The 72,089-nt window shown below is 42.3% G+C and overlaps 1 protein-coding gene across 3 annotated transcripts; it reads right to left on the bottom strand.

Moving 5' to 3' along the window:
- Nucleotides 1–30,927: 30,927 nt before the first annotated feature.
- Nucleotides 30,928–71,637, bottom strand: LOC121547176 (zinc finger protein 281). Of its 3 annotated transcripts, none has more exons than XM_041858309.2 (7): nucleotides 71,510–71,637; nucleotides 62,423–62,912; nucleotides 58,025–58,123; nucleotides 57,731–57,848; nucleotides 56,946–57,038; nucleotides 33,388–33,506; nucleotides 30,928–32,686 (listed from the first exon to the last, which is right to left on the bottom strand). In XM_041858309.2, exons 2-7 carry the CDS (start codon nucleotides 62,855–62,857, stop codon nucleotides 31,100–31,102), a joined length of 2,451 nt encoding a protein of 816 aa, XP_041714243.1. In that variant the 5' UTR covers nucleotides 62,858–62,912; nucleotides 71,510–71,637; the 3' UTR covers nucleotides 30,928–31,099. The 3 variants fall into 3 exon arrangements, with proteins under 3 accessions (XP_041714243.1, XP_041714245.1, XP_041714244.1); XM_041858311.2 differs by having other exon boundaries at nucleotides 56,946–57,029; XM_041858310.2 differs by having other exon boundaries at nucleotides 71,514–71,637.
- Between the last annotated feature and the right edge of the window lie 452 nt (nucleotides 71,638–72,089).

Below are 72,089 nucleotides of genomic sequence, written 5' to 3'. Positions count from 1 at the left end.
CTTCTTTCATTTAAGAATGATGGAGGCCACTGTGTTCTTGGGGACCTTCAATGCTGCAGGAATTTTTTGATACCCTTCCCCAGATCTGTGCCTCGGCACAATCCTGTCTCGAAGCTCTACGGACAATTCCTTCGACTTCATAGCTTGGTTTTTGCTCTGACATGCACTGTCAACTGTGGGACCTTATATAGACAAGTGTGTGCCTTTCCAAATCATGTCCAATCAATTGAATTTACCACAGGTGAACTCCAATCAAGTTGTAGAAACATCTCAAGGATGATCAATGGAAACAGGATGCACCTGAGCTCAATTTTGAGTCTAATATTAAAGGGTCTGAATAGTTATGTAAATAAGGTATTTCTGTTTTTTATTTTTAATACATTTGAAAACATTTCTAAAAACCTGTTTTCACTTTGTCATTATGGGGTATTGTGTGTAGATTGATGAGGAAAAACATTAATTTAATCAATTTTAGAATAAGGCTGTAATGTAACAAAATGTAGAAAAAGTCAAGGGGTCTGAATACTTTCAGAAGGCACTGTATATTATTTAGTATATGTAAAGACCAGATTAAATCAAGAATAGTCTGATGGGTGACAATATTACCCTCACTTGTGAATGATGCCCAGCATAAGAAACAATGCCTTTTTTTGCGACTTTTTCAAATCATAGTCCCACACCTCATGTAGCCTAGCCCATATGCCTACTTGTTTTGAGAAGGTTTGTATCACAACTAAAGTTGTCAAATAACTTTTTAAAATGAAGCACATTAATCCGCTTTACAATGGGTGTAGAGACTAACTGGCATACATACGCAGCGCGTTAGTTTCAAGTTTGGGGAAGATAATTTTCATCATAAAAATGCACCTTTATAATAACAGCATTACATGCATAATCGCATTTGTGGTCACTTTTGAGAATGGTGTTTTCCTGCTAATGGAACATTCACATTTTGTGCGCATTGCTGCGCTTATAATGTGAAGAAATAGCCTAATAGTGTAGGCTACATATGAAACATTATATCCATGAAACATTATGTGGTCCTCTGTAGCTCAGCTGGTAGAGCACGGCGCTTGTAACGCCAAGGTAGTGGGTTCGATCCCCGGGACCACCCATACACAAAAATGTATGCACGCACGACTGTAAGTTGCTTTGGATAAAAGCGTCTGCTAAATGGCATATTATTATATATTTTTTTATTATAATAGTTTATCAACATTTTAAGCTAAACATTCTCATCTGTTGCGTCAGGCTCATTGCTTAAAACAGGTTTTTTGATGCTAGTGGTTGTATTAACTTGGGATCTATGTCCCGGACTATGTTTTGAATATTTATTTATTGCACAGAATAGGTACATTTTTGTACTATGGGGGATAGTAGATTGACATAGGCTAGCACTTTTGCTGTTCGTTAGGCCTACTCATCTTGTTGGCTGATGAAACGTAAATGTGGACAGTTCTTCAATATCTTCAAATATGCGCCTCGGAATTGGATAAGGACACGCGCAGTTGGATAAGGACACGCGCAGTTGCATCCCCGATGTGTCTGTCTTCACTTGTAGCCTGTGAGAAAGACCCGGTCACATGACTGAGAGCCATGTGAGTGAGAGGTGCGAGTGAGAGGTGCTTCGGCACGCAGCCGTGAGAAGGGAATTATAATTATTGGTAACACTTTACCTTAAGTGTACATTAATTAATAGTAGTTACATGTAATTATTATGTAAATACTATTTAATTACACTGTAAAAGGGTTTAAGCTATAGGTTATTACACAAGTGGAACAAGGATATGTAATTACAAATCAGCTTGTCAGAGGTTATTCCACATGTGTAATTACTCATGATTTCTGTATATGTAATTACAAGATGTCTTGTTCCAAATGTAATTAACATGTTCTGTAATTACACTTTTGCAGTCTCCTGTGTAGCACCATGTTAACAATGCATCATATTATGTAACCTTGTTACATGTAACTACATACAGTGGGGGAAAAAAGTATTTAGTCAGCCACCAATTGTGCAAGTTATCCCACTTAAAAAGATGAGAGAGGCCTGTAATTTTCATCATAGGTACACGTCAACTATGACAGACAAAATGAGGGAAAAAAATCGAGAAAATCACATTGTAGGATTTTTAATGAATTTATTTGCAAATTATGGTGGAAAATAAGTATTTGGTCAATAACAAAAGTTTCTCAATACTTTGTTATATACCCTTTGTTGGCAATGACACAGGTCAAACGTTTTCTGTAAGTCTTCACAAGGTTTTCACACACTGTTGCTGGTATTTTGGCCCATTCCTCCATGCAGATCTCCTCTAGAGCAGTGATGTTTTGGGGCTGTCGCTGGGCAACACAGACTTTCAACTCCCTCCAAAGATTTTCTATGGGGTTGAGATCTGGAGACTGGCTAGGCCACTCCAGGACCTTGAAATGCTTCGTACGAAGCCACTCCTTCGTTGCCCAGGCGGTGTGTTTGGGATCATTGTCATGCTGAAAGACCCAGCCACGTTTCATCTTCAATGCCCTTGCTGATGGAAGGAGGTTTTCACTCAAAATCTCACGATACATGGCCCCATTCATTCTATCCTTTACACGGATCAGTCGTCCTGGTCCCTTTGCAGAAGAACAGCCCCAAAGCATGATGTTTCCACCTCCATGCTTCACAGTAGGTATGGTGTTCTTTGGATGCAACTCAGCATTCTTTGTCCTCCAAACACAACGAGTTGAGTTTTTACCAAAAAGTTATATTTTGGTTTCATCTGACCATATGACATTCTCCCAATCCTCTTCTGGATCATCCAAATGCACTCTAGCAAACTTCAGACGGGCCTGGACATGTACTGGCTTAAGCAGGGGGACACGTCTGGCACTGCAGGATTTGAGTCCCTGGCGGCGTAGTGTGTTACTGATGGTAGGCTTTGTTATTTTGGTCCCAGCTCTCTGCAGGTCATTCACTAGGTCCCCCCGTGTGGTTCTGGGATTTTTGCTCACCGTTCTTGTGATCATTTTGACCCCACGCGGTGAGATCTTGCGTGGAGCCCCAGATCGAGGGAGATTATCAGTGGTCTTGTATGTCTTCCATTTCCTAATAATTGCTCCCACAGTTGATTTCTTCAAACCAAGCTGCTTACCTATTGCAGATTCAGTCTTCCCAGCCTGGTGCAGGTCTACAATTTTGTTTCTGGTGTCCTTTGACAGCTCGTTGGTCTTGGCCATAGTGGAGTTTGGAGTGTGACTGTTTGAGGTTGTGGGAGCAATTATGTCTTTTATACTGATAACAAGTTCAAACAGGTGCCATTAATACAGGTAACGAGTAGAGGACAGAGGAGCCTCTTAAAGAAGAAGTTACAGGTCTGTGAGAGCCAGAAATCTTGCTTGTTTGTAGGTGACCAAATACTTATTTTCCACCATAATTTGCAAATAAATTCATGAAAAATCCTACAATGTGATTTTCTGGATTTTTTTTTCTCAATTTGTCTGTCATAGTTGACGTGTACCTATGATGAAAATTACAGGCCTCCCTCATCTTTTTAAGTGGGAGAACTTGCACAATTGGTGGCTGACTAAATACTTTTTTCCCCCACTGTAAGTCACTACCACCAAAATAAGCTAGGCTAGGACTCCGACAGCTGTTGTAACAATGCACACCCTATCATTAACTACAGCTTCAGTTATCTTATTTCCATATTATTTGGATGTACTGAATTAAATGTAAGAGCAATGTATTTACAATGGATATGCATGTACCTACCCAGTAGCAAGCAACTTAATGTAAAGTGAAACACATAATGGTATAACCTTTGTAAATACTATGTATCCATCTCAATCTATGAAAAACGTTTTTACAGCACTTTTAAGTGTAATTACTATGTACTTTCAATATTATTAAATATTTGGCAGGGTATATCACAATTTTAGTTATAAAGAAATGTATTGTAAATGCAATATTTCTACGCAGGAACAAGCAACTTAATGTCAATTCTGTGATTATCTTTTGTGGAACGTGTACAGATTGCTCTCTCCACTGCACATCTGGAGCAAGCATCAACCACTCACAGTATTTTGTTTATTTTTGTTTAGAATTTACAGCCAGAACATGCTGTATCCTTAACTGTTAAACATAAATGTGTGCAAAATCACATTTATAGGAGATATGGAGCAGTTCCATGAACCTTATTTCATTTACTCTTACTTTCTCTCACATTATCTCTATCTAGTGTGTGTGTGTGTGTGTGTGTGTGTGTGTGAATGTGTGCATAATCAATGTGTATTTGAACTTATAAGTGCTAGGGAGCTGTTCATTACGCCTGCAATATGCCTAAAACTTGACCTTAAAGACAAGGTTCCATGCTAAAATATTCCCAAAAGTAACAACGTATGTCACTTACAGAACCCCTAAGCAGTTGAAATTTCCCAAAAGTAAAAATGTATTTTAGTGTTTTAAAGGTAAAATTTAGATTGTCCCTCATATTTTTCTACTGCATCTGGACCTTGTTTCATAACTCTACCCATAATGCACTATTTTATGACAGGAGGGTAACCCAAGCAACGAAAGAACAAGGCTAACTCATGCTAGCTCAAAGTTTACCATCTAGCTAGCCTGTGCAGGAGTCAGCTAGCTGCACTTCAAACTGATTTGAGTAAATTGACAGGAATATGTGTTGACATAAACAGTAGGTAATGTATGTATTGACATGTATGCAGACTATAATATGCTTTTGTTGAAATAGCTGACAGCAATTCAAAGACGTATGACCTTAGTTGTAAAACGTAGTAATTTTGCTGGGAGAGACCGGGAGCTGGTTGCTTGTGTTCCCCTTACAATCATAGGGCATGACCTTGGGATTGTCCGTGGGTGTGGGCAAATATTGTTGAATTTCTACTCTATGGTAGTATTGAGAGAACTTTAAATTGAAACTTTTTTTTCATTAGTGTGTCATGAATATACATGCCAAATGACAGCTTGATTGTGCTAGCTTTCCTTTAAACACTTAAAAAGTGTCTACTGTTCTTTGATTTCAATGAATGCATTTAGCTGTTTCCTTTTGTTGTCCCTTCTTGTTTTTTTTCTTCATTTTCACTGTTTGTGGATGACGAGCTGTCTGAGCTTGAAAAATCAGAGCTGTTGTCTGGCTCACACATCTTGTCAACGTTGTCCCCTGAAACATAAAGTGAGAGTTAGTCATATGTCATTGAAAAAACCGTTTCCAGTTACACATAAAGATAATGATTTCTGAACCTGACTGTGCAGTGCATGCATCCCGCTGACAACCCACCACAGCCTGTTAAACAAGTAATCTTTCCCCCACTTGATTTGTGTTCAGGTAATTACACAATAGGGCTATCAAAGCATTGAATTGTATCCCTCCATTTGGCACTCACACACACGCTACAGTTTGGTATTGATAAGATTGAATTGATTCCTATACTTCATGATCCGATTCCTCAACGATTCTGTTAATGGTTCCAAATTGGAAAAATATTATTTTTTATTTTAACAACTCTTAAAGGCTCTGGAAAGATACATTGAGTCTCTAGTTAAAACAATGAGCACGTGCCGATTTAAAAGCATATCTCATATCCCATAGAATTCCATTCATTAGTAGTTGGGGTAGTTGGGGTATTTAGAGTAGTTGGTGTAGTGAAAGAAATAAAATAAATGGTATCAAAGCGGGAGTTAAGCAGCCCTTAAAGTACTCAAGAGCTGTTTTAATTTGAAATGACAAGAGATAGAACTCAGCAGACTTAACCAGGGCCAGTTTGGAATGTTGAGGAAATTTAATAGGAGTCTATAGGAGCTTTTGGGGTATTAAAAGATCTTTAACATAAAAAGTAAAAGTAGTATCAAGAACAAAAGTCATAGCTGGAAATAGCATGTAACCCTGGACTGAATACAGTTTAAGTGATGATAATAGTTTAAACTGTTTTTAGAGTAGATAGGGAGCACAGAAAGTGGGCGGAAGAGGAATAATAATAAGTATGCAGAATAACCAGAGTGTTCTTGCTTCCAGCAAGCACACTAATTATAAAACCTCAGTGAGATTATCTAATTTCCTTTCTGCATGACTGCAGCCAAGCCAACCAGGCAGTAGTCTACACAGGCAGCACGTTTCTGCCAAAATTGGATCATGAATGAATGCATTTGCGTACCTGGGCCCGCCCCTTTTGTGATGTCAAATGACACATTCATGACTAGCTGTGTTCATGTCACATACACAGAGTCATATTTGCCTAATTTGGCATGAACAAAACCAAGACACTTAGGAAGACTTCTTAAACCCAGTCTGAGGAAACAAGGACAGAGGAATGATTTAACAGCTAGTAAGGTTTAGAGACACAGCTCTAGTCGAACTTGTAGCTATCATCATTATCATCATCTTAATTACTATCTCTCTTATTGTATGTGAAAGTGCTCTGTCCCTTACTTTAAAACAAAACTTTAAAGATGCCATTAAACAATGCAAATAAACTTACTGACAGAGGAGGTAGGACTTGGTCCTAGGGAGAGAGTCTGACCCCCTTGTCCTACAGTAAAGGGAGAAATAAAGATAACATTCAGGCTACTGTCAGCCAACAGATGATTGGTTACAGTTATTATCAGTGACTGTCTGTGATATAAGCCACCTTCTCTTCTTTAATGACAAATTGGGTTGGGTTGGATTGACAGCAATTATGTTGGCAAAAACCCAGACAGATATATGGAAACAGACTACTGACATTATCTTACCATACAACTGGTTAACAGATTTGCGGAGGAAGTCCTGCTCTTCTTCCAAAGCCTCCATCTCAATTTTCATATTTTCAGTTGTATGGTCGGAGGGACTTGACACAGACACCAAAATTCAAACAAAGGGCATTCGGTACAACATTATAAGATATTCTACAGCACAATTGTTTAAAGATGTCATTAAACAATGCAAACACACTGACCAACAGATGAGGCAGGACTTGGTTGTCCTAGGGAATGAGTCTGACCCCCTTATTCTAAAGGGAGAAACAAAGAGAACATTCAGGCTAATATCAGCCAACAGATGATTGGTTACAGCAGAAACGAACCACTAGGCCATGGACCGGCCTGCCCTTTTTATAGTTTATAGCCTGGCTGATGCACAGATCTGTGATACACACAAACAGGTCGGATAACCGTTCTTTCTTCCGCAATATTCAAAACACAAACAATCAACATGGATTTAGGGCTGACCTAATAACACGTGTAAAACATGGGTGAACCATTGGTAAGTATGGGTCGACCTGTGTTCACTGACCCGTAGTCAGTAATGTCTAAATGCAACAGCCCTACTTTTTTCCTTTTCCATGAACGGCCCTGCATGCTTTATACCTGTGTCGTAGGTTTAGTATGATTGGGTCTGACACGGGTTGAACCCACTTCAAATATACAGAGTAAAACCCTGGTTCTTGGAGTGAAAGGGGTGTAAGTATCTGCATGGGGCGAGGCTCCCACCACCCTCTCTGATCAATTCATTGTTGCCATACTTCTGAACTGAAATATGAACTGAAGCTTACTTACAAAGGTTCTACAGTGAGGGAAAAAAGTATTTGATCCCCTGCTGATTTTGTACGTTTGCCCACTGACAAAGACATGATCAGTCTATAATTTTAATGGTAGGTTTATTTGAACAGTGAGAGACAGAATAACAACAACAAAATCCAGAAAAACGCATGTCAAAAATGTTATAAATTGATTTGCATTTTAATGAGGGAAATAAGTATTTGACCCCTCTGCAAAACATGACTTAGTACTTGGTGGCAAAACCTTTGTTGGCAATCACAGAGGTCAGACGTTTCTTGTAGTTGGCTACCAGGTTTGCACACATCTCAGGAGGGATTTTGTCCCACTCCTCTTTGCAGATCTTCTCCAAGTCATTAAGGTTTCGAGGCTGACGTTTGGCAACTCGAACCTTCAACTCCCTCCACAGATTTTCTATGGGATTAAGGTCTGGAGACTGGCTAGGCCACTCCAGGACCTTAATGTGCTTCTTCTTGAGCCACTCCTTTGTTGCCTTGGCCGTGTGTTTTGGGTCATTGTCATGCTGGAATACCCATCCACGACCCATTTTCAATGCCCTGGCTGAGGGAAGGAGGTTCTCACCCAAGATTTGACGGTACATGGCCCCCGTCCAACGTCCCTTTGATGCGGTGAAGTTGTCCTGTCCCCTTAGCAGAAAAACACCCCCAAAGCATAATGTTTCCACCTCCATGTTTGACGGTGGGGGTGGTGTTCTTGGGTTCATAGGCAGCATTCCTCCTCCTCCAAACACGGCGAGTTGAGTTGATGCCAAAGAGCTCCATTTTGGTCTCATCTGACCACAACAATTTCACCCAGTTCTCCTCTGAATCATTCAGATGTTCATTGGCAAAGTTCAGACGGGCCTGTATATGTGCTTTCTTGAGCAGGTGGACCTTGCGGGCGCTGCAGGATTTCAGTCCGTCACGGCGTAATGTGCTACCAATTGTTTTCTTGGTGACTATGATCCCAGCTGCCTTGAGATCATTGACAAGATCCTCCCGTGTAGTTCTGGGCTGATTCCTCACCGTTCTCATGATCATTGTAACTCCACGAGGTGACATCTTGCATGGAGCCCCAGGCAAAGGGAGATTGACAGTTCTTTAGTGTTCCATTCCAGCCTTGTGTAGGTCTACAATCTTGTCCCTGACATCCTTGGAGAGCTCTTTGGTCTTGGCCATGGTAGAGAGTTTGGAATCTGATTGATTGATTGCTTCTGTGGACAGGTGTCTTTTATACAGGTAACAAGCTGAGATTAGGAGCACTCCCTTTAAGAGTGTGTTCCTAATCTCAGCTCGTTACCTGTATAAAAGACATCTGGGAGCCAGAAATCTTTCTAATTGAGAGGGGGTCAAATACTTATAAATCAATTTATAAAATTTTTGACATGCGTTTTTCTGGATTTTGTTGTTATTCTGTCTCTCACTGTTCAAATAAACCTACCATTCAAATTATAGACTGATCATTTCTTTGTCAGTGGGCAAACGTACAAAATCAGCAGGGGATCAAATACTTTTTTCTCTCACTGTACCTACTAGCTAGCACTTTGCAGTGTCAATATTGCAGACTTGTCACATAAACAATATCAAAGAGCCAACAGAGTCTGGTGCTTTGGTCGTGTCAGATATTTAACTTTCTCCCAAAAATGATGATGAATCAAGCAATACTTACCATCTATGGGAGGTATATCATCATCTATAGCAACCACAGTTGGTTCCTGTACCTCTTGCTTAGGGATCTCGACAACTACCACTTTGGTTATGGCATCATTCTCTGCTGATGAGGCCATCTTCTTGCATTGTTTGTAAGTCCTTTTACGTGACATTCTATGGATGAACAAAGAACACATTTTCAATTTAAACCAAAGTACTATTTGAAAATTAGATTTTTAGAAAGTAATGGAACATATAGTCTGGTTGCATGCTATTTAATGTCAATCATATTGCTGCTTGTAGCCTATAACTGATATTTCGTGGTCTTATGCTGCCATCTATTGGAAATATTTAGCAATTAAAAGTTATTAATTCACGTAAAGACATTGGTGAGGCAGATGAGAAATAAAGTGTATTTTCCTTATTCATTCCTGAGATCAGTCTCAAACCTGCCCCACCTATCCCACGCCAATTGCTGGACTTTCACAGAGGTTACTAGGTCACACCCAGTTCAAACCAGATTTGGAAAAAATAACGTCTTGTTTATTGCAATAAAAAATATCTTAAAATAACTAATAACAACAACAACAAAAACAGCTAAATGCTTACATAGGTTTTTATTTTAAAAATTACAATGAAAATGCTATTAATAATATAATGGTATTTACTAACATAATATTATTACTAAAATAGTTTCTAAAAGTGTTCTAGGCTACCCTACCCTAGAATTAGGGTTAGGGTTAAGGCTAAAATAGGTCATACCTGGGGTTAGGGCTAAAATAGTTTATAACTAGGGTTAGGGCTACAGTTAAGGCTAAAATAGGTTCCACCTATGGTTAGGTTTAGGGCAGGGCTCCCCAGCTGGCGGCCCACGGGCCGAATCTGGCACGCCAGCAATATTATTTGGCCCCCCAAATGAATTATGAATATTTTTTTCATAAAAAACAACCATTTTGTGGCGCTGAAACGTAAAGCTGCATCCGCAGTGCAATGAATAGAAGGTGAACGGCGTCTGGTGCTGAAAATATAGCTAACTTGTTATGCAAGCGTTGCACAGCAACAGATAACCTACACCAGTCGAGTCATTCATTTCAACAATCATCTTCATTTTAATTTGACTATACAAACAACAAGAGGGCTTAATTGGAATCTATTTCTTCTGAGCCTAGGCCTATATAATATAACTTAACTGGCTATGTGGCTTAACAGCATCTTTCACAAAAAAAAAATTTGCCTGATAGAAGTGGGATTTTTTTTATTTCGGCCTACTTACAATTGCAACTGGCCAAAAATGTTGCATCCAACATAAAACAATAATTTATAGAAAAAAGGCGATGTCAATGTCTGTATCGGGATAGCCTGCTCCTTTGACGACAGAACAAGCAGAAAATACTGTCAGCTTGAGACCTAAATATCCTTGGATAAGCACTCACAATAATGTTATTATTTACTAAATACAGTCATATAGGGCACTAAGTTTTAGATGTCACGTGAGATGGGTGTGATTTTGATGCACAGGCAGTCCTCAATTGAAAGCCGGTTCCTGTTGTGAGTCTATATTGTGTTCATAGAGGAAAATTAGGACTTGCAGGTGTAAGTCGATCCAAACATTGGTAGCACATAAAATGCATGTTTCTTTATTTTGCTGTATTCCTCTGAGCATGCCACCCAAAACGCACACAAGGATTCGGCACTTCTGAGCGCATCCCTGATTTGGCTCGATGTCTGGAATTCAATCAGCTCAGTTTGAATTGCGGCATCATCCAACGAGGGTATCGTATTCTTAGCAAGGGAAGATCAAGTACAAACGCAATGATATCCTTGGGCATGCTGTAGTCTTCAAATTTGGTGGAGAAGATGTCCCTCAGCTGCTTGAGGAAATCTTCCATCACCTCTGTGACAATGCTGCGGCCTGGTCCCTCTGCCTGTCGTTTCTTCAGTGTGCTGAAGTGCGGTAGCCTTCCAGATGACAAAACCAAATTGAACAACTCAAGCTTCCTAGTAAAGGCCTCAAGTTTTTCCACCATGTCCACGACTGTTTTCTCTCTTCCTTGTAACTGGAGATTTAACCCGTTTAAGTGACAGAATATGTCAGCTTGCAGTTAACACTTAAATGTTTCTGTGTCGGGCCTCTGTCTGGGGTAGGAAAGCCACTTTGAAAGTTCCATGGTTAGATTCATAATGACGTCTGAGATTTAATTATTTGTAAACAGATACATTTTTATTGCAAATAAGACACACTGGCTTGGCATTGGGAAAATATGGTAAGATGAATGCATATCTCTCTGTACATTATTCCCTGAAACTTCGATTTTCATTATCCACCTTTCTTTTGATACTTTTTGAGAGCTACGTTTTCTGTTGCTATCAAGCTAACTGTTCTGAACGAATGTTGACATTAAAAAAGTAGTGAAACCTACAGTTACAATCACCCCACAGATATATAGACAAAATAATATTAGAATAGAGACATGGTGATTTTATGAGCGTAATCAGATCGAAATTATTATGTTATTGTCACTGAATGTATGTACTAATCGGATTTGATAAACATGTTGTTCAATTTGTAGTGTAGGCCAATTAATTGTGCTAATATTATATACTAATTATGTTCTGGTCCACTGAGGTAGCAACTGTGTCAGATCTACAAATCAATGAGCTAGACCTATCCATTTGGTTTGCAACTCAGTGAACCTGTGCAGCAGCTATTCGCTCAATTCGATGCCTATGAACGAACAGATTTTGACGTATATCAAATTACCCAGCAGCCATTTATAAGCAACAAATCGTAAAAAAAAGAAAGGTTATTTCTTAATCTAAAAATGTATTCTGGCTGTTTAAACCGGCCACATCTTTAAAAAAGAGGACAGAGACATGCGTTTTGTTTAGGTTTCACAAATTTTTCTGAAAACAAAATATGGTTAACCATGACCAGAACATTTTTACCGTTTGATGGCTATGCGCCAGCCATCTCTAGTACTGTGGGTTGCCACAACGTGTACACAAGCGAACAGCGAGCTTGCTCACAAAGTAGCCGTAACTTTATGAATAATAAGTTACCTAAGGTAAACTTACAAGGTTAACGCGGTCAGGTCTCATTGCCAACAATAGCGAAGCTGTCATTGTGACGTAGAACAATGGGCTGGAAATAGAACGTTTGGAAGGCGAGTTAGTGCCATGGCGCTCAATAGACCTAACAGGAGCTAGCAGGGTGAAAACTGCCCTAAAATAAGGCCTGTTTTTTCGTGATTACTTCAAAACTACGGCAAGCAGCTGGGACATATGGTAATATTATGAAACTGGGCTCCATGGCGGATGCAATGAGCTAGTTTTTATCCGAAAAAAGCGTTGTTAAAAATGTAATGTGTCCAACCTATAGTAATGGCTGGAATGGAGTCAATGGAATGGATAAACCACGTTTGATACCATTCCATTGACTCCATTCCAGCCATTATTATGAGCCATCCTCCCCTCAGCAGCCACCACTGCTAGCTACACAACCAGCAATAACGTTATCTAACGTCGTTAGCTAAGTTACACCAGAGAGGTCATTATATTCCAGTATCTGGTTATAATCACCACCACCAGTCGTTGCATACTAAGCTAACGTTATTGGTGCAGACTTGGGGGCCGACGAACTCTAAGCACCTATTCAGACCGCATACTAGGGTCCTTCGGCACGGCATGCAAACCTTAGAACTTTCGCTGTGGAGGCATGGTCAATCCATATAGGGCGCATGATCCGCGTTGGGGGCGATGAAGCCCCATTCAATGAAGGGAAGTGTGTGGAGGGGTGATTTGCACGTGAAGCTTGGCAAAAGGGGGCATGATTTGTTGACACAATTGTAATCCAAACCCAACTTTCATTTACTTGTTGTGATGCACTGAGTTTCAAATCAAATCTTTCAAATGTTATATGCCACATGCACCGAATACGACAGCTGTAGACCTTACAGTGAAATGCTTACTTACAAGCCCATAACCAACAATGCAGTTTGAAGGAAAATAAGTGTTAAGTAAAAAAATTGATAATTAAAAAATATAAATATAAATAATTAAAGAGCAGCAGTAAAATAAAAATAACAGTAGGGAGGCTACATACAGGGGGTACCGGTACAGAGTCAATGTGCGGGGGCACAGGTTAGTCGAGGTAATTGAGGTAATATGTACATGTGGGTAAAGTTAAAGTGACTGTGCATAGATAATAAACAGAGAGTAGCAGCAGCGTAAAAGAGGGGGGGGGGTGGGGTGGGGGGTGGACAATGCAAACTACCCTCTGTAGTGTCTTGCTGTCAGAGGCCGAGCAGTTGCCATACCAGGCGGTGATGCAACCAATCAGGATGCTCTTGATGGTGCAGCTGTATAGCTTTTTGAGGATCTGAGGACCCATGCCAAATCTTTTCAGTCTCCTGAGGGGAAATAGGCTTTGTCGTGCCCTCTTTACGACTGTCTTGGTGTGTTTGGACCATGATAGTTTGTTGGTGATGTGGACACCAAGTAACTTGGTCCATCAGGAAGTCCATGACCCAGTTGCAGAGGGAGGTGTTTAGTCCCAGGGTCCTTAGTTTAGTGATGAGCTTTGAGGGCACTATGGTGTTGAACGCTGAGCTGTAGTCAATGAATAGCATTCTCACGTAGGCGTTCCTCTTGTCCAGGTGGGAAAGGGCAGTGTGGAGTGCAATAGAGATTGCATCATCTGTGGATCTGTTGGGGTGGTATGCAAATTGGAGTGGGTCTAGGGTTTCTGGGATAATGGTGTTGATGTGAGCAATGACCAGCATTTCAAAGCACTTCATGGCTACAGACGTGAGTGCTACAGGTCGGTAGTCATTTAGGCAGGTTATCTTAGTGTTCTTGGGCACAAGGACTACGGTGGTCTGCTTGAAACATGTTGGTATTACAGACTCAGTCAGGGACATGTTTAAAATGTCAGTGAAGACACTTGCCAGTTGGTCAGCGCATGCTCGGAGTACATCCGTCTGGCCCTGGGGCCTTGTGAATGTTGACCAGCTTAAAAGTCTTACTCACAACAGCTGATGCTCTCATGCATGCTTCAGTGTTGCTTGCCTCGAAGCGAGCATAGAAGTGATTTAGCTTGTCTGGTAGGCTTGTGTCACTGGGCAGCTCGCAGCTGTGCTTCCTTTTGTAGTCTGTAATAGTTTGCAAGCTCTGCCACATCCGACGAGCGTCGGAGCCGGTGTGTTACGATTAAATCTTAGTCCTGTATTGACTCTTTGCCTGTTTGATGGTTCGTCGTAGGGCATAGCGGGATTTCTTATGAGCGTCCGGGTTAGAGACCCGCTTCTTGAAAGCGGCAGCTCTACCCTTTAGCTCAGTGCGGATGTTGCCTGTAATCCATGGCATCTTGTTGGGGTATGGACGTACGGTCACTGTGGGGATGACATCATTTATGAACTTATTAATGAAGCCAATGACTGATGTGGTGTACTCCTCAATGCCATCGGAAGAATCCCGAAACATATTCCAGTCTGTGCTAGCAAAACAGTCCTGTAGCTTAGCATCTGCATCATCTGACCACTTCCTTATTAACCGAGTCACTGGTGCTTCCTGCTTTAGTTTTTGCTTATAAGCAGGAATCACGAGGATAGAATTATGGTCAGATTTGCCAAATGGAGGGCGAGGGAGAGCTTTGTACGCGTCTCTGTGTGTGGAGTAAAGGTGGTCTAGAGTTTTTTTCCCCTCTGGTTGCTCATTTAACATGCTGGTAGAAATGAGGTAGAACAGATTTAAGTTGGTCTAAATAGTGTGGTCTACAGCTTATCATGAGATACTCTACCTTGAGCAAAACCTTGAGACTTCCTTAATATTAGATTTCGTGCACCAGCTGTTGTTTACAAATATACACAGACCGCCACCCCTTGTCTTACCGGAGTCAGCCATTCTATCCTGCCGATGTAGCGTATATCCCACCAGCTGTAGAAATATTAGTTCAATAATATCTCTCAGAAACCGGAGCTTGTGAATTCAGTATACACTTTATTACAAAGTAACAAGCTGAGCTGGTCCATGGAGCAACTGTCTGTCCTGACTCGGAGCTCTCCTTTTATACAGTTTCATATAACATACATAGTCACTCCTCTTTTAATAAACTTAGTAAGTCCCAAATGAATATTTTTCTACTGCAAAAGACCCTCATAACATAATTCTGAATATTCTGAAGATCTGCGGCCCTCCCTTGCGGTCACCTCTATAACAACTATTTCAAATCTAAAACCTGTTAGAAGATTAAGGGCATGATCTGTAGACTCTTGTATCCTGAAAACCCTCTGTTACTTAAATATTTAGACAAACAAATATTCAGAAGGTCTAACATAATTTATAACTTTCTTAGTTACAACTTATAACAATATCAAAAATCAACATAAGATGAGTGTAAGCATGTGCATGTACTTATTCCTTGCTATTTGTGATTTCATTTTATAAGAATATATTTCAGATCAATGTATCTTCTTCATTATCTGACCCATCACGATGAGGTCGAGGAGCCCAGTCAGGCACAGGGTATAGGTCCGGGAAGTTTCCTTCTGGGTTAACCCCCAGTTGTTGCTGTTGAGTTTTGTAACCATGACAGGCCCATCCACCCCCAGGGACAACACCATACAGACATTCAGGATTCCCAAACAGGCAGTCCAGTGGTCCTCCTTTAATATTGCAGGGCTTTCCATATTCGTTAACATACTGTCCTGAGCTCCCGGGGCGGGGTATATTTCTTTGGGTGAATTGTTAACAATTGTCTGTGCAGTCATTTGTTTTACTGTGGTTTGGATCAGGAGGGATTTCAGCAAAGGCAGTACACAGCAAAAGACCACTCCCATTACCACCAGTGCTATGCCTATCATGATTGCCATTTTTGTAAACATTGCTCCCCACTTTCCCAGGGTTAAGTCCATCCAATCCCAGGTGTGAGCATCATGCCCAGCATTGTCCTTAACTTCTTTCCGTAGTCCTTTAAGCTTAGTCATTGCTTCAGTGAATGAGCCATCCGGGGCAGTATTATTGGGAATGAAGGTGCAACACTCATCCCCAAACATAACACAAACTCCACCTTTTCTGCTAAAAGCCAGTTTAGAGCCTGCCTATTCTGCCAGGTCATTCTACATGTTGCCTGTACTTGCTCTCCCAGAGCTATTAGCGCAGAGTCTGTGTAATTAATAAACCTCTGCTGATTATAGTAAATATAATTAATCCATTCTAGGTTTTTGTTGGGTGATATCCAGATGAATATTGATTCAAATCCTGATTTAATTTCATCTCTTGCCTTATATTCATTTGGAATTCCTCTAGGCTGACCTATTGAATCTAAATATACATTGGGATCATATTCTTACGCTCTTTTTACCCTTTTATTGTTATTCTGTGTATCCTGGTCTGTTGTTTTTACTGACTCCCATTCTGATATAACTACTTCCTGAAGCATTTGTACTCGAGCACATATTCCCATCCATTTCTTAGGCAGGGTGGCTCTAATTCTTTGTCCTCCACATATCCAAAAGAAGTCTGCCACCGCCACCGACTGCTCCTCATAAGGAGAGATCAGTGGTAGTGATAGTGTCTGATTTTCGCATTCCCTGGGGTCACCAGGGCCCCCAGAGGTAACTATAACTCCAGTGCTTGACCCTGCTGCCTGAAAGGTTACTCTTCGGGGGGTGTCTGCATTCCAGGAGATATCGTTATTTAGATGCCATGTGGTTTCACACTTTCCCATAGACTTTCCCAAATCATGCTCCCCGCTTGTTTTGTTGTAGCACTCATACTTCTGCCCATAATCTAGTCGATATTTCTTCTGTGTTTCCATTTTTCTACGTTCTATTCTGACATCAAATTTTTTACACCACTCCCCCCATCCTGCTTGAAGGATAAGCATTCCGCAGGGAAATAGGGTCTCTCTGATCTTTTGCGGTGACAGAATTTCAGTTTAAAGTCAGCGCAGTCCCTGTAGCTGTGCGGACTTGTTATTACTATCAGTTCCTTCAATGGGGAGGGGGCGCATACCAGACAATTCGTTTTTTTATTAATCACTTTCGCTGAGTACTGTACCCATTTGTACCAATTATTTTTTAATGCTCCCTCCCATAGTCCCTTCAATTTTGTTGGTGCTTTCATTGTTTCCGATACTGCTATGGGGGCTGAGCTAGATTGTTTATTTTTCTGGTTCCTCCAATTAGTCAAAGACTACCATACATTTTGAAAGAACCCAGTTGGTTCTGTTGTTTCTAATTCTGTCATTGCTGGTTTAATTGTTACGACAATTGACGGTCCTTGGGTGATTGCCATGGTTGCGTTTGCTGTCCCTGCTTCTCTTTCCTGTCTAGGTTGACGAGTGGGAATAGGAGTAATGTCAATCGTTGTTATATTGTTCCCTTCTGACCATTTAGTACTGACTATTTCCAAAACGTATTTTGCATCGTTCTCTTGCGTCAATTCCTCTAAGGTAATTTCCCAAGTGGTGTTTCCCTTGTCAATTTCTATTTTGCAACCATATTCATCCCAGATGGCTTCTCCTATTGTTTGATGATTAGCCCACCCACAGAGTGATAGCTCAGGCAGAGGTTTGCTCCTCCGTATTGAAAAGGATCTTTGAGTTTCTGTAGCTGTAATTTCTTGGGCTGGAATAAAAATACTAGTTCAGGCCGTTTCCAATGGTACCTGCTTTTTTATTCTGCTTTTTATTCTAGATTCAGGGGCTAGTTTCTTTGGTATTGGTGCTATCATAAGATGTCTGGCTTGTTTCATATCCATTCTTTTTGCATGTTCATTCCCTACAGGTTTTCCATTTTTATTTATTTTGTACTTAACTTCCACACAGTGATTATTTTAGGCATTTAATTCTAAACAGTGCATGTCCTTCTATCTGACATCCATCCTAGGCCAGCCTGTGTGCAATATTTGATCCCTGTTCATAATAGATATGCTTCCTGGTTCAGTAAGGCTATTTCTAGAGTATTGTTTCGTTGTGGGCAGACTCTCTACCATCTTTCCTAAGTTAACTGCTATTAGTGTTAGAGCCATTCCACAGCTTTTCAGTTGTTCTGTCCTCCAATTTCTGTTAGGGGGACGATGTGAGGGCAGAGAAGTCAATGATGGGGAAGTCACTTTCTTCAGTGGTAGGGAAGTCCCTTTCCCCTCTATCTCCTGTTGTCCCTCTGTTGCCTGGGTCATTGCCTGTGCTTGGGGCACCTGCCATAACAGGTATCCCATTAGCAGTATTCCCCATGTCATCAGGCCCCATCTCCTGACTCTCCGGATGTCTTGCCTTTTTTTCCTGGAGATAAATAACTTTATGTATAGCAGTTAGTTGTCTTACATATGCTTTAAGATCCATCTCTAATTGTTCCAATGAGGGTCCTTTGTAGGGTCCTCTCAGAACTGACACTGGCCTGGGTCGACCCGTAAGCATTTCATGCGGGGTTAGGTGCGTATTTCAGTTAGTTTGCATGCGATAGCTCATTAAAGAAAGTGGCAGTGCATCCACCCAGTTAAGCTTTGCAACAGTACAGATTTTATTCAATTTAGCCTTGAGGGTTCCATTTATTCTCTCAACCATCCCTTGCGACTGTGGGTGATATACACATCCCAGTCTTTGCTTAATCTTTAACTGCTGTAGTACTTGCTTCACCGTTTTCTGAATAAATGCTGATCCATTGTCTGAGCTGATTTCTGTCGGTATCCCAAATCTGGGTATTATTTCTCTGGTTAGAAATTGGATTACTGTCCCTGATCCTAGATATGCTGATGGTACCGCCTCTACCCATCTGCTAAATCTATCTATCATCACTAGCATGTATCTTTTGCCATTCACCTTTTTTTTATCATATCCACATAATCCATGACTAGGTGTCGAAATGGTCCTTCTGGGAATGGTATGTGACCTATAGGCGTGGTTATTCCTTTTCGTACATTGTTTTGTGCACACACCTCACATTTTGTTAATGCCTCATCTACCATTGCCTGTAGGTATGGTGACCAGTATCCTTGTTTTTGAATTTTCCTTATCACTTCCCCCCTTGCGCAATGGTCAAAACCATGCCCATCAGTTATCAGTAGATTGAGCAACATAGTGGGTGCTACTATGGTTCCTTCATGAGACCTCCATATTCCTGTCACATCTTTGGTGGCCCCTCTTTGTTGCCACATTGTTTGTTCATAAGGTCCTGCTCTTTCCTGCATCCTAATTATATCATCTGATTGTGGTATAGATTCAATAATGACCATTGGTGCCGTTAACACCGGGATGGTACATTTAGATGCTTTTTTGGCAGCTTCATCAGCCGCATTATTTCCTTTAATCACCATTTAATTTCTTATGCGCCTGACACTTCATTATCGCCAGTTTTGTGGGGTACATTAATGCTGTCATTAATTTTACAAACTGCTCGTGGTGTTGTATGGGTGTACCATCACTTTTCCTAAATCCTCGCTGTTTCCAGACTGCCCCAAATAGGTGGCATACCCCATGTGCATATGCCGAATCAGTATAGATGTTAACTGTCTTTCTTTTTCCTAGAATGCAGGCCGCGGTAAGTGCTTTTAGTTCGGCTAACTGAGCTGAGCATGGCTGTGGACAGTATTCTGCTATCACTTCTTTAAACTCCTTACCTTGTTTTCGTACTACTGCATAACCTGCATGATTTCCCGTATGATCTTTATAACAGGACCCATCCACAAATTATTATTCTACGTACTCTTCCCCCATATTAAGCAAAGGGGTTGACTCTAGGTCTGGTCTAAATCTGTTAACGTCAAGGAGTCCGCTACACAGTCATGTGCTTGTCTCTCAAATTCTAAAGGAATTCTCTCAGCTGGATTTACTGTACTGCACCGTTTAATGGAAACGTCTGGATAGGTCAGTAGAGTCATATATTCTAAGGTTCTAGCATTGGTAAGGACAAACTTTCCATTCTCTATTAGCTCCACTATTTCATGGTGTGTGTGTATTGTTACTGGATATTCCATGGTAATGGTGGATGCTTTATCATATGCATATTGTAGCACAGCTAAGCCTTGATAACAGGGTGGGTATCCCTGGGCAACAGTCCAATTTAGTACTATAATACGCAATGGGCTGTTTACGTCTTCCACTGCATGTTTCTTGCATAAGTACTGCCACCGCATACTTATCACATCTATTTGCCACATACAGCAAGTATTCAACTTGGGATTGGCAGTACTGGAGTTTTGTTTTTGACACCTTGTGTTTTTGACACTGCTTTAAGACCTTCATAGAATCAGCATGGCATTGTTCCAAGGAGGAGGCAAAGATCAATAGGTCATCTACATACTGAATCAATGTTCCTTCAAGTATTACATATTCTAGGTCTGCTCTTAGCACCTGATTAAACATGAGGCGAGTGCTTAAACCCCTGTGGCATGCGGGTATACAGTGGGAAAAAAAAGTATTTAGTCAGCCACCAATTGTGCAAGTTCTCCCACTTAAAAAGATGAGAGAGGCCTGTAATTTTCATCATAGGTACACGTCAACTATGACAGACAAATTGAGAAAAAAAATCCAGAATATCACATTGTAGGATTTTTAATGAATTTATTTGCAAATTAAGGGCATTGAAGATTAAATGTGGCTGGGTCTTACAGCATGACAATGATCCCAAACACACCGCCCGGGCAACGAAGGAGTGGCTTCGTAAGAAGCATTTCAAGGTCCTGGAGTGGCCTAGCCAGTCTCCAGATCTCAACCCCATAGAAAATCTTTGGAGGGAGTTGAAAGTCCGTGTTGCCCAGCGACAGCCCCAAAACATCACTGCTCTAGAGGAGATCTGCATGAAGGAATGGGCCAAAATACCAGCAACAGTGTGTGAAAACCTTGTGAAGACTTACAGAAAACGTTTGACCTGTGTCATTGCCAACAAAGGGTATATAACAAAGTATTGAGAAACTTTTGTTATTGACCAAATACTTATTTTCCACCATCATTTGCAAATAAATTTATAAAAAATCCTACAATGTGATTTTCTGGATTATTTTTTCTCATTTTGTCTGTCATAGTTGACGTGTACCTATGATGAAAACTACAGGCCTCTCTCATCTTTTTAAGTGGGAGAACTTGCACAATTGGTGGCTGACTAAATACTTTTTTCCCCCACTGTATGTGTACTGTTTTCCCTTGTACATAAATGCAAACAAATGTCTGCATTCTTCCGCCAGGGGCACACAAAAAAATGCTCCACATAGATCAATTACTGTAAAGTACTTGGCTTCTGGGGGAACGTTGGTCAGCAGCGTGTGAGGATTTGGAACTTCAGCAGGCCAGGCCTGTACTATGTCATTTACGGCCCTTAGATCATGGACTAGCCTCCATGTATTCCCATCTGCTTTAAGAACTGGCAACAAAGGTGTGTTGCAACAACTTTGTGTTTCTATCTCCTGCTTTTATTAGTCCCTCGATTGTCATGTTAATACCCTCTTCTGCCTCAGTCTTCATATGGTATTGAGCCTTCCAAGGGGGCTTAGCATCTGGTTTTATCTTGACGCATACAGGACTTGCTGATTTTACCAATCCAACATCTGTATCATGTTGTGACCATACCTCATCTGGTATGTTTCTCTCCATTTCCTGTTTTTGCTGGTTCTCTGGTTCTGTTGCTTCCCCTAGCTGTATTTGCTGTTTGGCTGTAACTTCTACCTCCCTTGGGTCTCCAGTCATTACTATGGTAGTCAATATTTGAATGAGAGCTTTATCTTTTGAGTGATAAATCAACGGGTTGCCTGTTTTGTCGCATTGACTTGTTTTTGCTCATTTCATCATGGGGCCCAGAACTTTAGCCTCCATTCCCTTATTTACTAGTAAAGTAATGTGTGGGGCAGCACCGGAAACATTATACCATTTTGTCACAAAGTCTGAGCAGTCCCTGTCTGTTACTTCCATTGCCGCTCCCTGTTTTCCTATAATTATGTACTGAGACATAATTGGTACTGATTTCCCGTTTGCGTTTAACAACCACAGCTGTTCCAAAAGATTATCACGATAGGGATCATATTGTATTGTGCAATGATCTATCTGCTTCTGGTATCTGAGCCTGAATAAACCTACCCCATTTCTTGACTGTCTTATCTACTTCTGTCTCAATGCCCCCTAACCAATATACATTTGCTGTGCCCTGTGTCATTACCATTTGCAAGTTTAACCCTGCTTTATCTATAATCACCCCTTCAGAGGAACACCGAATTTGTATACCCATTTTGCATAGAGCATCTCTTCCTAATAAGTTGACAGGGGTGTGTTCTGATACTAGTATAGAATTTGTCGTCTCCGGAGGAGACTGCAGCCACCATTCTTGTATCGGGTCACGGGTGCTGTTACTGGAGCCTGGATTTTCTTCTTCCCTTTGTCAGTTCTTCCAGCTGGAGTTGAGTCAGCTTTCTTTGAATGTCTCTCCCCTGTTCCGTGAGTCTTTGTTCATCCTTCCTGTGTTTTTCTACTGCATCAGCGGTCACAGAATTCTTTGTGTGATTTTGAGGTTAGTCCTACCACATCCTCCAGCCTGCTTTTCACTGGCTGGGGCATGGCCTCTATCACTGAGTTTCGGAACAAAGTTGTCATCAGTGGGTCCCCCTCTGGATTTCATTCTGTTTCCAGTCTCCATCGTTTGAGTTGTTTGTGTAGATAGGCAGCTGGATTCTCTGTTTCCCCCAGTGTTCCCCCTTTTAGTGACAGGATCAATTCTTGACGGATATTCCAGTCTCAGTGCTCTCCAGACTTCAGGGCGGTGTGAGTCAAAGTCCGTCCCGTCTCCTTGCATGTCTCTCACTTTCCTCCTCAGGTCACTGTTCCCCAGTATATCCTCCATCTTTGCCACTCCTACCACCCTTGCCAACAGTGCCTTTAGATCCACCACAGCCAGCAGTTTCCCCATGGTTTGTTCCTCAAAGGTCCTTATCCATTTTCCTGCCCCATCATGCAAATCTGGCAGGCGGGCAACCAATCCTTCCAGGTCCTGTGATCCCCACGGAACATAATGTGCCTGGGTACCTTTTATTAAGATTGGACATTGCGCCTCATATCTTTCAGGTTTTTCACTGTTCTCCTATTCCGCACTCTTCCCTCTCTTTTTTCTTGGTTATAAACTCCCTCCCTTGATTCAGCCGCTGCTCTTTCTTCTTCCTCATCTAGTTCCCTGCCAGTCTGTTGTCTCAACCAGTTCTGTTCTATTTCCTTTCTTTCTTCCTTTTTCATCAGTTTTCTCATCATTTTGTCTATTTCTCTTTCTATCAGTTTGTTTGTTGCTTCAATAGTTGTCATATCTTCATCCGGAGATTCCTCATCGTCTTCCTTCGTCACCTTCATTTTTCCTAAGGCCTCCTTAACCCTCCATAGCAGTCCAATCTTTTTGGATTTATTTATTTGTTTGATTCTTTCAGGTCCTTTTCTCTCCTTAGAGAAGGTGTTTCCCTTCCTTCTTCCATTTCTATTTCTCCTTTTATTGATACACTCCGGACACCTGTGGATATTTTCCACCGGTGTACGGCGGAGGTCCCATGGACCAGTCCATATTCTTTCTGTTTGTTTTCTCATCATCCTTTCTCAACATGTTTCTGGCTCCCTGTATATTTTTCAGCAGTCCTTCTCCTTCTATTTTAAACATGTTTAGTACCTCTTTTTCTCTTTTGGCCTTTCTCTTCTTTCCTGTGTCATTTGTTTTATAATTTTTTATTAGTGTTTACATTTCCTCACACACCGAGACGTCAAACGCTCCTCCTTCTGGCCATTTGATGCCCATCTTCCTGGTGCGTCGTTCCCATTTTTAGATGTTTTTATTATTTCTTCCTTTTATAGGGGATAACAAGCACTCAGGATTTTTACTGCCGTTTGGTTCATATCTATAGCTTGTATTCTTGAACTCCCCAATGCCAGTCCCAAGTTCAACCCCCTTTTGGCTTCTTGTAATATCCATACTATTTTGTTCCCTAGTTCCTTTTTACCTTATTTGCTTTTTCCTATTGTTAATTTGTCCAGACTCTTGATTCTCCTAGCCAGAACTTAGTTATCGTAAATGTGTGTGTTCGGTTTTCTCTTATATCTCCTGATGTCTTTTGTGTGGAACACCTCATAAATCTTCTTTTTATTCTTCTTTTTCTTATTTCCAAACCACTTGACACCATGTATCTTTCCACTCTTAGTACTTTAATGGGCATTCACGCACCATTCACTCTTCCTCTCCCAGTGCGAGACTGGGTGCGTCCTCTCTGCCAGGTTACACTTAAGCAACGATCCAGGAGAGGTGCGCAGCCCCTTCCCCACCCAGGACAAGAATCTCTTTCACACTTCCAGTATTTTTTAATCAGACACTCATTCACGTTCTTCCTTTCCAGTGCAGACTGGGTGCGTCCTCTCTGCCAGGTCACTTTTATGTGACGATCCAGGAGAGGTGCGCAACCCCTTCTCCAATCGAGACAGAAGCTTTCACACTTCTTACTTTCAGTACTTTAATCACACATCCATTCACACTTTTCCCCCTACTGCAAACTGGGTGCGTCCTCTCTGCCAGGCCACTTTAATATGACGATCCAGGAGAGGTGCGCAACCCCTTCTCCACCAGAGCAGGAATTGTTTTCACACTCACTTGCACTCTCACACTTCCATACGCTTTCCTAAGCGACCTGCAAATTCAACCCATTTCCTGATTCACTTCCTCAACACAAAAAAAGCAGTATTATACAGGATTTTTGCCTACCTGTGCAGTCCTCTTAGTGATACACTTCCTCGACACACTTAGAGTGGTATCCGCAGGACTTTTTGCCTACCTATGCAGCCCTCTTAGTGATATACTTCCTTGACACACTTTGAGCGGTATTCGCAGGACTTTTTGCCTACCTATGCAGCCCTCTAGTGATACACTTCCTTGACACACTAGAGCGGTATTCGCAGGACTTCTTATTTATTTTCTGATCGCCCAAACTGATTGGCAGCCGCTCACGCTGAAATGAATCAGACAGAATGACCAGCAGGACGAACAAATGAATCAGACGAATTGCACAAATGCCTCAGATGAACAACCGAGTGACCTCGATGAATTGAATGCACAAATTGAGTCGGACCAGTTGACCAAGATGAAAGAGTTGCTTTCACAAACTCAAGCAGGTCCAATAAAGCCACTCTTCTACAAAACGAGTCAGACAAAACAATCGAATCAAACGGATTGATCAAGCTGATCAGATGAGCAACCTGAATGAGACAGATGAAACATCCAACTTGACCACAACCGAATGAATCACAGCTGCTCAAGCAAACCACCCACCTGCTCGGGCTGAGCAGATATGTTCCTACTTAGGCTTTTTCTATGTATTGCAACCCTCAAGGCTTTTTATTTCTTTATTATTTTGCATGCATTTTTTTATTTCAAAAGCTCCCAGTTTCTGTTTTTCTAGTTCTTAAATTTGGAGAGACCTACTTGGTGTCCTGCAGCTGAGGCCGGGCCCCGGAGTGAACCACACAAACTTTATACTATTAAGCAAGAATTTGCTTACATTTTTAGTGGCCACTTGTTTGTGTAGTTCGTCCAAGCCATCCACAGTCACAGGTGTTCACCATCTCTGGTCCCTGTTTGTCACTCCTGGCAAGCTCGCCATTTATGTGGTAGAAATATTAGTTAAATAATATCTCTCAGAAACCGGAGCCTGTGAATTCAGAATATACTTTATTACAAAGTAACAAAGCCGAGCTGGTCCATGGAGCACCTTTTATAACTTCTCCTTTTATACAGTTTCATGCTTACACAACATGCATAGTCATGCTTATACAACATACATAGTTACTCCTCTTTATGTAAACGGTCTTTCAGTGCCACGCCACCATTAGCTTTCAAAGTCTACATGTCATCTCTCTAGGCAGGGCCTTTACCTCTTATCTCATTATATTGGTGGCGTGACTCTGACACTTTCCCAAAAAATAATATACATACATACGTTAAAGGACAGTTACACAATGTATCGACTATAGTCACTATCCAGGCATGCATCTGGATTAAAAAGTGTCAATCATGTTTATTCTGTTTTGCCCTCATCATTTCATAACATATGTACTAGAAAATTACCCATAGTGACTGGTCTCAGACGATCCCGCAGATGAAAAAGCCGGAAGCGGAGGTCCTGGACTGGCATGGTTACATGTGGTCTGCGGTTTTGAGGCAGGTTGGACGTACTGTAAAATTCTCTAAAACTAATTTGGATGCGGCTTATGGTGGAGAAATTAACATTAAATTATCTGGCAACAGCTTAGCTCTGGTAGACATTCCTGCAGTCAGCATGCCAATTACACACTCCCTCTACACTTGAGACATCTGTAGCATTGTGTTATGTGACAAAACTGCACCTTTTAGAGTGGCCTTTTATTGTCCCCAGAACAAGGTGTGCCTGTGTAATGATCATGCTGTTTAATCAGCTTCTTGTTATGCCACACCTGTCAGGTGAATGGATTATCTTGGCAAAGGAGAAATGCACTCTAACAGATGCTCTCTAAAATTGTGCACAAAATGAGAGAAATAAGCTTTTTTTTATTATTTGTATGGAAAACATGGGAACAACACTTTACATGTTGCATTAAAAATTGTTCAGTGTAGTTTCTAACTCATTAAGTTCTAATTTATATTAAGTGATACTTAACGGTCTTCACCATTAAGAACCCCTTTAAAGGGTATCTTAATGTAAAGTGTTACCAAAACACAAGACATGGAACAACGTTGGCAAACTTAAGGTTGGGTACACAGTTGACTGTGTTGAGGAACAAAATGATAACTAAATGAATGACCTCGAGTGGTGTAGAGCAGTGGTTCCCAAACTTTTTTCGGTACTGTACCCCTAAAACACTTTGACCTGCCTGAAGTACCCCCACATGTGCGTGCGACCGGCGTGATCCATAGATTAGGTGTAAATTTGAAAAGAAAATAGGTCAAGTTTGGCAGACTTGTTTTCAATGTCAGGGAAGTAGGAGTTGAACACACTGTTGAGTTTGGATAAATGTGAGCTTACTATTTGCACCATAGGAGCTCTGTCAACATCACCTGTAGAAAGTTAGGTGTCAAGCTGCTGGAAACAACTTATATCCCCATCTTCACAGTTCCTTTCCCAGAGTTTGATCTTCTTCATGAATCCACACACTTTGTCATACATGTTTAGAATGTGTGTGTCTTTACCTTGCAGTTAGATTCAGCAACATAGACAAGGCGGGCTACCCAGTCTGTCCTCGAACACAGCCACAAAGGGGTGTGAGTGCTCATACAGAAAATCACTTCGACGCGCAGTTCAAAAAGCCTCTGTAGCGTTTTCCCTCTGGATAGTCAACAGACGTCGGTGTGAAGTAGTAGCTGCTGGTGTTCAGTCCCACTGTCATCACAGAGCCTTTGATACAGTCGGTAATTCAGAGGCCTAGACTGGATAAAGTTACTTTCACTGTGTCATTCAAAACATCATGTAACTCAGGATTCTCTTGCTGGCCAATGCCTTTCTGTGAATGATAGTGGGATTTACCTCCATGTGGGCAATTAATCATTTCACTCTCCCAGGCAAACTGCATAGAAAATCGACCAGAATTATCTTTTCACCACTTGATCAACGCCCATGTCATCGATCCTACGGCACACTACATTTTTTGACAATGGTACAGCCTTCACTGCATCAGCAGCTATCTTATCATAGTTTCTGTGAGGATAACAGCAGCAGGCACTAGCGCACGGAGCAAAGGATCACGTGCACTTGGCGCGAGCAGATGATAAACCATTGATCCAACGGGCGGGCGCGCAGAGGCCAGGTATGACAGTGCCATGGCACACGCACCATAAATAAAGTAAAAAATGAGGCCTATAAATATAAAATAACTAGAGAATTCATACCAGTGACCTCAGTAAACATTTTCCTGCCTATTAAGATTTAAATAACATTAACATATATTTTGTTAATATATAATTTTTCCTTCAGATTTTGTTAAAAATCTTCCCACGTACCCCTGGTTGGGAAACATTGGTGTAGAGAATGACTATGCCAGGTCACTTACCATTCACAGCATACTGATGTTAGCATCTGCTTTGGATAGAGCATTGAGAGCATTTTAAAATATGATTACAATTATGAAATAATATAACATTAGCAAGATTTTTAATACTACATTGCCATACATCAGGGTTCAAATCACGCTAACATTGATATTCCTGTTCTATGTAGAGTTCACTGCTCCCCGTAGACCCCTGTAATTCAAACCCTGCAAAAGATAATTGTGAGTCAATCCAATCACCAAAATGTGAGTTCTTGCCAGTCTTTAGTGGTTCAAACCAGACTAGACTCTTCACTATACCAATCAAGTCCAGTCGTACATTTTTTGTAACAAATGTTTTTATTGGCTTCTCTAATCAGTTTATAAATGCAATAACATGTACAGCCCTGGAAATCATATCACAAGGGTCTAGAACAAAAAGGACAGGGATGGGGAGGTGTCGGCTACAACATTTGGTGTTGTGGTGACAATCAGAAAAAAGCCATACAAAAACATCACATCATGCATATTGGAAGAAACAAAACGAAAATAATGAACACACATTTTTAGTGTTTTTGTACATTTTTGTAAACAATATCCTTCTAGAGATCATATGAAAACATTTATGGCAAGTAACAAAAATAAGGGATATAACAACATAAGAGAAATTAACATTTCTATGAGGCATCTAGAATACAACACTGCTTGGTGTGAAAAAAAAAGATAATACATTTTGCACTTCAATGAGTCAATTGCTCTTCTATAATTGTAAACACAAGCGGTGTTACATGATTATACAATATGTTTAACCTACACTACAAGTATTTTCACTACATACATGAAACGTGTGTCCCTGCTTTGTGACGCTTCAACAGTGATATGAGGTATATTTAGGTCAATCCTATCGTCTGATTCTCTCAGCCTCCCGCTCTCTTTTTTCTTTAAACGCATAGAGTGTGTTTTGGAGTGAAGTAGCTGGTCGGTCAGTCTTTTGTTCCCTGTGATCTGAGCAGCTTCAAAGTCTATCAGCTGTGGAGCTCACAGACGTTGGAAAATATCAACACTGGCTGCCGAGAGAGAATGGCTTGAGCCGCAGAAGACAAAGGCCATTGTTTTTTCTCGCAAAGTTTGAAAGACAGCATTTTGGGTTGGATGCATAACGTGAAGTTGAGCCTGTATCACTGAGGTTATTTTTTAGTATCAGGCCTGATTTCATAGGGTGAGGACAGATTGAGGTGCAGTGAATACTTGCACTTTCAAAACATTCTGTAAAAATGAACTCTTGCTTGGTTAAAGACATGCTACTTTGGCGACTAGTAAGTATTATTTTTACCTCCAGCTTTGAGCTGGATGTGTCGTTGTGTAGTTCATACATGCATAATATATATGAACAGAATCACTGTCTTACCTCAATTAGCCATGAAATCCCTGGTTTGAAATATATTTTTCTGGAAGCTGTGAACCGCCATTTTCCTTACATTTACCCCCATGTGGGACAGCCCCCTATCAATTCAAGTTTCAGCAAATGAGCTTCAGCCCCTCGCCATCTGAGTGACGCACACACAGTATAGCGAGAGAGCGGGTAATGACATTGTGCACATATCTGCACATTTGTGACATAGTACGCAATTTTCATGGACCACCTTTGGCTCGTGGGCATTACTTTGAGAAATCCTGGCTAAAAAGTACTCAAAAGTACCAGAGAATATTTTAAAGAATAAATACAGGAAAAATAGTTCAATTTTTTGCATCCAGTAGTCTTAGTACATCAGTGGGAATAAAAAAATGTGGAGTTCCAGCATAATATCTGCACCTCTCGAAACAACTTAAATACAAAGAGGTACTCTCAGAACAATGGGTAACATACAATTATAACATATCATAATTTGTACAACCCCTCCACCTGACCAAACCGCAAAAAGACTAAAGCAAAAATACATCTAAATGCCCATGGTCATTCCCGTTCAACACCCTCACGCCCTATCCCACCCACCCCTGTTCAATTTTCTCCTCTAATAAAAATAACTTTGTTTTGCATCCTTAATTGGGTCAGGTTGTTTTTCATTTTCAATGAAGATTTAGTTTTTCAAAAGTGCTTGTTTGATTTCCATTGACAAAAAAAGGTAACAGCCAGGAGTGGAGGGCAAAGCGGTAAAAATGTTAGCGTGTGTTTTACATGTGGCCCTTTATGGAGGAAATGTGAGCAGTTGTTTTCACATTGACACAGAAGTACCATAATCTCTACACAGCTGCAAGTTGCAGAAAGGGTTGTTCGATGACGAAAACTGAACAGGAAGAGCCATTGAATTTGTTGCAGTATTTTTGTTCTGCCCTCCTCGAGGGATAAATAGTAACAAAGCTTTGTAGTTTCAAAGTACACCTGTAAAAAGTGTGCCAATTGCATCTCATAATACAAAGTTCTCCTTATTACACAATTTTGCCTTAATTCCTGAGTAATACAATTCTTGTAACAGACAACATATAACTTTTTTTTGCCATTTGAATTCTGGGCCTTTCCCTGACAAACTTCATTATTATTATTGTAATTATCAACATCATTCATTATTACTTTACAACTGTATGATGATTGGTAAAACAATGGTTTACACAGAAATAAAAATAATTAAGCAAGTTCATAGCTACCCCCTAATTTTTTGTTTTAAATTACATAAAAATCTAGGTTAAATTCATATCATAGCAACTACACTAACAAAATAAAGACTAAATACAGATTAAAAAAAGAGAATATCAAAAAATTGCATTTGAGGCCTTGAAGACCTTCCCTGGTAGAGTTCTCGTTATCAACATTTAAATGGCAGTGTTTACATTTTTTTCCCCCCCTTGCTACAAGAACAAAATGAAGAGGGGTATAAGGACACGAAGAAAAAAACAACACCCACAACTAGGTTCACCTAGTTTTAACCTTTACCTGAAACTTTGGCTTGTTGCGGTTTTCGATCCTGTACTAACTGGCTCGCTGACGTCAGCTAACAAACTGGTATACCCTGAGAATTCTGACACGGTAGTCCGTATTCGGTGGTCGACCTCGGCCCTGGGGTCAGCGCTGTAGCCCAGTGGGGTATGGCGGCCCGACTTGAACTGGGAGCCAAAGGCCTGGGCGAAGTTCTCGATCTGGTAGGTAGCCCGCAGGTCCACTTCCTTGGGTGCATCCAGGTCGGAGTAGTTGCCGGAGCCATTGGTGCCGTTGCTCCTGTTGCCCTTGGCACCCTGCTCCTTGGGGGCTCCGCCGGCAGCCGTCAGCTCCTGGGGTGTGAGCTGGAACCCAGGGGAGTGGTGCTGCTTCTCCAGCTGCTCGGTAAGCTCCTGAGAGGGGGTGAGCTGCTGGTGGCCACTGAGGTGGAAGGCCGGCTGGGAGGGGGAGCCTACCAGCATGCCATAGTGGGACTTAGAGGATGACAACGAGGAAGAGGAAACTGCGGGGATGGGCAACGGCGAGGAGATGGCTGACGGGTAGCCACATTCCAGCGGGGATGTAGTGTAGACATGCTTGTCAGGGAAGAGGGGCCCCGTGGGGCTGGAGCTGCTAGAGAGCAGAGGGAAGGGCCTGCTGGGGCCCAGAGTGGGGAAGGGCCCGCTGTGGCTGGTGCGCTCCAGGGCCTGCAGCAGGAATTTGGAGTACTCGCTCATCACCACCTGCTTGTCGCCGCCGTTGGGTGAGTCGTCATCCAGCTCTGAGGTGACAGGCGCAGCCGGCTGCAGGTCCACGTGGTGCGGGCCACTGCTGTCGGTGAGGTCAAAGGTCACGTCGTTGTGGTGGTGGTGGTGCGTGTTGTCTGACTTGTGGCTGTAGTGGTCCAGCAGGCTCTGGAGCACCTCGTCTGGGATGCCTGACTTGTCGTGGTGCTTGAGGTCCAGGGGCAAGGCGTCCAGCATGGCCAGGGTGGGCTCGTTGTGGTGGCCCAGCGAGCCCTGAATCACACTGCTGGACTGGCCCATGTGGAGGGAGGGCACCCCATAGTCGTTGTTGGCCATATGTTGAAGGTAGCGACGCTTCTTCACAAACTGCATGGCGTCATCGTAGTTGTTGCTGGTGGCTGACAGGCCCTGCTTGATGCCCCCACCGGAGGAGCCCTGGAGGAGGCCCATGGCCTCGAGCCCTGAGCCCCCCACAAGCTCCATGGAGCCCTGCTTCTGAGACAGCAGCTTCTGCCCCTCGTCCTCCATGGAGTGGAGGTGCTTCTTGGCCTTCTTGAACACCAGCTTGGGTGTGAGGCCCTGCATGCTGGGCCCGAGGTCGGAGTCCTGCAGGCCCCCTGACGACACAGTGGCGGCCGCAGCCTTCTTACGCTTGCGCTCGCTGCCTTCGCCTGCGTTTTTGGACTTGCCCCTCTTGCGTCCAGAGGTGGTGGTAGCATTTCCCTGAGTGAGTGAGTAGTTGCCCTGGCTCATGTCCGTGTCGGCCAGCTGCAGCATGCTGGGGTCTAGGCCCTTCTTTATGGCTTCTCCACAGGACCGCTTGTGCTTCAGTAACCGATCCGTCCTCGAGAAAAACTACAGGGGGAACGGGGGGAGACGCACAGTAGAAAACAATTTCTAGTCACCCGATTGAGAAAATCGATCAACGACAACAAAATGTATTTGCCCACTGTTAGATGCACCCAAAGTCCTCTCGACCAATCGTTACTATTCAAAACAATTGATGACAGAGCACATTGCAAGCATCCAACAGTGTGGATTGCCCATGATATTTTGAGCAAACAAATAGGCTAGATTGAGACAAACCGCAAACATCAGTGTGACATCATGAACTGGCATTGTCAATCGGACCTGGGTTCAAGTACATGGGTATTTAAGTATTCGTTATTTAAATACTTATTGTCTGTGTATTTGAGAGACTTTCAAATAAATGTGGCCAAATCAGCCTATTTCTATTTGAAAGTTAAATTCCTTTAAATGGCTGAAACCATTTTCAAATACTTATCTCCAAATACATTATCTGAAATACGCCTAGGACCAAACAAACCTGAGTTTTAATGCATGGCGTATTGACATGTGTATTTGAGTATTTTCAAATACATGCCAATATTCAACTACTTGAAATCTATGCAATTTTTCTAAATACTTACTTTTAAATGTCTGAAAATAATTGAAATACCCTAAATAGTATTTGAACACAGGTCTGTTGTCAATCAAAAATATTTGTATCTGCTTTGAAGGTAAATCCTAGCTACCCTTGTGACTAACTGACTGACCTGTTGGCAGGTGTCACATCTGTATGGCTTCTCTCCGCTGTGGGTCCTCTTGTGCCGCTCCATGTGGTACTTCTGGATGAAGCACATGTTACACTGGTCACAGCTGAAGGGCTTCTCTCCTGAGAAATGAATGGGACAACATTGGCAGTTAGAACCAAATGTACTCACTCAAAGCTAGGGCTGAGCCATTAACCGATATTACTCCATTCAAATGTTTTTGTTGTTGTTGTATTTTACAAAATTTTTCGATCGTCTCATCGCTGCAACTCCCCAACGGGCTCGGGATGCGAAGGTCGAGTCATGTGTCTGTAGTGACGCCTCTAGCACCGCGATGCAGTATCTTAGACCGCTGCGCCACTTGGGAGGCACTACATTTTCAATTTTTAACAACTAATTGACTGACATTGGTTCAATTATTTGTTTTTATTTATTATTATTTTATTTTTTTTACACCAAATACAAACATATACATACGAACAACAACTTATAGACGCACACAACGACTACATCTCCTCTGCCCAGACCCGCATGCTCACACCTCCATCCCTAGTGCCTGCATTATTGTTTACCACATGGCCTTAAATTGTACCAATTCGTTTCTCTCGGTCACCGATGCTATTTCAATAATACATCATTAGATTTTTCCATTGTGTTAATGAAGGTGGATTAATTGATTTCCAAGTATTTCATATCAGTTTTTTTCAAGATGAGAAGAGAATTGTCCAGCCCATTGGGTATCTCACTATATCCCCATATGCCATGTCTTGAAATATGCAGACAGACATTGTAATATTTCTGACAGCCAACTTCCTAGCTCCGCCCATAACTTTTGGACTTTATAGCATTCCCAGAAAGCATGGATTATTGAATCATTGTTAGTTTTACACTTAAAACATGACTCTGCCGTTGGGCTGTAGAATTTGTGATTAGTTTATACTGAATTAAGCATACATTTTCGTTAACTGTAATTTCATTAGTTATGCTCCAACTTCCCCTCCCATCTTGTGCCAACATCAGTTCTTTCAAGTCTTGGTTTCAATAGTTTATATTGTTTTCTAAGAGTTTGTCAGTTGGATATGCTCTCTGCAAGGTGTTGTACAGTGGGGAAAAAAAGTATTTAGTCAGCCACCAATTGTGCAAGTTCTCCCACTTAAAAAGATGAGAGAGGCCTGTAATTTTCATCATAGGTACACGTCAACTATGACAGACAAAATGAGAGAAAGAAATCCAGAAAATCACATTGTAGGATTTTTATGAATTTATTTGCAAATTATGGTGGAAAATAAGTTTTTGGTCAATAACAAAAGTTTCTCAATACTTTGTTATATACCCTTTGTTGGCAATGACACAGGTCAAACGTTTTCTGTAAGTCTTCACAAGGTTTTCACTCCCTCCAAAGATTTTCTATGGGGTTGAGATCTGGAGACTGGCTAGGCCACTCCAGGACCTTGAAATGCTTCTTACGAAGCCACTTCTTCGTTGCCCGGGCGGTGTGTTTGGGATCATTGTCATGCTGAAAGACCCAGGCACGTTTCATCTTCAATGCCCTTGCTGATGGAAGGAGGTTTTCACTCAAAATCTCACGATACATGGCCCCATTCATTCTTTCCTTTACACTGATCAGTCGTCCTGGTCCCTTTGCAGAAAAACAGCCCCAAAGCATGATGTTTCCACCCCCATGCTTCACAGTAGGTATGGTGTTCTTTGGATGCAACTCAGCATTCTTTGTCCTCCAAACACAACGAGTTGAGTTTTAACCAAAAAGTTATATTTTGGTTTCATCTGACCATATAACATTCTCCCAATCCTCTTCTGGATCATCCAAATGCACTCTAGCAAACTTCAGACGGGCCTGGACATGTACTGGCTTAAGCAGGGGGACACGTCTGGCACTGCAGGATTTGAGTCCCTGGCGGCGTAGTGTGTTACTGATGGTAGGCTTTGTTACTTTGGTCCCAGCTCTCTGCAGGTCATTCACTAGGTCCCCCTGTGTGGTTCTGGGATTTTTGCTCACCGTTCTTGTGATCATTTTGACCCCACGGGGTGAGATCTTGCGTGGAGCCCCAGATCGAGGGAAATTATCAGTGGTCTTGTACGTCTTCCATTTCCTAATAATTGCTCCCACAGTTGATTTCTTCAAACCAAGCTGCTTACCTGTTGCAGATTCAGTCTTCCCAGCCTGGTGCAGGTCTACAATTTTGTTTCTGGTGTCCTTTGACAGCTCTTTGGTCTTGGCCATAGTGGAGTTTGGAGTGTGACTGAGGTTGTGGACAGGTGTCTTTTATACTGATAACAAGTTCAAACAGGTGCCATTAATACAGGTAACGAGTGGAGGACAGAGGAGCCTCTTAAAGAAGAAGTTACAGGTCTGTGAGACCCAGAAATCTTGCTTGTTTGTAGGTGACCAAATACTTATTTTCCACCATAATTTGCAAATAAATTCATTAAAAATCCTACAATGTGATTTTCTGGATTTTTTCCCCTCAATTTGTCTGTCATAGTTGACGTGTACCTATGATGAAAATTACAGGCCTCTCATCTTTTTAAGTGGGAGAACTTGCACAATTGGTGGCTGACTAAATACATTTTTTCCCCACTGTATATCTTCCCTATTAGGAATGTTAACTGTTAGTTAGCCACCGAAAATAAATTGGACTGATCATGCTTTTCGGTCTATAGGTTAAGTTGCATTATTTTGTGGAATGAAATTGGCATGTGTATTTTTGTGTCTTTGGTGTGAAATCCAATTTGAACTGTAATACAACCAAGAATGCACTTGGAAGCTTTCACATCCGCTAGAGGCCTTGCCTGGGAGCTGAGGGAAAATGAAGCATGCCAAACGCAGCTCTGTGTGGGACCATTTCGTTCAAAAGGGTGATGAAGTTTGCTGCAAGCTTTGCAATGCTTATTAAAATTCAGCAGCAGTACCAGCACGACGAGGCATCAATCAAGAACAAACACCCGCGCGCCATATCGGTAGAGGATGCTTGCAGCCGACCATCACGTTGATTCTAGCGGGGAAACTGTGTGATGCGTGCCAGTCTGATGTGATCACACAGTTGGTGTGTAGAATGATTGATAGCGATATGATGCCAATCGGTGTGGTCGAGGGAGAGAGCTTAAGGGAGTTCATTCGTTACCTTGAGCCAGAGTACTGCATGCCATCAAGAGGTACGATAACAAATTGAATTGAAAAGCACTACAAGAAGAAAAAAGTGCTGAAAGTGATGCTAGCCACAGCCGACAAGTTTGCTCGCACAACTGACTGTTGGACTGGACTGCGCTGCCCATTGAAGATCAACATCACCATGACATGCCACTTTGACGTTGACTGGGTGATGGAATCAACGGTCATCCTGACACTGAGTCTATCCATCAGACACACAACTGACAACCTCGCGGAGAAGCTGACCAGTGCTGTTGAGACACGGGGACTCAATGACGCACACAACATTGTGGCAGCCAATTCTCCTGCTCGCGTCCCCTGGGACTCCTTACCATACTATGCACACACAATTCAACTCGCCATCAACGACGGCTTCAATATGTATGTGTGTCGCGTGATTGTTGCTACTGGGAGGCTGGTTAGACACTTTAACCATAGCCATCAAGACATTGGAAGCCAAGCAAGTCCAAATGCAGCTGCCGCAGCACCACCTGTTCCAGTCATGTAAGACACGCTGGAATGCGGTCTGTGACATGTTTGAGAGGTTGGTGGATCAGAGGTGGACAGTGACAGCCGACCGGACCATCAAGGCCTCTCGCGCTCCCAGACGATCACTGGCAAATAATGACGGAGATCAAGCCTGTCTTGGCAACCCTGAAATGCACAACCACTGTCATGTCACCCCATCACATTAATCCTCCTGCAAACACACCTCCTCTGCAGAGAGGATGACAGCTGGTGGGTGTTAGAGTTCAAGGGTAAAGTTTGGGAGTCCCTAATCTATATTAAAATGAGGCTAATAGTGTTATTAAAATCACTACAGAGAGGGAAAAAAGTATTTGATCCCCTGCTGATTTTGTACGTTTGCCCACTGACAAAGACATGATCAGTCTATAATTTTAATGGTAGGTTTATTTGAACAGTGAGAGACAGAATAACAAAAAAATCCAGAAAAACGCATGTCAAAAATGTTATACATTGATTTGCATTTTAATGAGGGAAATAAGTATGACCCCCTCTCAATCAGAAAGATTTCTGGCTCCCAGGTGTCTTTTATACAGGTAACGAGCTGAGATTAGGAGCACACTCTTAAAGGGAGTGCTCCTAATCTCAGTTTGTTACCTGTATAAAAAGACACCTGTCCACAGAAGCAATCAATCAATCAGATTCCAAACTCTCCACCATGGCCAAGACCAAAGAGCTCTCCAAGGATGTCAGGGACAAGATTGTAGACCTACACAAGGCTGGAATGGGCTACAAGACCATCGGCAAGCAGCTTGGTAAGAAGGTGACAACAGTTGGTGCGATTATTCGCAAATGGAAGAAAGACAAAAGAACTGTCAATCTCCCTCGGCCTGGGGCTCCATGCAAGATCTCACCTCGTGGAGTTGCAATGATCATGAGAACGGTGAGGAATCAGCCCAGAACTACACGGGAGGATCTTGTCAATGATCTCAAGGCAGCTGGTACCATAGTCACCAAGAAAACAATTGGTAACACACTACGCCGTGAAGGACTGAAATACTGCAGCGCCCGCAAGGTCCCCCTGCTCAAGAAAGCACATATACAGGCCCATCTGAAGTTTGCCAATGAACATCTGAATGATTCAGAGGAGAACTGGGTGAAAGTGTTGTGGTCAGATGAGACCAAAATCAAGCTCTTTGGCATCAACTCAACTCGCCGTGTTTGGAGGAGGAGGAATGCTACCTATGACCCCAAGAACACCATCCCCACCGTCAAACATGGAGGTGGAAACATTATGCTTTGGGGATGTTTTTCTGCTAAAGGGGATAGGACAACTTCACCGCATCAAAGGGACGATGGACGGGGCCATGTACCGTCAAATCTTGGGTGAGAACCTCCTTCCCTCAGCCAGGGCATTGAAAATGGGTCGTGGATGGGTATTCCAGTATGACAATGACCCAAAACACACGGCCAAGGCAACAAAGGAGTGGCTCAAGAAGAAGCACATTAAGGTCCTGGAGTGGCCTAGCCAGTCTCCAGACCTTAATCCCATAGAAAATCTGAGGAGGGAGCTGAAGGTTCGAGTTGCCAAACGTCAGGCTTGAAACCTTAATGACTTGGAGAAATCTGCAAAGAGGAGTGGGACAAAGTTCCTCCTGAGATGTGTGCAAACCTGGTGGCTAACTACAAGAAACGTCTGACCTCTGTGATTGCCAACAAGGGTTAAACCACCAAGTACTAAGTCATGTTTTGCAAAGGGGTCAAATACTTATTTCCCTCATTAAAATGCAAATCAATTTATAACATTTTTTACATGCATTTTTCTGGATTTTGTTGTTGTTATTCTGTCTCTCACTGTTCAAATAAACCTACCATTAAAATTATAGACTGATCATGTCTTTGTCAGTGGGCAAACGTACAAAATCAGCAGGGGATCAAATACTTTTTTCCCCTCACTGTATATTGTAGGCAAGTAGTAGCCAATTGTTAGTCATTGTCTTATTGAAAGAATTAGTAGAACGAAAACGATTCATTTTTTCACATTTATGAACGATTTTTGAAGGATAGGATATGCAAAACGGCATATTTATTTCACAGGTGGACGCTGATAATCTGACCTCAATGGGACACCTCATCGCATCGATGTTGGACCCTCGCCACAAGCATCTGCAATTTATTTTGCCAGCTGAGAGTGTAACCGCAAAAACAAAGCTGCTCGAGTTGGGAGGGTCGGTGGACTTGGCATCCACTGACACAGATGTGACTGCGTCAAATGGAGAGGCCCCTGATGCTGCTGAGAGAGAGGGTGACGGATCGAGCCAGGGAGCTTTGGGTCCTCAGCGGCAATGTGGGAACGACAACAACGCCATGCTGTTACTCCTTGGGTGTGACTACAGCCCCCCACTTGAGAGAGGGGCAGAAAACGAGGTGAACAAGTACTTGAGAGACATCTCCCCATCACTCGATGAGAATCCACTTCACTGGTGGAAAGTCAACAGCGCAAGATTCCCGAGGCTCGCCACTTTAGCAAGGCGCTACTCATCCATTCCCGGGACATCGGTGCCCACAGAGGGTGTTCTCAGCTGCTGGATTGTCAACAGACTGTGCACAAGACTAACCCCACAGCACGTTGATCTTCCGCAACAAAAATGGTTGACACCCAGAGTAAAGTTAAACTATACAAATATAGGCCTATTGTTTTCTTAGGCTACATTTATTTGCCACAGTATTTGTTTCAAGTGTAGGCATACAATTTGCTGACGATAGTCCACTTCGAAGGGTCTACTGTTAATTGAAAGAACAATATTAATGGTTTTGTAAATAAATTGGAAACGCTAAATAGATTGTTGTTTATTTATTTTCAATGGACAGCACCTCGAATGTGGCGCCAGAGCACATGCGAAACAGGTATAGTCAGCGGAGCTCTGTGGTGCTGAATGAAAAGTGCCTCTGTCTTGTATTTTCTGTAGGGCACGTCATTTTACGGTTTTGAGAAAATTTAACCACTTGTTGACCGGTTAATGAGGGTTGGTTAGTTGGGTGAAATTTGCATCCCTATTACCTATCATATGAAAATCCTTTTCTGACTCAAATAAGATTTCCTCAAGGTTGCATTGATGTCCAAATCATTACAAATCGACATTTTGTGATATAAAACATTTTAGCTGCATGTATTTAAAACGATCTACATTGGTCAGTCCAAAATTACTTTTTAATTCTGTAATGGAAATAAATGTATTTCCGGTTACCAAGTCATTTACGGTTTCTCTGCCTTTAGTTTTCCATGTGGAGCAATTTATCTGTAAATTCTGAAAAGCTATGTAAGGACTGTTCCATAAGGTTGTGTTTATAGGGAGTGATATTGGTTCTTGTCGAATCCAGTGCATTCGGAAATTATTCAGACCCCTTCATTTTCCACATTGTTACGTTACAGCCTTATTCTAAAATTGATTAAATTGTTAGTTTTTTTCATCAGTCTATACACAATACCCCATAAAGAAAAAGCAAAAACAGGTTTAGAAATTTTTGCAAATTTATAAAAAACAAAAAACAAATCCCTCATAAGTATTCTGACCCTTTGCTATGAGACTCGAAATTGAGCTCAAGTGCATCCTGTTTCCATTGATCATCCTTGAGATGTTTCTACAGCTTGATTGGAGTCCACTAGTGGTACATCCAATTGATTGGACATGATTTGGAAAGGCACACACCTGTCTATATAAGGTCCCACAGTTGACAGTGCATGTCAGAGCAAAAACCAAGCCATGAGGTCGAAGGAATTGTCCGTAGAGCCCCGAGACAAGATTGTGTCGAGGCACAAATCTGGTGAAGGGTACCAATAAATGTCTGCAGCATTGAAGGTCCCCAAGAACACAGTGGCCTCTAACATTCTAAAATGGAAGAAGTTTGGAACCACCAAGACTCTTCCTAGAGTTGGCCGCCCGGCCAAACTTAGCAATCGGGGGAGAAGGGCCTTTGTCAGGGAGGTGACCAAGAACCCGATGGTCACTCTGACAGAGCTCCAGAGTTCCTCTGTGGAGATGGGAGAACCTTCCAGAAGGAAAACCATCTCTGCAGCACTCCACCAATCAGGCCTTTATGGTAGAGTGGCCAGACGGAAGCCACTCCTCAGTAAAAGGCACATGACAGCCCGCTTGGAATTTGCCAAAAGGCACCTAAAGGACTCTCAGACCATGAGAAATAAGATTATCTGGTCTGATGAAACCAAGATTGAACACCTTGGCCTGAATGCCAAGCTACATGTCTGGAGATAACCTGGCACCATCCCTACGGTGAAGCATGGTGGTGGCAGCATCATCATGCTGTGGGGATATTTTTCAGCGGCAGGGACTGGGAGACTAGTCAGGATTGAGGGAAAGATGAACGGAGCAAAGTACAGAGATCCTTGATGAAAACCTGCTCCAGAGCGCTCAGAACCTCAGACTGGGGCGAAAGTTCACCTTCAACAGGACAACAACCAGAAGCACACCGCCAAGACAACGCAGGAGTGGCTTCGGGACAAGTCTCTGAATGTCCTTGAGTGGGCCAGCCAGAGGCCGGACTTGAACCCGATCGAACATCTCTGGAGAGACCTGAAAATAGCTGTGCAGTGATCCTCCCCATCCAACCTGACAGAGCTTGAGGATCTGCAGAGAGTAATGGGAGAAACTTCCCAAATACAGGTGTGCCAAGCTTGTATCATCATACCCAAGAAGACTCGAGGCTGTAATAACTGCCAAATGTGCTTCAACAATGTACTGTGTAAAGAATACTTATGGAAATGTAATATTTAAGTTTATTTTTATACATCTGCAAAAATGTCTAAAAACCTGCTTTGTCATTATGGGGTATTGTGTGTAGATTGATGAGAAAAAACTATTTAATCAATTTTATAATAAGGCTGTGACGTAACAAAATTAGGAAAAAGTCAAGGGGTCTGAATACTTTCCAAATGCACTGTACCTTTCATTTTCTTCCATATCGTTATAGTGTTCTTAACTATGAAGTTCATGTTCATAGCTTTATCCTTTGAAAATAGACATGAAAATATTCTGGGGATGAGCATGCGCATCTTCAATATGTATGCATCGTTCCTCTTTATTGCATTTAACTATATGTCGCAAGTAAAAGCCTTGGGTAGCGAGTTGATGCAATTCCATGACTGGAAGGTTAAAAACACCCTCAGACTTAGGAAGAAGTAGAAATTTCATTTTTATTCTATTCATTGTCTTAGCCCATATAAAGTCTGTTATACTTTGTAAAGAATGTCTTTGTGCAGTAATTGGTATTACCGAAAATTTAAATTAAACTTTGGGAGCCATGCCATTTTAAAAGAGGTTAATTCTGCCTGTAAGATTTATGGGAAGATTATTCCATTGAATCTCTTAAGGATCGGACCCTTTCTTTCAATTTTCGCCTAAAATGACATACTCAAATCTAACTGTCTGTAGCTCATGACCTGAAGCAAGGATATGCATATTATTGATACCCCTTGAAAGGAAACACTAACATTTGTGGAAATGTGAAATTAATGTAGGAGAATAACACATTAGATCTGGTAAAAAAACACAAACAAAAAAAACATGCGTTATCTATTTATTTTTTTGTTCCATCATCTTTGAAATGCAACTGAAAGGCCACAATATAATATTGCAGTTTAGGCGCAATTTCGATTTTGGCCACTAGATGGCAGCGGTGTGTGTGTGTGCAAAGTTTCAGATTGATTTACATTTTTACATTTATGTCATTTAGCAGACGCTCTTATCCAGAGCGACTTACAGTTACTGAATAATTTTTTTTTTTATATACTGGCCCCCCGTGGGAATCGAACCCACAACCCTGGCGTTGCAAACGCCATGCTCTTTTAACTGAGCTACATCCCTGCCGGCCATTCCCTCCCCTACCCTGGACGACGCTGGGCCAATTGTGCGCCGCCCATGAGTCTCCCGGTCACGGCCGACTAACGACAGAGCCTGGATTCGAACCAGGATCTAGTGGCACAGTTAGCACTGCGATGCAGTGCCTTAGACCACTGCGCCACTCAGGAGACGTGTGCCACTCATTGATCCAGTGAAGCATTGCAATACTGGACTATTTTGTATCAAGTCTGCCCAAATGTGCCGAATTTTCAAGTACATACAAAAATTATATGGTAATACAAAATGTAAGTTTACACACTCCCAGGAATGTCATACATGATGGATCATTAGCTTATACACTAACTTCTACACATCTAGATGGCTGGCTGGGTGGGGGTGAGTGTGGAGCCAGAGACAGCAGGGGTTCAAACTGTAGAACCCAGTTCCTACATTTGAATATAAAAATTGATTTTATCAAACAAAACTATGCTACATTTTATCTCTGGGACCCTTAGGATGACAAATCAGAGCAAGATTACTGAATGTAAGTACATTATTTACCTTCAGAGGTGAATGTATCAAACCAGTTGCCGTGATACATTTTTGTTGTTTTGCACTCTCCTCAAACAATAGCATGGTATTTTTTCACTGTAATAGCTACTGTAAATTGGACAGTGCAGTTAGATTAACAAGAATTTAAGCTTTCTGCCCATATAAAGACATCTCTATGTCCTGGAAAGTTTGCTGTTACTTACAACAGTCATGCTAATCACGTTAGCTCAACCGTCCCATATAGGAGAGACCGATCCCGCAGAGGTTAATTAGATCTGCTTTCATATTGTTGAGTAATGGAATAAAATTATCTTTACATAGTTGCCACTTATTAACCCTTTAGACCCCAATATAATTATAGAAAGCTGCTGTAGATTACTGAGAATTTCAAGGTAACTGTAAATGTAAAATGAGCTTTGAGGAGGATTATTTAAGATACTGTTTGAAGAGGTAGGGTTTCAGAGGTTTTCGGAAGATGGGCATGGACTCTGCTGTCCTAGCCTCAGGGGGAAGCTGGTTCCACCCTTGGGGTGACAGGACAGAGAAGAGCTTGGACTGGGCTGAGCGAGAGCTTTCCTCCCGTAGGGGTGGGAGGGCCAAGAGACCTGATGTGGCAGAACGGAGTGCTCGGGTTTAGGTGTAGGGTTTGAGCATAGCCTGAAGGTAGGGAAGGGCAGTTCTTAGGTAAGCACCATGGTCTTGTAGTGGATGCGAGCTTCGACCCGAAGCCAGTGGAGGTATAGAAAACACACACATAGTTGACAAAGCTACAAAAGAGCAAAATTAGATAATCTGTAAATAACTAGGTAAGATACTCAAGTGAGAGAGTGGTGTGGAGCCTTCATCTCTTTCCTTCCTCGAACAACTCAGCAGAACCTTCTTTGTTTCGGCGATGGTCTTAGTTTTACGACAAAACCGCCACTGACACGACCGCCACTTACAGCTGCCGCTGAGAAACCAGGGGAGACTGAAGAACTAACACTAATAGCTAATTGCCTGACAGAGGTGGAGAGCACACCTCCCTGTACAAATTGCTGATTGCCTAGAAGAGGCAAACAGACAGCTCAAAAACAAAGAACAAATGACAATTACATGATAACTTAGTTTTAAAGAACACAACCTCTTCTTTGATATGACACCACATTCATGTCAATAGGAATAACACTCATTTTTGTCTTCCATTGTGTAAAGATACTCACTATCAAAAAACATAACACTCAACACAACAAAAAACCTAGAGTATTTAAATTGTAGTACATTTGACTAAATTACTAACTCAAAATGTACCAAGTATGATATATTATACTTATAAATATTATTTACATATAAATAAAACAATTATCCATAATGTGACCAGAATACAATATTCAGAAAGTATTTCAAAACCCACACAAAGTAGGCTATTTGATTGACAACAAATCTTACTTTTGTAACAATGTAAAAATGCTAACAACTAGTTTCTACACATCTCCCACTCTTTGCCCTGCGTCCACTCCAGATGCACATCACACACCCACTTGCGCCCTTCAAACTGCACCTGCTTTCTTATGAGTTACAACTCAGGCCACACGCCCTGGTGCCACACTCTTGGCTCCCCTCTTCCTGATACTGCAGCTATATCATAAAGTGAATGCACAAGCTGCATTTTGAATGCCTTCAGGGACCACCGCCTGCGGTTTCTGGGAAGGGGCCTTTGCAGGTTCCCCCACACAATGTACGCATTTATGATGGCAATGTTGAGCATCCCCCAAAACACATACTTCCACCATTTTCTACCTGTGCGTCCAACATTGTATTAGCTCCTCAGTTGGTCAAGCCCGCCCATTTTCTTGTTGTAGTCCATTACAAGCTCTGGACAGATATACAGTTGAAGTCAGAAGTTTACATACACCTTAGCCAAATACATTTAAACTCAGTTTTTCCCAATTCCTGACATTTAATCCTAGTAAAAGTGCACTGTCTTAGGTCAGTTAGGATCACCACTTTATTTTAAGAATGTGAAATGTCAGAATAATAGTAGAGAGAATGATTTATTTCAACTTTTATTTCTTACATCACATTCCCAGTGGGTCAGAAGTTTACATACACTCAATTAGTATTTGGTAGCATTGCCTTTAAATTGTTTAACTTGGGTCAAATGTTTCGGGTAGCCTTCCACAAGCTTCCCACAATAAGTTGGGTGAATGTTGGCCCATTCCTCCTGACAGAGCTGGTGTAACTGAGTCAGGTTCGTAGGCCTCCTTGTACGCACACGCCTTTTCAGTTCTGCCCACACATTTTCTATAGGATTGAGGTCAGGGCTTTGTGATGGCCACTCCGATACCTTGACTTTGTTGTCCTTAAGCCATTTTGCCACAACTTTGGAAGTATGCTTGGGGTCATTGTCCATTTGGAAGACCGATTTGCGACCAAGCTTTAACTTCCTGACTGATGTCTTGAGATGTTGCTTCAATATATCCACATCATTTTCCTTCCTCATGATGCCATCTATTTTGTGAAGTGCATCAGTCCCTCCTGCAGCAAAGCACCCCCACAGCATGATGTTGCCACCCCCGTGCTTCACGGTTGGGATGGTGTTCCTCGGCTTGCAAGCTACCCCCTTTTTCCTACAAACATAACAATGGTCATTATGGCCAAACAGTTATATTTTTGTTTCATCAGACCAGAGGACATTTCTCCAAAAAGTACGATCTTTGTCCCCATGCGTAGTCTGGCTTTTTTATGGCGGTTTTGGAGCAGTGGCTTCTTCCTTGCTGAGCAGCCTTTCAGGTTATGTCGATATAGGACTCTTCACAAGGTCCTTTGCTATTGTTCTGGGATTGATTTTCACTTTTCGCACCAAAGTACGTTAATTTCTAGCAGACAGAACGCGTCTCCTTCCTGAGCGGTATGACGGCTGCGTGGTCACATTGTGTTTATACTTGCGTACTATTGTTTGTACAGATGAACGTAGTACCTTCAGGCATTTGGAAATTGCTCCCAAGGATGAACCAGACTTTTCTGAGGTCTTGGCTGATTTCTTTTGATTTTCCCATGATGTCAAGCAAAGAGACACCGAGTTTGAAGGTAGGCCTTGAAATACATCCACAGGTACACCTCCAATTGACTCAAATGATGTAAATTAGCCTATCAGAAGCTTCTAAAACCATGACATCATTTTCTGGAATTGTCCAAGCTGTTTAAAGGCACAGTCAACTTAGTGTATGTAAACTTCTGACCCAACTGGAATTGTGATACAGTGAATTATAAGTTAAATAATCTGTCTGTAAACAATTGTTGGAAAAATGACTTGTGTCATGCACAAAGTAGATGTCCTAACCGACTTGCCAAAACTATAGTTTGTTAACAAGAAATTGGAGGAGTGGTTGAAAAACGAGTTAATGACTCCAACTTAAGTTTATTTAAACTTCCGACTTCAAATGTAAGTTCCTACCACTTTTAAAAACAACTCCAAAACCCCTGCCACTGTCAACTGTGTGGTAGAAGGGTGAATGGTGGGACTTTGGGCAGACACACTCCATGGAAACGTAGGCTCCCCTCTCGGGTGTGATCTCACTCTTCCCCTCTCGGGTGTGATCTCACTCTTCCCCTCTCGGGTGTGATCTCACTCTTCCCCTCCCTCCTCTCCCTACTTCCGCCTCTCCCCCTCCTCCCTCCGCCTCTCCCCCCTCCACTCCCTCCCTCCACTCCCTCCACTCTCCCCTCCCTCTACGCTCCACATCTACCCCTCCAATCATCTCCAACTCCTCCCTGCCTTTTGCTGCTGAGCCCTGACTCTCCACATCACTTCCTACACTTTCACTGACCTAGAGGAACAGAGTAACAGAGGGAGAGGAGCAACAAATAGAATACAATTGTGGTCAGCAACATAATCTCTCTCTCCCTCTCACACCGACTCTTCCTTCCTCTCTTTTTCTCAACCATACACACTCTCTTCCTAATAAGGGGCTTCCATAATAAATTGTGTGATATAGTTACACGCCTCCCATTTCTCTCTCATCAACTCTTACCTGACAGACTAACTACAGTGTTCGTCAATGTTAGCTGATTAGTTACGAAGCTCAGTTCCCAAATTAATTGCATCAGTAGAAAACAGGACAAAACAAGCAACTTGTTAGCTGGCTATGTAAACAAATATCCAACTCATCATATGAGGTCCAGTGCGTTGGCATCTACTACCCTAACACGACAGCAAAGCTGTCAAATAATAGGAAAATTAGGCAATGTATAGCCTATGAATAAGTTGCACCTAGCAAGCATGACAAACCATAACCGAAGCCCAACAGATAAACACATTACTCTAACCTTCATTTCGGTGGCTAGTTAGCTGGTTGTCTGTATGGCTAGCTAGTGAAAGTGACAGCTGAGGTTGACGCTTAGTGAGCGCAGCCCAAATTTACCGCTACACACAGTGTTCTTGCATGACAAACTAACTAGTTAGCTAGTTAGCTATAGCAAACAGCTTGGGCCGTTTCCCTATGAATTACATTGGTAGAAACAAGACAAAACAACCAACTAGTTAGCTGACTATATACAGCTAAACACTGCAACTATTTCCATGAGACAGAGAGCAATCAATCGAGCTCCACCGCTGATGTGCTCGCCTGTACCAACCAAGTTATGACATGACAGGACTTCCTAATCTCAGAGCTATTCCCCACGTTTCACATCAAACATCGACAACACCAAACATATCTGCTGTTTAGTTATTTCACCCACCTCGACATTGTCGCTTTTCAAAGTGCAAGGACGTGTCCGAATCTGTATCACCAACCAACATAGATACAGCCGCTTTCATAGTGAAAAGTCATGTCCGCATCGACGCCGTCATTTTCAGTAATGAAGTAAAAAAAAAAAAAAAAAGACAGCATACCCCATTTCTGGTTGATGACAAAAGCAACGCGAATACGACAGGTTGTTAGCAAGTTAATTTTGCGATATTGACACAGATAGTTAGAAAAACAAGGCCATTCGAGGCCGCTATAGTAATATCAAGAAAGGATGTCGACTGCCACTATGGGTTCTAAAGATTTAAGCATCCTAAGTATTTAATACTTTTTGGTGGTCCATTTTAAGGATTGCTGTAGATCGGGAGTTATTATTTTTATTTTACCTACTGCCATTATTTCGTTTGGGTCCTGTCTAATTGTTTCTGCAAACGGGACATCACCATCTTGTTCCCCTTTCTATAGCAATTTCATCAGATAACGTATTATTTGTGTATATTTTTGCTTTAGGACATTTATACAATATTTGTATTACATTTATTATTTTTAGCTGGAAAGTTAAAACCTTCCAGAGTTTTGAATAGAAAAGGCCATTCAAGACAGTCAAAAGACTTTTCAGTATCAACAGCCATTATTGATATTTACATTTTAGTCATTTAGCAGACGCTCTTATCCAGAGCGACTTACAGTTAGTGAGTGCATACATTTTTCATACTGGCCCCCCGTGGGAAACGAACCCACAACCCTGGCGTTGCAAGCGCCATGCTCTACCAACTGAGCTACACAGGGATAAAACGTTCTTGTTTTTTAGCGTATTGTATTAAACTGAAACATGTCAACTTGTCTATTTTTAATATACCATGTTTGATTGATATGTATCTGGTAAGACTTTTGCCATTCTATTGTTTATAAGCTTTGTTATTTTATTGTCACAATTTATTAAACTTCTGGGTCTATAATCAGCAGAGGACTCTCCACATTTTCCTGGTTTTAATATAACTGAAATAAGTGTGCAAAGCTGTCATCAAGGCAAAGGGTGGCTACTTTGAAGAATCTAAAATATAACATATTTTGATGTGTTTAACACTTTTTGGGTTACTACATGATTCAATATGTTTTATTTCATAGTTTTGATGTCTGCACTATTATTCTACAATGTAGAAAACACAAGTACAAATAAAGAAAAACCCTTGAATGAGTAGGTGTGTCCAAACTCTTGACTGGTACTGTGTGTGTGTAATAGATATAGATATATATATATATATATATATATATATATATTCTTTTTTATATACAGTGAGGGAAAAAAGTATTTGATCCCCTGCTGATTTTGTACATTTGCCCACTGAAAAATAAATGATTAGTCTATAATTTTAATGGTAGGTTTATTTGAACAGTGAGAGACAGAATAACAACAAAAAAATCCAGAAAAACGCATGTCAAAAATGTTATAAATTGATTTGCATTTTAATTAGGGAAATAAGTATTTGACCCCTCTGCAAAACATTACTTAGTTCTTGGTGGGAAAACCCTTGTTGGCAATCACAGAGGTCAGACGTTTCTTGTAGTTGGCCACCAGGTTTGCACACATCTCAAGAGGGATTTTGTCCCACTCCTCTTTGCAGATCTTCTCCAAGTCATTAAGGTTGAGGCTGATGTTTGGCAACTCGAACCTTCAGCTCCCTCCACAGATTTTCTATGGGATTAAGGTCTGGAGACTGGCTAGGCCACTCGAGAACCTTAATGTGCTTCTTCTTGAGCCACTCCTTTGTTGCCTTGGCCGTGTGTTTTGGGTCATTGTCATGCTGGAATACCCATCCACGACCCATTTCAATTCCCTGGCTGAGGGAAGGAGGTTCTCACCCAAGATTTGACGATACATGGCCCCGTCCATCGTCCCTTTGATGCGGTGAAGTTGTCCTGTCCCCTTAGCAGAAAAACACCCCCAAAGCATAATGTTGACGCCACCACACTTTCACCCAGTTCTCCTCTGAATCATTCAGATGTTCATTGGCAAACTTCAGACGGGCTTTCTTGAGCAGAGGGACCTTGCAGGCGCTGCAGGATTTCAGTCCTTCACGGCGTAGTGTGTTACCAATTGTTTTCTTGGTGACTATGGTCCCAGCTGCCTTGAGATCATTGACAAGATCCTCCTGTGTAGTTCTGGGCTGATTCCTCACCGTTCTCATGATCATTGCAACTCCACGAGGTGAGCTCTTGCATGGAGCCCCAGACTGAGGGAGATTGACAGTTCAATCTCACCAAGCTGCTTGGCGATGGTCTTGTAGCCCATTCCAGCCTTGTGTAGGTCTACAATCTTGTCCCTGACATCCTTGGAGAGCTCTTTGGTCTTGGCCATGGTGGAGAGTTTGGAATCTGATTGATTGATTGCTTCCGTGGACAGGTGTCTTTTATACAGGTAACAAACTGAGATTAGGAGCACTCCCTTTAAGAGTGTGCTCCTAATCTCAGCTCGTTACCTGTATAAAAGACACCTGGGAGCCAGAAATCTTTCTGATTGAGAGGGGGTCAAATACTTATTTCCCTCATTAAAATGCTAATCAATTATAACATTTTTGACATGCGTTTTTCTGGATTTTTTTGTTGTTATTCTGTCTCTCACTGTTCAAATAAACCTACCATTAAAATTATAGACTGATCATTTCTTTGTCAGTGGGCAAACATACAAAATCAGCAGGGGATCAAATACTTTTTTCCCCCTCACTGTACACATTTTTAACCCCTTTTTTTGGGTAGGCACAAAACTAGATCCATACTACTTCCGGTTACATTCAGACAAGTCCCATGACACTTGTTTGTGGCAATCTCCCCTTTCCACAGCGGCGTCAGAGTTCGTAGCCCAAACGGTTCGGACGCTAAAAACAAAAGTTAGCACATCGACGGTACTGAATTCAGACGAGTCCTGTGGGGCTTGAGGGGGTCATAGAGCAAAACGGAGAACACCGTGTTTGTAGGACAAACCGCTGTAGGCCAAGACGTTTTGGTGAGAGATGCAGAAGGCCGCCATAGTGGATTGAGACGTAGCCCATGCAAAAAAAAAGCTTAACCTGCCGGATTTTGATAGCAATTTCTTTATTATGTTACTTAGATTGATGACTCCAGGGGCTTAGAAGCATCCCAAATTATATTGGGGTTCGGCTTTCCTCTGTCCTCTAGGTCTACATTTGTAATGGTAAAGATTTTAATTTCTTCATTTACATATTTAATCAATTGCAGGTCCAGAAGATGCGCTCTGTTAATTCACCAAGCTCTGTCGCTAAGTGTATTTTTATTGGCATAATTACATGACACTGGAGAATGATAGGATATTACTATATCATTAATTTTTGAATCCAGTAAATTATTGAGCATTAAAAAAATTAAGTCAATTCTTGAATAGCTTTTCTTACTTTGAGAAAAGAAGGTATAGTCTTTCGTAGTTGGGAAAAAATAATCTCCAGGTGTGCTGTTAATCATTTGTAGAGATGAAAATGTTCAGCCTCTGGAGGCTCCCTAAGTTTACCTTTTATTACATCTGTCAATCTTATCGAATGTTAATTTAGGCCACCTGCTAAAATAATTGTTCCTGTCTGGATTTTATCAAAAAATTGTGGGATATACAATGAAATCATTGTGTATTTTTACTGTGTAGGGTACAATAAAAAATTAGGAAACAGCCTTCTTGGTACATGTGCTGGTATATAACGTAAAATGGTGTATTCCTATTTATCAGGATGCCTACGCTGTTATTACAGTAGGTGGCAGCATCGGCTCCCCAACCCAGCTCCTCCTTAAATGTTCAATTTCTCTTTTATGTAACACTTGCAAGAAAACCACATCTGCTGACAATCTAAGTCATCATTGAAGAACCAAGTAATACATTTTAGCAGACATGACATACACTATATACAGTGCATTCGGAATGTATTCCTCAATCTACACACAATACCCCATAATGACAAAGTGAAAACAGGTTTTCAGAAAATGTTGCAAATGTATTAAAAATAGGTGAACCTATTTCCATTGATCATCCTTGAGATGTTTCTACAACTTGATTGGAGTACACCTGTGGTAAATTCAATTGATTGGACATGATTTGGAAAGGCACACACCTGTCTATGTAAGGTCCCACAGTTGACAGTGCATGTCAGAGCAAAAACCAAGCCATGAGGTCGAAGGAATTCTCCGTAGAGATCTGAGACAAAATTGTGTCAAGGCAGAGATCTGGGGAAGGGTACCAATACATTTCCACAGCATTGAAGGTCCCCAAGAACACAGTGGCCTCCATCATTCTTAAATGGAATAAGTTTGGAACCACGAAGACGCTTCCTAGAGCTGGCCGCCGGGCCAAACTGAGCAATCAGGGGAGAAGGGCCTTGGTCAGGGAGGTGACCAAGAACCCAATGATTACTCTGACAGAGCTCCAGAGTTCCTCTGTGGAGTTGGGAGAACCTTCCAGAAGGACAACCATCTCTGCAGCACTCCACCAATCAGGCCTTTATGGTAGTGGCCAGACGGAAGCCACTCCTCAGTAAACGGCCCATGACAGCCCACTTGGAGTTTCATAAAAGGCATCTAAAGACTCTTACCATGAGAAACAAGATTCTCTGGTCTGATGAAACCAAGATTCAACACTTTGGCCTGAATGGCAAGCGTCACGTCTGGAGGAAACCTGGCACCATCCCTACGGTGAAGCACGGTGGCGGCAGCATCATGCTGTGGGGATGTTTTTCAGCGGCAGAGACTGGGAGACTAGTCAGGATCGAGGGAAAGATGAACGGAGCAAAGCATAGAGAGATCCTTGATGAAAACCTACTCACGAGTGCGCAGGACCTCACCTTCCAATAGGACAACAACCCTAAGCACACAGCCAAGACAACGCAGTAGTGGCTTCAGGACAAGTCTCTGTTATGTCCTTGAGTGGCCCAGCCAGAGCCCGGACTTGAACCCGATCGAACATTTCTGGAGAGACCTGAAAATACCTGTGCAGCGACGCTCCCCATCCAACCTGACAGAGCTTGAGAGGATCTGCAGAGAAGAATGGGAGAAACTCCCCAAATGCAGGTGTGCCAGGCTTGTAGCGTCATACCCAAGAAGACTCAATGCTGTAATCGCTGCCAAAGGTGCTTCAACAAAGTACTGAGTAAAGGGTCTGAATACTTATGTAAATGTGATATTCCAGTTTATTTTTAATATATTTGCAAAACTTTCTAAAAACCTGTTTTTACTTTGTCATTATGGGGCATTGTGCGTAGATTGATGAGGAATAAAAACAATGTAATCCATTTTAGAATAAGGCTGTAATGTAACAAAATGTGGAAAAGGTCAACGGGTCTGAATACTTTCCGAAGGCACTGTATACACAAAGGTATGTGGACACCCCTTCAAATTAGTGGATTCGGCTATTTCAGCCACACCCGTTGCTGACATGTGTATAAAATGAAGCACACAGCCATGCAATCTCCATAGACAAACATTGGCAGTAGAATGGCCTTACTTTAGAGCTCAGTGACTTTCAAAGTGGCCATAGGATGCCACCTTTCCAACAAGTTAGTTTGTCAAACGTATGCCCTGCTAGAGCTGCCCCGGTCAACTGTAAATGCTGTTACAGTGAAGTGGAAACGTCTAGGAGCAACAACGGCTCAGCTGCGAAGTGGTAGGCAACACAAACTCACAGAACTGGACCACAGTGCTGAAGCGTGTAGCGCATAAAAATTGTCTGTTCTCGGTTGCAACACTCAATACCGAGTTCCAAACTGGCCTCTGAAAGCAACGTCAGCACAAGAACTGTTCGTCGGGAGCTTCATGAAATGGGTTTCCATGGCCGAGCAGCCGCACACAAGCCTAAGATCACCATGCGCAACGCCAAGCGTCGGCTGTAGTGGTGTAAAGCTCGCCGCCGTTGGACTCTGGAGCAGAGGAAATGCGTTTTCTGGAGTGATTAATCACGCCTCACCATCTGGCAGTCCAGTGAAGGGAAATCTTAACGCTACAGCATACAATGACATTCTAGACGATTCTATGCTTCCAACTTTGTGGCAACAGTTTGGGGAAGGCCATTTCCTGTTTCAGCAAGACAATGCCCCCATACACAAAGCAAGGTCCACACAGAAATGGTTTGTCGAGATCGGTGTGGAAGAACTTGACTGGCCTGCACAGAGCCCTGACCTCAACACCATCGAACACCTTTGGGATGAATTGGAACACAGACTGCGAGCCAGGCCTAATCGCCCAACATCAGTGCCCGACCTCACTAATGCTCGTTGCTGAATGGAAGCAAGTCCCTGCAGCAATGTTCCAACATCTACTGGAAACCCTTCTCAGAAGAGTGGAGGCTGTTATTGCAGCAAAGGGGGGGACCAACTCCATATTAATGCCCATGATTTTGGAATGAGATGTTCGACGAACAGGCTGTGGACATTCCATAGAATGGGAGGATCATAGTATAAATACATAGTTATTGTATACATTAGATATATACAGCACGTGTTTGTACATGAGGTGTAATGCCTTTTTAGTGCATAGTCCTCTCCTAATGTTCCCCCCAAAAAGCTGTGGATACATACATTGTACATATATTTAAAGACTACAACTTAAGTGCTGTGGTTGGTTTGTATTACCTTATAAGGTAAAGTATAGAGGCTGGTGGGGGTCTACTTGGGGTGAGTGGGTCTTCAGAGAGACTGAAATGGGATGAGTGGAGGCCCCACGAACACCTCAGAGAAGTGTCTGATGCCCTCCCAGTCACCCCATCCCAATCTCCCGGATATAGTCCCTCTCCATTCTCACCAATACCTACCATTAAAATCTTAGTTATAATGACAAACATGGAATAACAATAATTCCACATCCTTTCCTAATCTGCCAGAGCTCTTAGTTAGTTTACAAGTCCCACCCTCCCATCCTTCACCAACCTTGCCCCTCCCCCCAAGCTTATCACCACCTTCTCTCCTTGTCCTCCCAAGCCAAGTTTATCCCAACCTCAGTCTCCCCCCCCCCCCCCTTTTCAAAACACATTTACACTCTATACATTTACTTACTCATCCATTCTACTTTAGTCACACACACAACATAACCTATGCCCCCGCACAGCCACTCTCCCACCCTCCTTCACATTCCCATTCATATGCACATCTATAGAATTGACAATTAGACTTACATGCTATATTTCCTCTTTTATATTGTATTTTCAGTGTCAATGTATCATTGGCATCGGCTAATTCTATTGTTACTTCCTAGAGAAGAACAGCTACTTGGGGACAACAGAGTCTAGATTGTATTGGAATATTGAAGGAATATTGTTTCAAGTTACGATTAGCTGTCTTGGGCATCACAGTATGTAGCCTAGTGTGCTTATCTGTTTTTTCTACTTCTGCCTCTCCTCAGGCCACTGGGCTCCCTTTCAACTGGAAATGTTTCCTGCAGCCTGTTCAGGTCTTCACCGGCACTTGTGAACTCCATTCTCTGTGTTCCCTTCCATACCCACAGTACTGCCGGGAATCAGAGTTGAGACCTTTTTCCTCCAGTGACTGTCTGATTGGAATGAATTGCTTGTATTTCTTCCCTAAGCCTAGCAGACAGGTTCTGGACGAATCAAATGGACTGTCCCTTGATCTCCTTTTCCCCCTGTGCCCTCAGAATGTTGACTTTGGTCTGATAGTTCCACAGCTTAAAGATTACCATGTAAGGGTATTTAGCATTCTTCTGCTTCACGCTGATCCAATGTCATCGCTCCAGATCCTCCAGTGATACATCCACACCAAGCTCCTCCGATATTTTTTTTATTTTACCTTTATTTAACTAGGCAAGTCAGTTAAGAACAAATTCTTATTTTCAATGACGGCCTACACCGGCCAAACCCTGACCATAATCCATTGCGTGCATACTTGTTCGGCCTGCGTTTCTTTTATGCCGGCTACGTAAAAGAGAGAAGAATGCACGAGAGGGATACAGAGCCGTTGCTTCGCGAGTTCTCTACAAGAAAATACATTATATAAGTCAGGGATAGGCAAACCTGGTCCTAGGCACTTCATGTTTTTGATTTAACCAACCTGGAAAACCAGGTGTGTTGAACTTAGCTAACTGAGCAGTTCGGTGATAGCCTAAGTAGCTCAGTGTGGTGCCTGGCTGGGACAAAATCCTGCAGTACCTGCGGCACTCCAGGAACAGGGTTGGCTACCCCTGATCTAAGTGATTAATCGTTTTTATTCAGCAGTCATAAAAGTTGCCTTATTTACTTTCAATAACTACTGAAATTGTGATTTTGTCAGACAGCAGCTCTATAGAGATGAAATGATATCTTGGAATTAAATAATGAAGTCATCAAATAAAACTAATGTAATATACACAACTGAAATATTTTATTAAAGTAAAGTAATGTGAATAAATTATGGTTAATAAGTGATAAGCAGTAATGGGGCAGTCACTAACATGGGACTTTTATAAAAAAATGTATTCTGTGTTGTTACAGAATTCAACACACAATGCAAAGAGCATTTAATGTAAAAAATATATAAATCACAACCGAAATCCAAAAACGTGATTTAAAAAAATAATCTAACCAAAACGACCTCACAAAGCATGAAATGCTCAGCTGATTTTTTTTTTTTTTTTTTAATTATGCACGCTGGGTTCAATTATAAATAAATAAAGGCTAAATAAAAATCAATTTGGGAAGTAAACTGAAATTCCAATTTTGTCTCTTTGAATTTGAGTTTAGTTCCTGAATTGACTGAATTTATATGGAATTGACCACAGCTTTGACTGTCATAGGTAAAGGGCAAGACTCACCGCTGTGGATCTTCTCATGCCGCTGCAGCAGGTACTTCTGGATAAAGCTCATGTTACACTGACTGCACCGGAAAGGCCTCTCACCTGTGCGATCAGAAATACAATCACCCACTCTCCACATTAATTGACTATCAGTGGGGGAAAGCAGAGGTTGGCTTCACTCAAGAAGGGTGGGGAGTGTCAGTTGATTAAACTGGATAATTTGGAGTAACACCACAAGAAGAAGAAAATGTTAGGGCAAGTTAAAGAGTGAAATCTGAAAAGGGATGGTTCACCCAAATGACACATTTACATTTGTTTCCTTACCTTGAAAGCAGTCGGACAAAAACAGCAATCCACGCTTTGGTGGCAGTGTCTAGTTCACAGAAACTAAAGCGTGGATTGCAGTCTCTCCTTGTCCATAGACCACATTCAAGTTAAGGACATTTATATATACATTTGTAATTTGGCTAAACATTCACTTTAAACAAACAAAAAAAAGAATTTCCCTTTGCGACAAAGAGTCAGACCTGCAAGAAATGTGAGTCATTTACATTAACAGAGCATTTAGAGAATATCCATTGCATCACACCAATGATCTCATCTATGCTACTCAAATCAGTGATAATGGGTGCCTTCGTTTTAGTTCACCTGGTGCCTTGGGTGGGTGAGGATTTCACTTTAGGACCAATAGATTGATCTAAAAAGTGCACACTTCACCCACCTGGTGCCACGGTCAAGCTAAAACAAATGCACCTAGTGAACAACAAAGAATTCTCATGCAAAAAGCAATGAAAGCCTCTCACCTGTGTGAATGAGCACGTGTCTGCGGAGGTGGTAGGAGCTACGGAAGGCGGCGTTGCAGTGCTCGCAGATGTGTGGTTTGGAGTTGGGAGACAGGCTGGCCCCGTCGCCATCCAACATCTGTGCGGGGGCAGGACGGAATGAAAGGTCAGAATAACTTGTTTGTGCTGTTACGTCGAAGTATAAAAAACATGTGTGAGGGGGTTAACATGAGCTGATTACCACAAAAGTGAACTGTTGTGCGACGTTTTGGTAATGCAAATTAATGTGAATGCTAGAGATGTGTTGGGTTCTACCTTGGGTTCTCCACGTTTTCTTCTGGCTTTCCCTTCCCCGTCGCTCTTCCGTCTTCTTCCTGACGACTCTTTTGGCCCTTTCTCTGGTCTTCCAGACATCTGAGGACAAGGACGAGATTGGCCATGTATACAGATACGTTCTTATGATGGGATATACCATACAAACCCATACAGTGTGAATATTCTCAAAGGAGCTATAGGTCCTTTACTGTTAACTAATTTCTATCTTTAGAGAGGGAGTCAGGGATTTTTCTGCCATAGAAACCCTTGAGCGGGCTGTAAAAAACTAATCAGAATGAGTTTTTGCCCGGAAAAGTGCTTTATTACAGACATAAATACTCCTCAGTTTCATCAGCTGACTGGGTAGCTGGTCTCAAACGATCCCGCATGTGAAGAAGCCGTAAGTGGAGGTCCTGGGCTGGCGTGGTTACACATGGTCTGCGGATGTGAGGCCGGTTGGACGTACTGCCAAATTCTCTAAAACGACGTTGGAGGCGGCTTACGGTAGAGAAATTAACATTAAATTCTCTGGCAACAGCTCTGGTGAATATTCCTGCAGTCAGCATGCCAATTGTACGCTCCCCCAAAACTTGAAACATTTGTGGCATTGCGTTGTGTGACAAATCAGCACATTTTAGAGTGGCCTTTTATTGTCCCCAGCACAAGGTACACCTGTGTAATGATCATGCTGTTTAATCAGCTTCTTGATATGCCACACCTGTCAGGTGGATGGATTATTTTGGCAAAGGAACATATTCACTAACAGGAATGTAAACAGATTTGTGCACAAATTGGAGAGAAATAAGCTTTTTGTGCAAATGGAAAATTTCTGGGATCTTTTATTTCAGCTCATGAAATATGGGACCAACACTTTACATGTTGCGTTTATATATGCATGTACAGTGCATTCGGAAAGTATTCAGACCCCTTGACATTTTCAAAAATGTTCTACGTTACAGCCTTATTATAAAATGTATTAAATTCCCCCCCCCCCCCGATCCTGACTAGTCTCCCAGTCCTTGCTGCTGAATACCATCCCCACAGCATGATGCTGCCACCACAACCATGCTTCACCGTAGGGATGGTGCAAGGTTTCCTTCATATGTGACGCTTGGCATTCACGTCAAAGTGTTGGATCTTGGTTTTATCAGACCAGAGAATCTTCTTTCTCATGGTCTGAGTCCTTTAGGTGCCTTTTTGGCAAACTCCAAGCGGGCTGTCATGTGCCTTTTACTGAGGAGTGGTTTCCATCTGGCCACTCTACCATAAAGGCCTGATTGGTGGAGTGCTGCAGAGATGGTTGTCCTTCTGGAAGGTTCTCCCATCTCCACAGAGGAACTTTGGAGCTCTGTCAGAATGACCATCCGGTTCTTGGTCACCTCCCTGACCAAGGCCCATCTCCCCCGTTTGTTCAGTTTGGCCGGCCGGCCAGCTGTAGGAAGAGTCTTGGTGGTTCCAAACTCCTTCCATTTAAGAATGATGGAGGCCACTGTGTTCTTGGGGACTGTCAATGCGGAAAATAATGTTGGGTACCCTTCCGCAGATCTGTGACTCGACACAATCCTATCTCAGAGCTCTACGGACAATTCCTTCGACCTCATGGCCTAGTCAGAATCTAGGGAAAGATGAACAGAGCAAAGGACAGAGATCCTTAATGAAAACCTGCTCCAAAGTGCTCAGGACCTCAGACTGGGGCGAAGGTTCACCTTCCAACAGGACAACGACCCTAAGCAGACAGCCAAGAAAAACGCAGGAGTGGCTTCGGGACAAGTCTCTGAATGTCCTTGAGTGGCCCAGCCAGAGCCCGGACTTGAACCCGATCGAACATCTCTGGAGAGACCTGAAAATAGCTGTGCAGCTACGCTCCACATCCAACCTGACAAAGCTTGAGAGGATCTGCAGAGAAGAATGAGAGAAACTCCCCAAATACAGCTGTGCCATGCTTGTCGCGTCATACCCAAGAAGACTCAAGGCTGTAATCGCTGCCAAAGGTGCTTCAACAAAGTACTGAGTAAAGGGTCTGAATACTTACAGTGAGGGAAAAAAGTATTTGATCCCCTGCTGATTTTGTACGTTTGCCCACTGACAAAGACATGATCAGTCTATATTTTTAATGGTAGGTTTATTTGAACAGTGAGAGACAGAATAACAACAACAAAATCCAGAAAAACACATGTCAAACATTTTATGAATTGATTTGCATTTTATTGAGGGAAATAAGTATTTGACCCCTCTGCAAAACATGACTTAGTACTTGGTGGCAAAACCCTTGTTGGCAATCACAGAGGTCAGACGTTTCTTGTAGTTGGCCACCAGGTTTGCACACATCTCAGGAGGGATTTTGTCCCACTCCTCTTTGCAGATCTTCTCCAAGTCATTAAGGTTTTGAGGCTGACGTTTGGCAACTCAAACCTTCAGCTCCCTCCTCAGATTTTCTATGGGATTAAGGTCTGGAAATTGGCTAAGCCACTCTTCTTCTTGATCCACTCCTTTGTTGCCTTGGCCGTGTGTTTTGGTTCATTGTCATGCTGGAATACCCATCCATGACCCATTTTCAATGCCCTGGCTGAGGGAAGGAGGTTCTCACCCAAGATTTGACGGTACATGGCCACGTTCATCGTCCCTTTGATGCGGTGAAGTTGTCCTGTCCCCTTAGCAGAAAAACACCCCCAAAGCATAATGTTTCCACCTCCATGTTTGATGGTGGGGATGGTGTTCTTGGGGTCATAGGCAGCATTCCTCCTCCTCCAAACATGGAGAGTTGAGAACAAAATCCAGAAGAATGCATGTCAAAAATGTTATAAATTGATTTGCATTTTAATGAGGGAAATAAGTATTTGACCCCCTCTCAATCAGAAAGATTTCTGGCTCCCAGATGTCTTTTATACAGGTAACGAGCTGAGATTAGGAGCACACTGTTAAAGGGAGTGCTCCTAATCTCAGTTTGTTACCTGTATAAAAAGACACATGTCCATAGAAGCAATCAATCAATCAGATTCCAAACTCTCCACCATGGCCAAGACCAAAGAGCTCTCCAAGGATGTCAGCGACAAGATTGTAGACCTACACAAGGCTGGAATGGGCTACAAGACCATCGCCAAGCAGCTTGGTGAGAAGGTGACAACAGTTGGTGCGATTATTCGCAAATGGAAGAAACACAAAAGACCTGTCAATCTCCCTCGGCCTGGGGCTCCATGCAAGATCTCACCTCGTGGAGTTGCAATGATCATGAGAACGGTGAGGAATCAGCCCAGAACTACACGGGAGGATCTTGTCAATGATCTCAAGGCAGCTGGGACCATAGTCACCAAGAAACAATTGGTAACACACTACACCGTGAAGGACTGAAATCCTGCAGCGCCCGCAAGGTCCCCCTGCTCAAGAAAGCACATATACAGGCCCGTCTGAAGTTTGCCAATGAACATCTGAATGATTCAGAGGAGAACTGGGTGAAACTGTTGTGGTCAGATGAGACCAAAATTGAGCTCTTTGGCATCAACTCAACTCGCAGTGTTTGGAGGAGGAGGAATGCTGTCTATGACCCCAAGAACACCATCCCCACGTCAAACATGGAGTTGGAAACATTATGCTTTGGGGGTGTTTTTCTGCTAAGGGGACAGGACAACTTCACCGCATCAAAGGGACGATGGACGGGGCCATGTACCGTCAAATCTTGGGTGAGAACGAGAACCTCCTTCCCTCAGCCAGGGCATTGAAAATGGGTCGTGGATGGGTATTCCAGCATGACAATGACCCAAAACACATGGCCAAGGCAACAAAGGAGTGGCTCAAGAAGAAGCACATTAAGGTCCTGGAGTGGCCTAGCCAGTCTCCAGACCTTAATCCCATAGAAAATCTGTGGAGGGAGCTGAAGGTTCGAGTTGCCAAACGTCAGCCTCGAAACCTTAATGACTTGGAGAAGATCTGCAAAGAGGAGTGGGACAAAATCCCTCCTGAGATGTGTGCAAACCTGGTGGCCAACTACAAGAAATGTCTGACCTCTGTGATTGCCAACAAGGGTTTTGCCACCATATCTGGATTTTTTTGTTGTTATTCTGTCTCGCACTGTTCAAATAAACCTACCATTAAAATTATAGACTGATCATGTCTTTGTCAGTGGGTAAACGTACAAAAAATACTTTTTTCCCCTCACTGTACATAAATAAAAGAAAACACCAAGATGGGCGCCTTAAATGTTCTACCTAATTCAGCTGCACCGACCTTGCCCATTGCCACACCCACCACCTAAGCTCCTTTTTTATCCAGAAAAAAACTCTGGAAGTACCAAAGTGGAAAATGTCAAAGCATACGTGACCACTCAACAAACTATATGTATTGAGTGAGGCTGCTTTTCAGCCACTAAAACTACAATGCCCACAACAAACATGGCTTCCTTACCAGCTCTCCCATTCGGCCGTTGCTAAGGTCATGCAGCAGCATGTTCTGATGGTTGTGGTGGTGGCCTCCACCAAACTGCATATCCAGCATCTCGTTGCCCTTCCCCATGCCCCCTCCTCCTCCCCCACAGCTGCCACCCAGCCCTCCTACACCATAGAGGGGCACACGGTAGTCTAGCTCGCTCATCCGCTCTTGCTTGATGCCCATGCCATGGAGGAAGCTGCCGGCGTGGGCGTCGGGAGGCGAGTCACGCTCCTTTTTTAGGATCATCTCCTGGGGTTGGTTGCCCCCCATGACCGACTGCGAAGCCAGGCGGGTGAAGCTGGTGACAGGCGGCAGGTGGCTAAACATGAGCATACCGGGGGCGAAGTTGGGGTCCATGCCCCCGTTGCCTCGCAGAAACTCGTTGCCTAGCTTGTCTTGGATAATACTCATGGTTGTTCGGCAAGTGCAGGTGGGGAAACACTAGATGGGGCCAGTTGGGGATGTCCTGGAAGAGAAGGGAAGAAAGGTTATCAGGCTATGTATAGATCCACGTTATGGAAACATCTTGAGTTTTGAGTGAGAATACAGTGGCTTGCTAAAGTATTCACCCCCCCCCCCCTTGGCATTTTTCCTATTTTGTTGCCTTATAACCTGGAAATAAAATGGATTTTTTGGGGGTTTGTATCATTTGATTTACACAACATGCCTACCACTTAGAAGATGCAAAAATATTTTTTCTTGTGAAACAAACAAGAAATAAGACAAGAAACTTGAGCGTGCATAACTAGTCACCCCCCAAAGTCAATACTTTGTAGAGCCACCTGTTGCAGCAATTACAGCTGCAAGTCTCTTGGGGTATGTCTCTATAAGCTTGGCACATCTAGCCACTGGGATTTTTGCCCATTCTTCAAGGCAAAACTGCTCCAGCTCCTTCAAGTTGGATGGGTTCCGCTGGTGTACAGCAATCCTTAAGTCATACCACAGATTCTCAATTGGATTGAGGTCTGAGCTTTGACTAGGCCATTCCAAGACATTTAAATGTTTCCCCTTAAACCACTCGAGTGTTGCTTTAGCAGTATGCTTAGGGTCATTGTCCTCCTGGAAGGTGAACCTCTGTCCCTGTCTCAAATCTCTGGAAGACTGAAACAGGTTTCCCTCAAGAATTTCCCTATATTTAGCGCCATCCATCAATCTCTCAATTCTGACCAGTTTCCCAGTCCATGCCGATGAAAAACATCCCCACAACATGATGCTGCACCACCATGCTTCACTGTGGGGATGGTGTTCTCGGGGTGATGGGAGGTGTTGGGTTTGCGCCAGACATAGCGTTTTCCTTGATGGCCAAAAAGCTCAATTTTAGTCTCATCTGACCAGAGTACCTTCTTCCATATGTTTGGGGAGTCTCCCACATGCCTTTTGGCGAACAACAAATGTGTTTGCTTATTTTTTTCTTTAAGCAATGGCTTTTTTCTGGCCACTCTCCCATAAAAGCTCTGTGGAGTGTACGGCTTAAAGTAGTCCTATCGACAGATCCTCCAATCTCCACAGTGGAGCTTTGCAGCTCCTTCAGGGTTATCTTTGTTGCCTCTCTGATTAATGCCCTCCTTGCCTGGTCCGTGAGTTTTGGTGGGTGGCCCTCTCTTGGCAGGTTTGTTGTGGTGCCATATTCTTTCCATGTTTTATTAATGGATTTAATGGTGCTCCGTGGGATATTCAAAGTTTCAGATATTTTTTTATAACCCAACCCTGATCTGTACTTCTCCACAACTTTGTCCCTGACCTGTTTGGAGAGCTCCTTGTTCTTCATGGTGCCGCTTGCTTGGTGGTGCCCTTGCTTAGTGGTGTTGCAGACTCTGGGGCCTTTCAGAACAGGTGCATATATACTGAGATCATGTGACAGCTCATGTGACACTTAGTTAAATAAAGTCCACCTGTGTGCAATCTAATTATGTGACTTCTGAAGGTAATTGGTTGCACCAGATCTTATTGAAGGGCTTCATAGCAAAGGGGGTGAATACATGTGCACGCACCACTTTTCCGCAATGAATGTTTTAGAATTTTCTTGAAACAAGTTATTCTTTTCATTTCACTTCACCAATTTGACTATTTTGTCAATGTCCATTCAATGAAATCCAAATAAAAATCATTTAAATTACAGGTTGAAATGCAACAAAATAGGAAAAACGCCAAGGGGCTGAATACCTTTGCAAGGCACTGTATATTATTAGACGAGTTTTCTCCTGTGGCTACTTGCAAGAGAGAAAGAATCTAACAAAACAAGACAGTTATACCGATGAGGCTATAGGCTGCAAGCCTGCAATCTTGTAGTAAGGTGTTGGTTTAACCCTGACCATAGAGCTAGACTGATCCCAGGTGCATGTACAATCAGTGTGCTTACAGTCATCCATGAATTACTTGATTTAATTTATTGGGCTTTGCCTATCTAGAACACGATGCTTGAGTAATTGCTATTTCTATGGAGTGAGGCTATGAAATAGTGGCTGGGTAAAGGTTATCAAGCTAAACCTGTGTGTTGTGGTTCCTTTTAAAGACCTTTTAACGCACTGCTTCTCAAATCAAATCTTATTTGTCACAAGGGCTGAATACAACGTGTGTAGACTTTACCGTGAAATGCTTGCTTCTTGTTTAAGCAATTTGAAGCAAATATAATTGGCTAATGTTCTACGTAGCATAGCCCACATTTCCAAATGCCTGGCGGCTATGGCTAAATGTTTCCTATGATCATCCTTGAGATGTTTCTACAACTTGATTGGAGTCCACCTGTTGTAAATCGAAGTTGATTGGACATGATTTGGAATGGCACACACCTGTCTATAAGGTCCCACAGTTGCCAGTGCATGTCAGAGCAAAAACCAAGCCATGAGGTCGAAGGAATTGTCCGTAGAGCTCCGAGACAGGATTGTGTCGAGGCACAGATCTGGTGAAGGGTACCAAAACAATTCTGCAGCATTTAAAGTCCCCAAGAAAAGGCCTCCATCATTCTAAAATGGAAGAAGTTTGGAACCACAAAGACTATTCCTAGAGCTGGCTGCCCGGTCAAACTGAGCAATCGGGGGAGAAGGGCCTTGGTCAGGGAGGTGACCAAGAACCTGATGGTCAATCAGACAGAGCTCCAGAGTTCCTCTGTGGAGATGGGAGAACCTTTCCGAAGGACAACCATCTCTGCAGCACTCCACCAATCAGGCCTTTATGGTAGAGTGGCCAGATGGAAGCCACTCCTCAGTAAAATGCACGACAGCCTGCACCTAAAGGACTCTCAAACCAAGAGAAACAAGATTCTCTGGTCTGAGGAAACCAAGATTGAAATCTTTGGCCTGAATGCCAAGCGTCACCTCTGGAGGAAACCTGGCATCATCCCTACGGTGAAGGATGGTGGTGGCTGTGTGGATGTTTTTCAGCGGCAGGTACTGGGAGACTAGTCAGGAACGAGGCAAAGATGAACGGAGCAAAGTACAGGGAGCTCCTTGATGAAAACCTGCTCCAGAGCGGTCAAGACCTCAGACTGGGGCGAAGGTTCACCTTCCAACAGGACAACAACCATAAGCACACCGCTAAGACAACGCAGGAATGGCTTCGGGACAAGTCTCTGAATGTCCTTGAGGGGCCCAGCCAGAGCCTGGACTTGAACCAGATCTAACATCTTTGGAGAGACCTGAAAATAGCTGTGCAGCGACGCTCCCCATCCAACCTGACAGAGCTTGTGATGATCTGCAGAGAAGAATGGGAGAAACTCCCCAAATACAGGTGTGCCAAGCTTGTAGCGTCATACCCAAGAAGACTCAGTACTTTATTCAACAAAGTACTGAGTAAAGGGTCTGAATACTTATGTAAATGTTATATATATATATATATATATTTTTATATTATACATTTGCACACATTTATAAAAACCTGTTTTTGCTTTGTCATTATGGGGTATTGTGTGATGAGGGAAAACAACTATTTAATCAATATTAGAATAAGGCTGTAACGTAGCAAAATGTGGAAAAAGTCAAGGGGTCTGAATACCTTCCGAATGCACTGTGTTTTCAAAATGCATACTGTCTCAAGCTCATTGCTAAGATGTGTGACGCGCCGTTGCCTATATGCACTTGAATGGCGAATCCCTCCACGCGAGGTAGAAAACCAAATGGCCAATAACCGATCCTCCTACTAGGCCTTTCATAAACACTTTAAGACAAATTAAAGTTATGAACAGTAGCCTTATTCCCAAATATTCTAATAGCCGAAGAATGTACTGTTGTCCTAAAGTTGCCACTTTCTAAAAGAACAAGAATGAAAGTCGGAGTCTATAGGCCTAGGCTATTCTCAATCACAGCTTTATGCGAGATAGAACAAACAATAGCCTATTAAGGGAGGATTATCATCCAGTTCTGAAGACTGTAGACTTTGCTTCTATCCAGCCCATGATTTATAACCTAACTCACTAAGGCAAGACAGCCCGTTCCTCATCAGTTCAGTGTCACTTTGCGCCATCATGTGCGCGAGACAGACACACACCTGTTCCATCCTGAATCTCCAACAGAAACAAAGATTTGAACAGATTTGCCTGCACTTAGGCTTTCAACAACATTCTTTCATCATGATTTGTCCAGTTGTAGCATGCGATTTCACGCTATAGCCCAATGGTGATTTTTTGCTAAATTTATTCATTTAAAAAAAATTGGGGGACTTGGCTCATAGGGGGCAATACCATCGTATTACACAGTTTTATGAGTAAATAATCATGATAGGACAAAGGTTGACATCGCCCAACCATATTCTCTACTGTACTGTCCAAGCTTGTGAACCCAACTGTGGATTGTGACTATGATTTCCCCATTGTAGCCAATTCTATTGCAGAAATTCCATTTCAGATTCTTTAGCAGAATTTCTCATTTTAATCTCTTAATTCATTAACAAAATGGATACCAGTAAAAACACTAACTAATGGGTAAGTCTACTTGTACTTCTTACTTCTGAACGTTCATTATCCTCCTTTGCAGTGCTTAATTTGTAAATTGGGAAGTGCCGGAACAAAAAATGAGCCAGACGGGGTGACCTGGGGGGCTCTGAGGTACCGGAACGCATTATTATCACCGTTTTTTTAAACACCTATATAATAAAGCATTGCATGCATTATCATCACTTTTGCGTATTGGCATAGAGCAGTAGACGCGCTTCCAGAAGCTGCACACATTGGGCGGGGAAAAATTGTAGCCTGGGGTCCGGAAAAAATTTGACGTTTAATAAACTGATTTCATGCGATTCTATGTAATTTTAGATGACCGGAGACTTTGGCATAATCTTTTTAAATACCTCACAAATGATCGAAATGACAGGCTACTTTGACACTGACAAACTGAAAATCTTAGATCAATAAAAATGACCTTGTCTTTGAATCCATCAAAAGCCTAGGCCTAGGTGTGTGGAAACACACAGTGTACAATATGAGTAGGAAATTATAGTTCTAAAAAAGCTTTCCAGTTTCACTGACTCACCCAATGATGCGCAGCCCGGTGATGGCCGATGCGCTCGTGCCAAAAACGTATCTCTAAAGTAAAACAATGCTGTTCGCTCAATAGGCCTATTTGGAAGGGTATAGCTTGTTTATTTATTTTTGTACACTTATTTGACTGAGAACACACTCATTTACAGCAATAACCTGGGGAATAGTTACAGGGGAGAGGAGGGGGATGAATGAGCCAAATTGGAAGCTGGGGATGATTAGGTGGCCATGATGGTATGAGGGCAAGGTTGGGAATTTAGCCAGGACACCGGGGTTAATACCCCAACTCTTACGATAAGAGCAAAGGGATCTTTAGTGACCACAGAGAGTCAGGACACCCATTTAACTTCCCATCCGAAAGACGGCACCTTACACAGGGCAATGTCCCCAATCACTGCCCTGGGGCATTGGGATATGTGTTTTTTTTTTACCAGAGGAAAGAGTGCCTCCTACTGGCCCTCCAACACCACTTCCAGCAGCATCTGGTCTCCCATCCAGGACCAACCCTGCTTAGCTTCAAAGGCAAACCAGCAGTGGGATGCAGGGTGGTATGCTGTTGGCCACTGACAGATTAGTCTTCTCTTTTCAACAGGATCCATTTGCTTTCCATTTGTGTTTTCCCACAATGGTATTACAAATATTGCGAAAGGCCCATTTTGGCTGCATGCTGCTCACTGACAGATTTGCCGCGTGTTCCCAACTGTAGGCATGCCTTGTTATTGGGCTACACAATCCACAGCTAGGCTATTTTTTTAAAATAAGCTGTTGATCTGCTGTGGCTAAATTATAGGCCTACGCCTGGTGTAGTGTTCGGAATTATTTAATTTATTTCCGAACAAACAGCAGTCATTCTATAACTTTGGCAAATGTATTTCAATTCATCAGGGGTGCTGCGGCACTTAGAGCACCCTTCCCGCGGCTATGATTCTATAAGGAAATAAATGACTTAGTGCAACACTGGAGATGAGAGATGCAGGCTCACGTCTATCAGAGCAGAGAGAGGGAGAGAGAGAACATCAAGTGATTCTCATTCTAGTTATGTGAGAGATACAGGCACGCTTCTGTCTCTCACCAAAGCAAAGGCCACGCGTTGGTCTATATAAGCTTCACCCAAACTATAGGCTAAACCCAGGCCGGCCCAACACAACTCAATTGTTAGAATATCAGGCACATATTCACGTTACGTTTTTTTAGGGGGCAGGAGAATTACAGAAGATTATACTTAAATTAACACAGATTGCTTTTATTATAATCTTTACATTGCAAACAGTGAAATTAATTTGTTCCGGCTCAAATTAAGCACTGCGCCCTCATGAGGGAAAGAAATGAGAAAATATCTTCAAGGTGGTGTTTTTTTTGTAACGGAATTTCAAGGCAATGTTTCTTAAACTTACAGAATGCAGAACAATTTCTCCAAAACTAAATCTGTGTTGATATTAGTTGGCAGGGGTCTTTAATTCAACATTACTATGGCTTGATGTATTTCTAATACTAAGTCTGTTTCTGCTAGAGGTTTTCCAAAAACCCTTTTCCATCTCTTTGACCCAAAATCAAAGCCTTTGCTTAGTCCTAATTTTTAGAATGGAAATGGTGGGAAAATGTACATGTGCCTTAATTTCTCAAAAATATTGACTGTTAGCTTTCATTTGACATGCTCCTATGAACTTCACACATTGGTGCTCATGGGTCCTTTTTCATGTAAATGACCAGCTGCTGCTACCAGACTTATTATGATTGCTAAATCCTGCACAATTTAATCACAATCCCCAAAACACATGTAAATATTGGACTATAAATTGTGCCTTCCTGTATTATACCTATGCTAAAATGTTTATTATATTCTACTGAGACATTTACTTTATGTTAATATTCTTATAGTTGTTGCATTGTTGAGAATGAACCTGCAAGTAAGCATTTCGTTGGACGGTGTATACCATGTGTATCCCGTACATACCACTAATAAAACTTGAAACTAACTACCTCTGTCTCAAATGACCTTGTGCTCACCTATTACCAATTAGACATCACCATAACATTAGGCCCATGTGGAATAGTGTGCGCCATTTCGCCAGTGTAAGACAGCCATCATCACCAATCAAATGTAGGCTACCTATGAAACATTATATCCAAATCACGTGTTGCTTGCTACATTTTGTATCACCTACAGCTTGGATTGTAGCCAAACAAAAAAACTGTTCTGCAATGTAAAATGTGCAATTGTATATTCTCATTAAAAATGACACTGACTGACAATTACCTCAACTTTATTACAGGGGATGTGAACGCCATGAATTTGCTGCCCTTGGCAAATGGAATATAAGAATACAGAACCGTAGGCTGAAATCACTGCCTGCAAAGTACATCAAATGACACGGTCCACTAAACTAAAGCAAACCATATTTCACCATGGATTTAGCCACAATTTGGTGTAACGTCGTTGGAGTAAAACTGCTAGCTGGCTGACTATTCCAGATGCCTCTTGAATGGCTCAGGCGCAAATGTATTGTTTAGTCTAGCCGACCATTTGGCTACGTGACATTGAATTTTATGGTAAGCGGTTGGGCTTTTGTGATGCATAGCCAGCAACTAGCTAGCCTGCTACAAATAGCTGTCCTGGTCAACTGTTGATACAAAGCACGTTTCTGTCACATAAATGCAATACTATCAAAACGCAATAACACATATGACAACAAATCGACTCATACATTATGAAAATAGAAGGTAGAAGGCGAAGGCTCAATCAATAATGGGTACGCGTTAGTAAACTAGTTACCCTAATGCTAATTCGCCATATTAAACCATTGTATCAAATTCAGGTAGCTAGTAGCTAGCTAATCTCATGCTGGCAAAACATTAGCCAGGGATTCAACGTTACCGCTCGCACGACCTAATTTGTCCAAAGGAAAGATTTGTCTTATTAAAACCCAAACACTAAGGTTAACTAGTTCACGGTGTGATAGGAGCACGTTTTTTATTTCCCCGTTTATGAAAGACGATTGGCTTGCTGTCCTTGGCTGGGACGACGCTCGTGAAATAAAATCTGACTAACTAACGTTAGCTAGATAGTTATCTCTGACGCTCGAGACTATTTATCGAGATAGTGTTACATTTTAGTCATTTAGCAGACGCTCTTATCCAGAGCGACTTACAGTTAGTGAGTGCATACATTTTTCATACTGGCCCCCCGTGGGAATCGAACCCACCACCCTGGCGTTGCAAGCGCCATGCTCTACCAACTGAGCTACAGGAGGCCTCTAGCTGTTTGTTAGCTAGCTAACGCAGTATAACCGTAGCTCTAATTATAGCATTCCTCAAGGTTTGCGGTGCAAGTTAACTTTAGATCCCATACTGCAAATAGTACGGGTGCTATGAGCCAAATTTGTGCTTACCAGTTAGCTAAAGCTAACGAGCTAGTCGCTCCAACTGAAACCCCGCATTAATTTATGGCCCATGCAACAGAGAAACAATGATGCTCGGCTTTGAGTGCATCTCTCGCTTGCTGAAGCGATTTGTGTCTGACATTTCCACCGCTTATAACTCGACAAATTTCAAGAAATATTCAAAAATAAAGGTCAATTTCAATAAACATTTACCTACACATGACCGCGACTGGCTTTAAACGTTCGTATTTTCTTCCCTTGTTCGTTCCTTTGAGGTGTTATAGCCAAAACATTGTTCTCTTGCGGCCGATGCTTTCTTCCATCTTGTCCTGGCGCGGGGAATTATGGGTCTAGCGGACTGGTCGTGAGAGGAGCTGCTGCAGTAGGACTAGAGATGGCTAGTGTCACTAAAAGGTAGCGCGACAAGCTTTTCCATTGTCAGGTCAATATTGTGGACTGGAATATTGTCCACTATATTCAGTTTTATTTAATTTTATTGTGTTTCACTTTTAATTCTGTATGGGCAATCATCATTGCACTGTAGATGAAACACATGCAGTTGGGCTTCTGATGACAGAAGTCACAAAATTGTTGAATTTAGTGAATTAATCAATTTATTTATGAATTGTACTATTATAAGGCCAGTGTAGTCTTTCTTGATATCATATCATTATTTGAAATGAATGTGATGACAGGCTAGGTTTCTCTCTCTCTCTCTGTGTCACATATAGAGATCTAGCTTAACTTTATCCGGCAGTCAGTCATGTATGTATGTATTCAGTTCATTTAAATA

This window comes from Coregonus clupeaformis, chromosome 31, assembly GCF_020615455.1.
Source record: "Coregonus clupeaformis isolate EN_2021a chromosome 31, ASM2061545v1, whole genome shotgun sequence".
Lineage (NCBI taxonomy): Eukaryota > Metazoa > Chordata > Actinopteri > Salmoniformes > Salmonidae > Coregonus > Coregonus clupeaformis.
The sequence above is the reverse complement of the archived record's forward strand: the minus strand, read 5'-3'. Positions and strand labels throughout refer to the sequence as shown.

What these genes read in the sequence shown, in the direction of transcription:
- LOC121547176 (XM_041858309.2), bottom strand. Translation starts at nt 62,857, where the DNA reads ATGAGTATTATCCAAGACAAGCTAGGCAACGAGTTTCTGCGAGGCAAC. An exon ending in ACGGCCGAATGGGAGAGCTG is followed by an intron (nt 58,124 to 62,422) that starts GTAAGGAAGCCA and finishes CCTTGTCCTCAG; the next exon opens with ATGTCTGGAAGACCAGAGAA. An exon ending in GAAAACGTGGAGAACCCAAG is followed by an intron (nt 57,849 to 58,024) that starts GTAGAACCCAAC and finishes GCCCCCGCACAG; the next exon opens with ATGTTGGATGGCGACGGGGC.